We start from the raw sequence: 72,089 nt of genomic DNA, 5'->3' as shown, positions 1-72,089 counted from the left end.
GCTGAGATTGAACCCAGTGCCCCACACATGCTGGGCAAGCATTTTGCCCCTGAGCCACAACCCCAGCCCTCACTCAATCTTTCTGTAAATGATGCTGCTCTCATCCCTGGGACAATTACTATTCTGATTTCTATCACTGTAAAGTACTTTTTTCCACTCCTGAAATCTATGAAAATGGAATTATACATTATGAACTTTTACATATTTGATTTCTTTTGCATAGCATGTTTTTAATATTTATTCACATTATGGCATGTATTAATAACATGTTCTTTTTGGTTGCCAAGAAGTGTTTCACTGTAAGAATATCTCACAAACCATTTATCCATTTTCCTCTTTGTCCATTTGGATTCTTTCCAGATTTGGGCTATTATGAATAAGGATGTACGCACATTCTTGTATAATGATTTTTGTGTGTGGATATATTTTTTGTTTTTCTTGGGTACGTATCTGGAGGTAGAATTGAGAGATCATTGAGATATCATGTGTTTAACTTCATGAGACATTTTTACAAACTAGCTGTACTATTTTTTGCTTCTATTAACAATGGAATGAGAGTTTCCATTGTTTCACCTCTTGCATTTAATGCCTGAAATGTGGCATAATATTGTAATTCTAATTTTAATTTTCTTGATATGCTTTTGTGAATACACACACTTATACACATATATTATTTAATGGAATATCTGTTTAAGTCCTTAGCCCATTTTAAAAATTGTTGTTGTTGTTTTATTATTGTTGTTGTTGTTGTTGTTCTTTGGTACTGGGATTTTAACCCAGGGTGTTTTAGCACTTAGCAACATTCCCAGCCCACTTTGATTTTTATTTTGAGAAAGAGTCTCACTAAACTGCTTAGGGTCTTTCCAAGTTGCTGAAGCTGGCCTTGAACTTTTGCTTCTACTGACTCAGCCTCCTGTGTTGCTGGAATTGCAGGTGTGCATCACCATACCGCACTGGTTTCTGTTTGCTTGCTTTCTTTTTAAAATTGGGTTGAAGGAGCTTATATATTCCAAGTAAAAAAAACTTTGTTAATTATATCTATCACAAGTGTTTCTTTCCCAGACTGTAGTTTTACCTATTTGTATTCTTAATGATTTATTTTAATGTGTAGAAACTGCAAATTTTACTATTATTATTACTATTAGGGTTTTTTTGTATTGTGCTCTCATGCAAGAAATTTTTTTCCAAACTCAAGGTTGCAAATGTACTCTCCCATTTTTTCACTATAGAAATTATATAAATTAACTATTTAGGTCTATCATCCACAATGAATTACTTTTGTGTATTATGTTTTGGTGCAGCAGGAGTCAAGATTGACTTTTAGTTAATGGTTCATGGAGTATCATTTTTTTGAAAACACTGCTTTCTCTGTGGGATTGCATTGGTTACTTTATTGAAAATCAATCAGAACATAAGTGTGGGCTGAATCCTGGATTCTCTATTATGTTCCATTACTGTATTTGTCCTTCCATATACTAATAGCACCACTTAGTAACTTTCTCAGTCCACTTTATTTTTTTTATTTTGAGACAGGGTCTCACTAAATTGCTTAGGGTCTTGCTAAGTTGCTGAAGCTGGCCTTGAACTTCTGATCCTACTGTCTCAGCCTCCTGTGATGTAGGTGTACATCACCATATCTGAGTGTTTTTTGTTTGTTTGTTTTGTTTATAAAATTGGGTTGAAGGAGCTGATTATCACAGCTTTATAGGATGTTTTAAAATTAGATCATATAAGTCCTCCAACTTTGTTTCTGTTTTTCAAGTTTATTTTGGTTCTTCTAGTTACTTTGAATTTCCCTAGACAGTTTAAAATCAGTTTGTTAATTCTTAATCCCCCTCCAAAAAAAAGAAGAAGAAAAAGAAAAGAAGAAAGCCTGATGAATTTTTTTTATTGGCATTGCATTAGCTCTGTAAATCATTTTTAACTTATTTGAATAGATTTTCAAATTAATTTGGCAGCTCCATTAGGCAAGTAAATGATTTGGTTAATTTCTTTATCAATGCTCAACTCTGCAATTCATGAACCAAATATAGCCCTGAGAATATTAAGTCATATGCATTAGATTATTTACTTGTCAGCAAATTCATACTTCTGGAGATTTTCCTTGGTCTTCAAATTTTTATGTCAGCAAAGCAAAATATACAGCTGTCGATCTTTGTAAATGTGAAATAATTATAGAATTAGTTAACACTTATTAAGATGGTCCCAATTTCAGGCACCATGTTAAGGTTCCATAGGCATTTTCTGAATATTTTCAACAATCTCTAGAATGCAAATGCTATATTATTCCCATTAAATGGATGAGGAGACTGACTTTGAGAGGATCATATGGCTATTCAGGGGTGAATCAGAAGTCAGCCTAGCTCTTTCTAGAATCAAAATTTTTTCTTCCTTTTTTCTTTTCTTTTTCCCCCCAAATTATCCTTGGCTAATGTCACAGGCCAAAAAGTATCTTTATTTGTAATGGAGCAGGATGTCACATTATTTTAGATTCTCAAAATTAAATGTTTTGAATTTAATTCAGAGAAGTATGAAAAGTGGTAGAACATAGAGTTTGGATATGTTATTCTTTCATTTTTTCTTTCTCTCTCATTCACCAACATACACCCCCCCCCTACACACACATCCTCTGCTATGCACACTGAGGATGTTTTGTGTTTCACTTAGTTCAAGACTTTAAGCCATTGGATAAGCCAACAGATTTTAAGAGTTGTTCATAGGTTATAATGTCTAAGTGGTGGTTGGAAGCATAATTTAATTCCCATTTCTGCTGCAACAAACTCATAGAATATCTTTTTATTTTTCTGTGGTACTGGGGATTGGACCCAGGGTTTCTATACCACTGAGTTACATCCCCAGACCTTTTTATTATTTTTTCTTTTTTAAAATTAACTTATTTTTTAGTTATACATGACAGTAGAAAGTACTTTGACATATCATACATACATGGGGTATAACTGCCCATTGTTGTGGTTGTACATGATGTGGAGTTACACTGATTGTGTACTGATTTATGAACATAGAACAGCTATGTCTAATTCATTCTACTCTCTGTCCCATTTTTGCATTGAATCTGTATAGTGCTTTCGGTAGTATGGTAATTTTGACAATATTAATTCTGCCTATCCAAGAACATAGGAGAATTTCCCATCTTCTAAGGTCTTCTTCGGTTTCCCTCCTTAGTGTTGTGTAGTTTTCATTGTAGAGGTCTTTCATCTCTTTTGTTAGATTGATTCCCAAATGTTTTATTTTCCTTGAGGTGATTGTGAATAGGATAGTTTTCCTAATTTCTCCTTCTGTTGATTTCATCATTGATGTATTAGAACACAATTAATTTCTGGATGTTAATTTTATATCCTGTTACTTTGCTGAATTCATTTATGGGTTCTAAAAGTTTTCTAGTGGAGTTCTTTGGGTCTTCTAAATTTGGAATCATGTTGTCAGCAAATAGGGATAGTTTGAGTTTTTCTTTTCCTATATGTAGCCCTTTAATTTCTTTCTTCTATCTAATTGCTCTGTCTAGAAGACTATTTTGTATAGAAGTGGTGAAAGAGGGAATCCCTGTCTTACTCCAGTTTTTAGAAGGAATGCTTTCAATTTTCTTCCATTTAGAATGATGTTGCCTTGGGTTTAACAAATATAGCTTTTACAATATTAAGGTGTGTTCCTACCATCCCTAGTTTTTGCTAGTGTTTTGAACATGAATGGATGCTGTATTTTACAAATGCATTTCCTACATCTATTGAGATAATAATGTGATTCTTGTCTTTAAGTCTATTGATTTGATGAATTATGTTTTTTGATTTCCATAAGTTGAACCAACCCTGCATCTCTGGGATGAACATCACTTGATCATAGTGTACTACTTTTTAAATATGTTTTTGTATGTGATTTGCCAGTATTTTATTAAGAATTTTTGTATCTATGTTCATCAAGGATATTGATCTGAAATTTTCTTTCTTTGATGTGTCTTTGCCAGGTTTTAATATCAAAAGGGGATACTAGCTTTAGGAATGAGTTTGGAAAGGTTCTCTCCTTTTCTGTTTCATATAATAATTTGAAGAGGATTGGTGTTAGTTGTTCTTTGAAGGCCTGGTAGAACTCAGCTGAGAATCTGTCTAGTCCTGGGATTTTTTTTTTTTTGGTAGGCTTTTGATGGCATCTTCAATTTCATTGCTTGAAATTGATCTGTTTAAATTTTCTATGTCCTCCTGTTTCAACCTGGTTAGGTCATAAAGTCTAGAAATTTGTCAATGTCTTCAAGATTTTCTATTTTATTAGAGAATAAATTTTTAAAATAGTTTCTGATTATCGTCTGTATTTCAGTAGTGTCCATTGTGATATTTCCTTGTGATATTTGATTGTGAATTTTAGTAATTTGAGTTTACTTCCTCTTCTTCTTTGTTAGTTTGATTAAGGGTTTATCAATTATATTTTTTTTCAAAGATCCAACTTTTTGTTTTGTCAAGTTTTTTGGATTGTTTCTTTTGTTTAAATTTCATTGACTTCAGCTCTGATTTTAATTATTTCCTGTCTTCTACTGCTTTTGATGTTATTTGTTCTTCTTTTTATGGGGCTTTGAGATGTAATTTTAGGTTGCTCACTTGTTGACTTTCTGTTCTTTTAATGAATGAGCTCAATGTAATGAACTTTCCTCCTAGCACTGCCTTCATAATGTCCCTGAGATTTTGATATGTTGTGTCCCTATTCTCATTTACCTCTTAATATTATTTTTTAAATTTTGCCCCTAATTTCTTCTACTATCCACTCATTATTTAATAACATATTATGTAGTCTCCAGGTGTAAGAGATAGCTTTATTTTGTTTTGTATCATTGATTTCTAATTTCATTCTATTGTGATCTGATAAGATGCAGGGTATTATCTCTATTCTTTTATATTTGCTTTGAGTTGCTTTGTGCCCCAAGATATGGTCTATGTTACAGAAGGATCCATATGCTGCTGAGAAGAAAGTTTATTCAGTCATTGATGGATGAATATATATATATATATATTCTATATATGTCTGTTAAGTTTAAATTATTAATTGTATTTTTGGGGTTTTATGGCTTCTTTATTTAGTTTTTGTTTGAAGAATCTATCAAGTGGTGAGAGAGTTGTGTTGAAGTCACCCAGTATTATTGGGTTGTGGTGTATTTACTTCTTGAAGTTGAGAAGGGAAAGCGAATTAAACAAACAAATTCAAATGGCAAAGAACGAGCTTTACCAAGAGATAGAGATTTAAAAAAAAAATCAAACAGTAATCCTAGAAATGCAGGAAACCATAAACCAAATTAAAAACTCAAACAAGAATATTACAAATAGACTAGATCAAGTGGAAGTCAGAACATCAGATAATGAAGACAAAGTTTATCAACTTGAAAAGAATATAGTCAACACAGAAAGGATGCTTAAATCTCATGAGCAATGTATTCAAGAGATATGGGATGTCATAAAGAAACCGAACTTGAGAGTCACTGGGATAGAAGAAGGTACAGAGGTTCAAACCAAAGGAATGGACAACCTATTAAATGAAATAATCCTAGAAAACTTCCCAGAGATGAAAGATGGAATGGATTGCCAAATCCTGGAAGACTACAGGACCCCAAACATTCAAAACTGTAATAGATCAACTCCAAGACATATAATTATGAATATAGCCAACATACAGAACAAGGAGAGAATATTAAAAGCTATGAGAGAAAGGAGGCAGATTACATTCAGGGGTAAACCAATTAGGTTAACGACTGATTTTTCATCACAGACTTTGAAAGCCAGAAAATCCTGGAACAACGTATTTCAAAAGCTGAAAAATAATGGATTCCAACCAAGAATACTGTATCCAGCAAAATTAAGCTTCAGATTTGACAATGAAATTAAAATATTTTACGATAAACAAAAGTTAAAAGAATTTGCAGCCAGAAAACCAGCACTGCAAAGCATTTTGAGCAAAATACTGCAAGAAGAGGAATTGAACAATAGCGCCCAAAACTAACAGTGGGAGGTATCTCAGTAAAGGGGGAGAAAAATAACCAAAGAGGAAAAACTAGCCAAACTAAAATAAATAAATAAATAAACATGACTGGAAGTACAAACCATATTTCAATTGTAACCTTAAATGTTAATGGTCTAAATTCACCAATCAAGAGACATAGGCTAGTAACCTGGATTAAAAAAACAAATCCAACAATATGCTGCCTTCAGGAGACTCATATGATAGGAAAAGACATACACAGGCTGAAGGTGAAAGGTTGGGAAAAATCATACCACTCACATGGCCCTCAGAAGCAAGCAGGAGTGGCCATACTCATATCTAATAAAATCAACTTCAAACCTATGTTAATCAAAAGGGACAAAGAAGGACACTATATACTGTTAAAAGGAACCATCCACCAACAAGACATAACAATTATCAATTTGTATGCACCAAACAATGGTGCTGCAACGTTCATAAAACAAACTCTCCTCAAGTTCAAGAGTCAAATAGACCACAACACAATAATTATGGGTGACTTCAACACACTGCTCTCGCCATTAGACAGATCCTCTAGACAAAAGCTGAATAAAGAAACTATAGAACTCAATAACACAATCAATAACCTAGACTTAACCGACATATATAGAATATATCAACCATCATCAAGTGGATACATGTTCTTCTCAGCAGCACATGGATCCTACTCAAAGATAGACCATATATTATGCCATAGGGCAACTCTTAGTAAATATAAAGGTGTGGAGATAATACCATGCACCATATCTGACCATAATGGAATGAAAATGGAAATCAATGATAAAAGAAGAAAGGAAAAATCCTGCATCACCTGGAAAATGAACAATATGTTACTGAATATCAATGGGTTACAGGAGACATAAAGGAGGAAATAAAAAAAATTCTTAGAGATAAATGACAATACAGACACAACATACCAGAATCTATGGGACACAATGAAAGCAGTTTTAAGAGGGAAATTCATTTCTTGGAGTTCATTCCTCAAAAAAAGAAAAAAAAAAACAACAAATAAATGAACTCACACTACACCTCAAAACCCTAGAAAAGGAAGAGCAAAACAACAGCAAATGTAGTAGAAGACAAGCAATAATTAAAATCAGATCAGAAATCAATGATATTGAAACAAAAAAAAATTGAAAAATTGATAAAACTAAAAGTTAGTTCTTTGAAAAAATAAATAAGATCAACAGACCCTTAGCCATGATAACGAAGAGAAGAAGAGAGAGAACTCAAATTACTAATATACGGGATGAAAAAGGCAATATCACAACAGACACTACAGAAATATAGAAGATAATTAGAAAGTATTTTGAAACCCTATATTCCAATAAAATAGAAGATAGTGAAGATATCGATAAATTTCTAAAGTCATACGATCTGCCCAGATTGAGTCAGGAAGACACACACAATTTAAACAGACCAATAACAAAGGAAGAAATAGAAGAAGCCATCAAAAGACTACCAACCAAGAAAAGCCCTCGACCAGATGGGTATACAGCGGAGTTTTACAAAACCTTCAAAGAAGAATTAATACCAATACTTTTCAAGCTATTTCAAGAAATAGAAAAAGAAGGAGCTCTTCCAAATTCATTCTATGAGGCCAACATCACCCTGATCCCAAAACCAGACAAAGACACTTCAAAGAAAGAAAACTACAGACCAATATCTCTAATAAACTTAGATGCAAAAATTCTCAATAAAATCCTGGCGAATCAAATACAAAAGCATATCAAAAAAATTGTACACCATGATCAAGTAGGATTCATCCCTGGGATGCAAGGCTGGTTCAATATATGGAAATCAATAAATGTTATTCACCACATCAATAGACTTAAAGATAAGAACCATATGATCATCTCGATAGATGCAGAAAAAGCATTCAACAAAGTACAGCATCCCTTTATGTTCAAAACACTAGAAAAACTAGGGATAACAGGAACTTACCTCAACATTGTAAAAGCTATATATGCTAAGCCTCAGGCTAGCATCATCCTAAATGGAGAAAAAATGAAGGCATTCCCTCTAAAATCTGGAACAAGACAGGGATGCCCTCTCTCAACATTTCTGTTCAATATAGTCCTTGAAATACCAGCCAGAGCAATTAGACAGACAAAAGAAATTAAAGGCATAAAAATAGGAAAAGAAGAACTTAAATTATCACTATTTGCAGATGATATGATAATATATCTAACAGACCCAAAAGGGTCTACAAAGAAACTGCTAGAGTTAATAAATGAATTCAGCAAAGTGGCAGGATATAAAATCAACACTCATAAATCAAAGGCATTCCTGTATATCAGCAACAAAACTTCTGAAATGGAAATGAGGAAAACCACTCCATTCACAATATCCTCAAAGAAAATAAGATACTTGGGAATCAACCTAACAAAAGAGGTGAAAGATTTATACAATGAAAACTACAGAACCCTAAAGAGAGAGATAGAAGAAGATCTTAGAAGATGGAAAAATGTACCCTGTTCATGGATAGGCAGAACTAACATCATCAAAATGGCGATATTACCCAAAGTTCTCTACAGGTTTAATGCGATGCCAATTAAAATCCCAACGGCATTTCTTGTAGAAATAGATAAAGCAATCATGAAATTCATATGGAAAAACAAAAGACCTAGAATAGCAAAAGCAATTCTAAGCAGGAAGTGTGAATCTGGAGGTATAGTGATACCAGATTTCAAACTATACTACAAAGCAATAGTAACAAAATCAGCATGGTACTGGTACCAAAACAGGCGGGTGGACCAATGGTACAGAATAGGACACAGAAACCAATCCACAAAATTACAACTTTCTTATATTTGATAAAGGGGCTAAAAGCATGCAACGGAGGAAGGATAGCATCTTCAACAAATGGTGCTGGGAAAACTGGAAATCCATATGCAACAAAATGAAGCTGAACCCCTTTTCTCTCGCCATGCACAAAAGTTAACTCAAAATGGATCAAAGAGCTTGATATCAAATCAGAGACTCTGCACCTGTTAGAAGAAAAAGTTGGCTCTGATCTACATATTGTGGGGTCGGGCTCCAAATTCTTTAATAGGACACCCATAGGCCAAGAGTTAATAACAAGAATCAACAAATGGGACTTACTTAAACTAAAAAGTTTTTTCTCAGCAAGAGAAACAATAAGAGAGGTAAATAGTGAGCCTACATCCTGGGAACAAATTTTTACCCCTCACACTTCAGATAGAGCCCTAATATCCAGAATATACAAAGAACTCAAAAAATTAAACAATAAGATAACAAATAACCCAATCAACAAATGGGCCAAGGACCTGAACAGACACTTCTCAGAGGAGGACATACAATCAATCAACAAGTACATGAAAAAATGCTCACCATCTCTAGCAGTCAGAGAAATGCAAATCAAAACCACCCTAAGATACCATCTTACTCCAGTAAGATTGGCAGCCATTCTGAAGTCAAACAACAACAAGTGCTGGCGAGGATGTGGGGAAAAGGGTACACTTGTACATTGCTGGTGGGACTGCAAATTGGTGAGGCCAATTTGTAAAGCAGTATGGAGATTCCTGGGAAAGCTGGGAATGGAACCACCATTTGACCCAGCTATTGCCCTTCTCGGACTATTCCCTGAGGATCTTAAAAGAACGTACTATAGGATACTGCCACATCAATGATCATAGCAGCACAATTCACAATAGCTAGACTGTGGAACCAACCTAGATGCCCTTCAATAGATGAATGGATAAAAAAAAGTGGCATTTATACACAATGGAGTATTACACAGCACTAAAAAATGACAAAATCATGGAATTTGCAGGGAAATGGATGGCATTAGAGCAGATTATACTAAATGAAGCTAGCCAATCCTTAAAAAACAAATGCCAAATGTCTTCTTTGATATAAGGAGAGCAACTAAGAACAGAACAGGGAGGAAGAGCATGAGGAAAAGATTAACATTAAACAGAGACGAGTGGGGGGAGGGAAAGGGAGAGAGAAGGGAAATAGTATGGAAATGGAAGGAGACCCTCAATGTTACACAAAATTACATATAAGAGGTTGTGAGGGGAAAGGGGGGGAAACAAGGGAGAGAATTGAACAACAGCAGATGAGGTAGAGAGAAAAGATGGGAGGGGAGGGGAGGGGGGATAGTAGGGGATAGGAAAGGTAGCAGAATACAACAGTCACTAATATGGCATTATGTAAAAATGTGAATGTGTAACCGATGTGATTCTGCAATTTGTATTTGGGGTAAAAATGGGAGTTCATAACTCACTTGAGTCAAATGTATGAAAGATGATATGTCATGAGCTTTGTAATGTTTTGAAGAACCAATAAAAAAAAAAGAAGTTGAGAAGGGTTTGTTTGATGTACGTAGGTGATCTATTGTTTGGGGTGTAAATATTTTCAATTATTATATCTTGTTGATGTATAATTCCCTTAAGCAGTATCAGTATGAAATGTCCTTCTTTGTCCCTTCTGATTAACTTTGGCTTGAAGTCCACTTTTTCTGATATGAAGCTGGAAACCCCTGCTTCTTTATGAGATCCATGTAAATAATGTTTTTTTTTTTAAAGATAGAGGGAGAGAGAGAGAGAGAGAGAGAGAGAGAGAGAGAGAGAGAGAGAGAGAGAATTTTTAATATTGACTTTTTAGTTCTCGGTGGACACAACATCTTTGTTTGTATGTGGTGCTGAGGATCGAACCTGGGCCGCACGCATGCCAGGCGAGCGTGCTACCGCTTGAGCCACATCCCCAGCCCCAATAATGTTTTTTTTTCCCCCACTTTTGCCTTCAGTCTGCGGATATCTTTGTATATGAGGTGAGTCTTTTGGAGACAGCATATTGTTTGGTCTTGTTTTTTAATCCAATCTGCCAGTCTGTGTCTTTTGATTGATGAGTTTAGGCCATTTACATTGAATGTTTTTATTGAAATATGATTGATATGATTTTTATTTCCTGTCATTTTGGTTTATTCCTGGTTTTTAATTTGAACTAGTTTCTCTGTTGATTGACTATTCCTCTAGTGTAGTTCTTCCCTTTGCTGGTTTTCACTTTTATTTTTCATTTCTTTTTTTATGAAATATCTTATTAAATATGTTCTATACTATAGGTTTTCTAGTTATAAATTATTTTAACTTATGTTTATCATGGAAGATTTTTATTTCCTCACCAATTCTGAAGGTTAATTATTCTGGGTGTAGTATTCTTGGCTGGCATTTGTTTTCACTCAGAGCTTGGTATATATTATTCCAAGACCTCCTAGCTTTGAGGGTCCGGGCTGAGAGATCTGCTGAGATCCAGATTTGTTTCCCTCTCAATGTTACCTGTTATTTTTTTCTCTGGCAGCCTTTAAAATTCTATCCTCATTCTGTATGTTAGGCATTTTCATAATAATGTGCCTTGGTATGGTCTGTTATAACTTTGTATATTTGAGGTCCTATATGCCTCCTGTATTTAATTTTCCATTTCATTCTTTAAGTTTGGGAAACTTTTTGACACCATTTCATTGAAAAGACTGTCCATTCATTTGGTTTATATCTCTAAGCCTTCATCTATCCTGATAAGTCTTAAATTTGGTCTTTTCAGGTTATCTAATATTTCTTGGAAGTTCTATTCATGGGCTCTTAAAATCTTTTCTCCACAATCAACTTTGTTTTCAAGATTACATATTTTATCTTCATTGCCTGAAACTCTCTGTTGGTGATGCTTCCAATTGAATTTTTAATTTGGTTTATTGATTCCTTCATTTTGAGGATTTCTGCTCATTTTCCCCCTTGGAGTCTTCATTTCTCCATTAAAGTGGTCTTTTGCTACCTGTATTTGCTCTCTTATATCATCCTTTACTTTGCAGATCAGTTTAACTATGTGTATTCTGAATTCCTTCTCTGACATTTCTTCCACTGTGGGGTAGATGATTCTGTTACTGGAATATCATGGTTTGTTTGGGCAATTTTTCTCTTCCTTTTTCATGTTGTGTATCTATTCATTTAAAGCATGGATCTGAAGCAGTAGATTTTCTACCTTGTGGGCTTATTGTGTCCCTGAGGGTTTCTAGTACATGACTTATTGAGAAGCTGCCTCTTTACTTTCTTGGTTTCACACCACGGAACAGCCAGGAAAGCAACCTCCTCTATTTCCACCATCTTTATTATAGAATATAGAGTCAGATTTCTTTCTTTCTTTTTTTGATATTTTTTTCTTTTTTTATTATTAGTTGTTCAAAACATTACGAAGCTCTTGACATATCATATTTCATATATTTGATTCAAGTGGATTATGAACTCCTATTTTTACCCCATATACAGATTGCAGAATCACATCAGTTACACATCCACGTTTTTACATACTGCCATACTAGTGTCTGTTGTATTCTGCTGCCTTTCCTATCCTCTACTATCCCCCCTCCCCTCCCCTCCCCTTCCCTCCCCTCTCATCTTCTCTCTATTCCATCTACTGTAGAGTCAGATTTCTTGAGCAGTAGCTGCACAATCCTCAAAGATAAGCCCTTGGACTCCCTTATGGTCTCATGCAAAGATCATTAGTTCCACCCTTGGCTCCAGACTGAGAGTTCTGGGATGGGCAATGCATAGTCTTCTCTTCTTCACAATCCATAGAGGTGATTTGGGGGGGGGGGTGGTATGACTGTATTGTCTACAGATCAGAATCCTTTTCTCAGAACACCAGAAATCAGCCAACTGATCAAATTGCCCTCTTGCTAGAGGTAATATCCTTTGTGCAAAGGTGAGGCCTGGAGTTACGGTTCCATTTTTATGGTAGCCCTTATTTCTAAAAGTATGAAATCTTTGGGTAAGAATGAATGAATAAATATCAAATATCCACTGCCAATACAGGTTATAGTCACTTAGGAATTTCTAGGTTTCCACTTACCTTAATCAGCCACAGTGTCTCCCACGGGATAGAATGTGTGTTTAACATTTAGATTTTTTTTTTTCACAATGTATGTCAGCTTTTAAAGTATAGAGCTTTACGGAGTGTGAGTTTTCATTGATGTAAAATAAATATTGAATATATTTCCCACAATTTCAAATAAATTCTGGGTTTCCCCCTTGCTTAAACATAATTTCATTCCTGGAAGATAGATAATAAACAAATGTATTTTCCTTTTTGTAAAAAATGAAAATATTTTACAAGAGTCTTATGCAATACTCTGAAAAAAATTAAGGTATAAAACTATGATAAAGTATTGCTGCATGATGCAGTAAATCACCTGTTTTCAACTTCTATAAAATCCACATTGTTAGGCACTTGAGGTAAAAAGCAGTCTCCCAGCTAGAGAGGAAACAGGAGAAGAAAGGTGGGGGCATCTCATGAAAATTCAAAGGGAGACCAGTAAAGTAGAGGAAAGGGATCTCAGGAAGAAAGGTAGAGGAAAAGGGGAAATACTGGGGGAAGGTATTGGCCAAATTATATTCTTATGTTGTATGCATGTATGAATATATAACAATGAATACCATTATTATGCATAATTATAATGCAGCAATAAAAATATGGAAAAATTAGTGTCCCAGGAAATGTACACCATGAGTGGATATTTGATGATATTAAGAAATATTGGTAATTAAATTTATATGTGATAATGGTATTATGGTTATTTTTTTAAAAGAATCTTTATCTCTTAGAGATGCATATTAAATATTCATGGATAAAATGATGTCCTGTCTGGGGTTTGCTTTAAAAAATGAAACCAACCAGGGGGAGTAGTGAGAAGTGAGGGGTATAAATGAAGCAACACTGGCCACAAGTTGGCAGCTGTGGAAGCTGGATGGCAGTATGTGGGGCATTATTATACTATTCTCTCACCATTGTAGGTTTCTTAAATCTTCCATAATAAAAAAATTAAGTTTTTCTCAGCAAAGGAAACAATTAGTAACATGAGGAGAGAGCCTACAGATTGGAAGAAAATATTTATCACAGGTACCTCTGATAAAGTATTAATTTCTAGGATATATAAAGAACTCAAAACACTTAACACCAAAAAACCAAATAATCCAATCAATAAATGGGCTAAGGAACTGAACAGACACTTCACAGAAGAAGAAATACAATCGATCAACAAATATATGAAAAAATATTCACCATCTCTAGCAATTAGAGAAATGCAAATCAAAACTACTCTAAGATTTCATCTCACTTCTGTCAGAATGTCATCAAGAATACAGGCAACAATAAATGTTGGCGAAGATGTGGAGAAAAAGTTACACTCATACATTACTGGTGGGACTGCAAATTGGTGCAACCATTATGAAAAGCAGTATGGACATTCCTCAGAAATTTGAGAATGGAACCATCTTTGACCCAGCTACAAAACCAAAGGCCATTGTCTAATATGCAAATGCTAATTCACAATTAGGCAGGGGGCACTAGGGTAGAATAGCGTTACATTAGATAGGTAGAGGGAAGTGATGGGAGGGGAGGAGAGGGGATGTGGGAATATGAAAATAGTAGAATGAAACAGAACTTGTTACTCTATGTATATATGTGACTACATGACTGATTCTGCAACTTGTACACTCAGAAAAATGAGAAATTGTATCCCATCTATGTATATCAATGTGTATAAATGCATTCTATTGTCATGTATAACTAATGAAAAAAATTTAAAAATTAAGGTAATCTTGCTAATTTCTGTTAAAAATGGAGAAATAAAGCTGAACCCTTAGGTACTTGAAAGATAGTTCTTAAAATATACATGCAACCAAGAATGGCTAAATTATGTAGAGTCGGGGAAGAGCTTAAATTCTGATAATCGTATTCCATATTTTCAAACCGTGTATCATCACATTGAATCATACTGACAGGAGCAGCTTCCACCAAGCAGCAAGTCATGTTTGTCAATTACATACAAGACTGAGGTCTGGGAGCTTCACACTGATTGTCTCATTGTTATGTCTCTACACGATACATAAGTAAACTAAGGCTAATTAAGTTGACTATGGTCCCAGTAAGTAGAGGGCTATGGTTTAAAACCAGAGAGTGTGACTATTCCATTCACTCATTCAACAAATATTTAGTGAGAGTCTACCATGTTCTAAGCACTGAGGTAGCAAATTACAGAGAATAGAAGGGACATTCTTACTAGCGTGAGTCTCTGTTCCCATGGGAGAAAATGGAAAAAGCCAGCAAGATCTATAATATATAATAAGTCTATTCTGGGAAGAGTAATAAGAGCTGTGAAGGAAAATAAAGCAAAGAGGATAGGGGGTAAGAAGTGGTTAGAAAGACCTGAATAACATGGTGACATTTTAATAGGAACCCAAAGGAGGTGATGTAGGGAAGTCTGAGCCACAGAAAGATCAAGGGCAAAAGCCCTGTGGCAGGGGCACGCCTGATGGTTCAAGTATCAGGTCAGAGGACTCTGTGGCTGGGGCCAAGAGCCTAGACAAGGGGGAGAGCAGTAGAGACCAGGCCTGGAGGGCCAGAGGATATGATGCTTCCAAGACCACATGAGGATTTACCTAAAGATCATGCAGGAAGCCATATTGATTACAGGCTGCAAGAGTTAGAGCACGAGTCTGGACCATTAAAAAGCTCTTCTAAGACTCGGGGGAATGATGTTGGCTTAGACCAGGGCTGTGCTTGAGAGGAGATCAGATTTGGAAAATATTTTAAGGCAGAGCGGATGGGATTTTCCTTAACAGCTTATATTCTGAAACATTATGGCACTCAAAACATTTCTTTGCATTTATAATTAAAATTTAAATAAAGACGTTCTCTTTTCCTGTAAGATGAATCAAGGCACACTGTATCTGCTGGAGGACCCCTCTGCCTGATGGGGAGCCTCAGTCTGGGCAGACCCTAGTGGTGGGAAGTGTGCCAGACTTAGGTCAGGATGTGGTTTAGCACTGAATGCTGCATTTCAGAAAACCCCCAAGTTTTGAGGAGTCTGGGACCCTTGACCAGCTTACTCAGACATGTGGCTCATGTTTTCATCACCATCCCTCTCCACTCTTGAGCTTAATACACATCATTCCATGCCTCAGAGCCTCAGTTTCCTCATCTCTAAATGGGTATGATAATCTATTTGCTGGGCTGTTCTAACACTGTCAAGGTACTAGTCATAGACTTGCTTTATAAACTGTGAAACAGCACTCTGGGGCTTACAGTCCTTGGGCCCTGGCCTCCTGGGATCACCCTTCTTCCTGGGTGCTGGAAGATGAGGAGGAGGAGGAGAGGAGAAGGAGGATGGGCCATGCCACCCATGGCAGGGGCCTGGCCTTTACAGCATACCCCTTCATGTCTAGAACTCTCAAGGCTCTGGCACTTGAGGAGACCCACCCCCCTCCCCGGGTGAGGAGTTTTGAGCATTTCGAGGAGGAAGAGACTTGGGTGGGGCTGGCTCTGGGACCTCAGAGGGCTCTAGACTAGGGAGGAAGTGGGAGGCAGCACTGCCCTCTCTATTAGTTGTGATGCTTAGGGCCCACAAGACTTTCTGTAGCACACAAAAGAGTTTCCAAAGTTTCTAAAATTATATGGAGAAAAAAGGAATATGATCCATTGTGTTACCAGTGCAGTCATAAAACATAATTTCTTCTAATTGGTTTATTTATTCTTTCTTGTGGGTGAGGAGGCCCTCCAAAGCAAAAGGGCCTAAAGCCCAGGAAAACCACCATGCAGGCCTGGAGGGAGACAGTGAAGCAGTGCTTAGACAACAGCATCTACACCCATTTGTGGCTGAATTCTCTCAGCTAATTCAGTTTATTTATTTGCATTTGCTTGGTGTGGGACTTTCCCTCCATTAATCCAGAGACATTTCTCTTGGATAAAAGCCACTTCATTTCAAGCAATGAGAAAGAAGTTGTGGCTTGGTTGACCACATGCTTATCATCATCATTATTGTCCTCTATCTTTTTATTTTTATACAGTCTCATTCCACACAGCCTGGCCAGGACCACTCCTACTTCTTGCCATGGGTTGTGATAAGTAAACATTTTATCTTACAGAATTTAAACTCCCAGTTTGAGAATTAACAGAGTACATCTATATGTGTGTGATGGTTAGTGGGTCGGGTAATTTTGTTTACCCTAATATGTTTACTAAGAAGTTTTGGGAAAATTACCTGAAACTGAACTAATATGACTGCTATAATTTGGATCTGAAGTGTCCTGAAAGACCCGTATGCTAATGGGTTGGTCAATAGCCTGTGGCACTACTGGGAAGTGGTAGCACCTTTAGGAGGTGGGGCCTACTGGAAGGAAGTTAGGTCATTGGGGGCATGCCCTTTGGGAAACAGGGACCTCAGCTCCTTTTTCTCTCTTTGCTTTCCAGTGCCAGGAGCTCTACTCCACATGCTCCTGTGATCATGTACTGTACTCCCACAGGCCCAAAGGCAAAGAGGTCAGTCATCCATGAACTGAAACTTAGAAATCATGAAGCAAAATAAACCTTTCCTCCTTTATTTATCTCAGGTACTTTGTCAAAGTGATGGAAAGCTAACACAATGGCCTTTAGTAGTTTTATCCTTAAAAGTTTCATTAAAATGTTTAGCAACTTGTCCCAAATTTTATCAGTAGTTTTCAAATTGTGAGACTGTGTTCTAAAGACTTCTCCTCCAACCCCAAAACATGTGTACACACACACACACGCACACACACACACACACACACACACACACAAACAAGTTTCTCTTCAGAGATTCCTCTGGAGCCCACTAGGAGGTGTGTAAGAAGATATCATAAGCAGAAGGAAATTCCTGATCCGCCCTTTCTATATCTAGTAACTACAGTTCACTTGTGGGTATGACACAAAGTCTGTCTGAACAATAGATTTTGTGACTAAATATTATTTATAAACCAGCCTCTGTAACTCAAAGTTATAAATCTTTTCTCATATTCTTGAACACTGACATACCTTAAAGTAAGGTGTTTGCGTGTGTGTGTGTGTGTGTGTGTGTAAGCAATTTAAAGGCAATCTTAATTTATATCTTAAGTACTGAATTTTAAAATATGACATTTAAAACTCTTCTTATCCTGTATCATGTTGAATATCAACTTTGGATGTTGCTGGTTAGAAAAGTCCCATACCCCAAGATGTGCTCTGAGATCTCAAGTAGTTGGGAATCATAGAGAAATTCTATTTCTGACATGAAGATAAATATTTCTATGAAGTTTTTCCATTGACAAGGAGGACAGAAGTGGGAATTACAGTTCTAACTCCTAAAGGACCTATTAAAAATAGTTTGCTGGATCTATCTAGTTAATTTCTGGTACAGACAAGTCAACCTCATAAACATTTTCTTGGCAAAGACCCTCATAAAGGCCAACCCACTTGTAAACTGGGGATGGGAGAGGATTTGGGTGTGAGCATCTGGAATAAGGAAACATTTTTTCCATTAAAAAGAAAACAAAAGGCTTCCTGGGGTGGATTTCCAATACTGTACATTTCCTCCTGGTAATCCTGGTCATTAATCATCGAGCAGTGCTTGATGAGCACCTGCATGGTTCACACATTCCACAACCCATCTAAGAAACTCAGCTTCCGAGTTGCCTCTTTCTCTGAGAACTTCAGTCCACCTCAGAACCTGCTCCTGATTTGACTTCTCTGCTCCTGGCAGAACTTGAAGCCAGACGTGGCATTTCGATCCTTCTCTGACTTCTCTCACTTTCCATGACTCCAGTGTTTCTCAGTTTCACCACTTCTGACATTTTGGGGCAGACCATTCTTTGTTGTAAGAGATGGTCCTTGCCCTATAAGATATTTGGCAGCATCTCTGGTCTCTAGCCACTAGATGCTATTAGCACTACGTGCCCCCCATAATCATAATCAGAAATGTCCCCAGACATTGTCAAATGTTCCCTTGAGGAGTTGGTGGGAGGGAGAATCAAAACTATCCCCAATTAGCCACTGTTCTAACTCATGGGGATCCCAAGACTCTGAGAATAATAGAGTAGCCACCACTGGACAGGATTTTCAAAGAAATCTTAGACCCATATGACTCAAGTTGATGCTCTCAACCCTTATTATATGTTAGAATCACTTGGGATATTGACAAAGAACCAAAGGGACAAACTTCCCAGGATATTTGATTTGTAGATAGAATAGACAACCTCTGAACCAGTATGTTTGTCAGTTTTAATACTTGCATAAATAAAAAGAAAAACCCAACAACCACCCAATAATTTTATTTTAAATTAGGAATATCCAGGTAGCTTCAGAGCAAGAAAATTTTTTTTTTTCATATGTCCATAGGTTGTAGAACACAGGCCATCAGAGACATCTTCCATTTGCCTTTTGTTGTTCTGCTAGCATCACAAAGTAGTTGGGAAGCTGGATGCCTCTGGAATTCTGGGCTTTTGACATTTGGACTGAAGGTGCATCCCAGTTCTCTTAGTGTTGTAACTCACAGAGACGCTCGCTCTGGTTGAAAGTACCATCAGTTAGGGAACTTCACAGGGAAGAGGCGGAGGAAGACGAAATTCCCTGAATGCCATGTGTGGGGCTGGCAGGGAAGGAAGAGCAAGACTTAGGGGGTTTATGAAGAGAGGCCTTCTGATAATGTTTTTAGCAGATGAAAGCTGTTCAGACTGCTACCTCTTTCTTTCACTTGTGCATCAGCAACACTGGGAACAAAACCAGACAAAGTGGGATCTTAAGATCTCATGCCCTAAGATTCAGGAGCAGTTTAGCCATAAGATACATATATTCTGAAAGCTGCGGATCCCACTTCTGCCCAGTCAGGAAAGATTGGCAAGGATTCTCAACCAGTCATCCATCTTCTGAAAGGTGAGGAGATACATTAGACAATGTTCACCTTTCACAAAATCTTGGACAACTCACTCAACTTCCCTGAGATTTTTCTCTATCTGAAAAGTGGGCATCATGGTATCTACCTCAGGCAGTGATTATTAGAATAAAACTAGATCATGTGTATGAAAACGTTTTGTGAACTGTAAAGCCCAATGAGGCAAGGTTATGTTTCCAAGGGCTTTCCACCTTGAACAGTCTGCTGGACCAGGAGCAGTGTGCTTTCTCAGGATTGGCTTCTGGAGCCTGTGTGGTGTAATAGATGTGTGCAGCCACTGACTTAACTTGTCAAGCGTCTGTCCTCAAGTGGGCAATTAGGGAAATACATTTGCACTAAACATGTAGAGCGATGTATTTTTCATGACTAAGCTTACAATTGTATTTTAGGCTATTATATAGAAAAGACCAGGAAATTAATTGGTGCCCTCTAAAACGCAGAAGAGCAAGAGATTAATCTGATAAATGGTTTCCATTAAAAAAATTCCATTTGGTTTCCCAAATTTATCTTGTCTCCTGTGTTTTCTAAATGCCACAATGCCCTTCCCCTGTGCTTACTATGGGATTCTACTGCTTCGAACATCCCTAGATTTGGAGAATATTAGTATTTATGCAAAGACAGTAGTACAACTTAACTAGAAAACGAATCCTTTAGCTCTCTAGTTCATGCATATTAACTGAAACCACTTTTGTCTTTCAGTGTAAGTTTTGGTTGATACTCAGGATGTAATATTTGTAGATACTGAAGGGTGAGGCTTTTGGCGACGCCATTTCATACAAGTAACGCAGCTGAAACCATCCAAGTCAGTCCATTGTCAAGGTTCCGAGTTATTAGTGCTCACCTCGTAATAAGGAGTCCCCTCAAGGACACAGTAAACAGGCAGAGAGAAGACTGTTTCAGGGGGAAGTCAGTGCTATTCTGGGGAGCCGGGTGACTGGTAGAGAAGAAATCAGTGTTTCCAAACCTTCACTCAGATGTCTTTGCTATAATATGGCTAGCAGAGAAAATTGGGTGGATTTCACTCCAGTTTTAAAAAAAACCACACACACTTGGATGCCATTTTTCCTAAAGAACACACCAAACCAACTTCAAATCCGGAACCAAGCATGCCGTTACATTATAACACTAAGTTCATATTTCTCTTGTTTGTCCTCAGATTGTTTTGCCTTGAAGTCTGGGTCAGGATCTGGGTGGTGGATTTCAATGAGAAGAAAGTAGAGGAGACCTCCAATGACAGAACCAATCATAGGACCCACTACAGGAATCCACCAGAAGTTATTTCCAGCTCTGAAATCAAACAAGAAATGAGTGACATATTCTCAGCCTTCCTCTGATATTACCACCTAGTTATTCTCTAATCAGCTAGTGTTTCTCTTGCTCACAGATCTCTTTTAACTCAGCAAAAGTTAAGTATAAGAGTATTCACTGAGCTGGGGCTGGGGCTCAGCAGTAGCGTACTTGCCTGGCATGTGTGAGGCACTGGGTTTGATTCTCAGCACTGCATATAAATACATAAAATAAAGGTCTATCTATAACTAAAATAAGATAAAGAGTATTCACTGTAGCATGGAAACCATCATCCTATATTTCCCAGTATACCTGGTTTTAGGCCATCTGGGAAAGTTCAGGTCAATTATTCAAGAATTTCCTTTCCCTGACCCTGGAATAATTAAGTCTGGGAATTATGAATGGAAAGGGAATGCCCAGAATGTGGAGATTCCTGGGTAGCACTAGTCCATGACAGCAACCAAAATAAATAATAAATAAATGAATATTTTAGAAGTCTAAGGTAGGGTATGGTCATGCATGCCTGAAACCTTAGCTACTCAGGAGGCTGAGGCAGGAAGATTACAAGTTTGAGGCCAGTCTCAGCAATTTAGGAAGACACCCTTTCTCAAAAAACAACAATAAAATGAAAAGGGTTGGGATATAACTCAGTAGTAAAGTGCCCCTGGGATCAATTCCCAGAACCAAAAAATAATTTAAAGCCTATTTGTGAATTACCTATTAAATACAATTTAAATCAGTGCTATTTTTTTAATATTATAGTTCAGAGGTACGCTTTGATAGATTTTTGTGCCATTACTCTCCTTTCCATCTAGAAATCCTCAGTATGCCTTGTGAAGTATGTACTTAGTAAAGGATGGGGAAAAGGTGGCCTTGAGAATTGTCATTACCTTTTTTTGGAGAGAGAAAATCCATTTAAATGACTCCATAGAAAAGACCAAAAATGCTCAGAAGAAAATAAAAAGTGGTATACTGTTAAGGACATATACATTTAAGATAAGACCATTCATTGTTTTCAAGCCAGAAAAATGATAAATATAAAAAATCAGAATAATGCCATGGAAGTGGCCAGGGAGCCAAAGGAGATACACAGATGCACAGGAGATTTCACCATGTTCTGGGTGGATCCCAACATCCTGATTTGAAATAATGGAGAGAATTTTGAATCTAAGATTAATAATTCCTATTTCCTAAATTTGGAGCTAAGAGGATTCATGGCTTTTCTTTTCATTTTTATATGATGCCCGTGTGACTTTTTGTTATAGCAAACCTTGATTAGAAAAAATTAAGGAAATAAGTAGAAAACATGAGTCCCATCCTAGACTCCAGATCTCATTCTAACCTCAGGACAGTCCAGAAAAATCTTTGGGCAAGTCACTCCTCTGTCAACTCTGACTCCTTCATCTGCACACTCCCTTCCAGCTGAAGCATCCAGGTACAGTCAAACATCTTAATCACCAAGGCAGGCTTGGGAAGAGCACTAAGACTGAGTAGGGCAGCCACTAGATGTCACTCTTGCTGCATGGGAGAGAGGATGCTGCCCTGCCCACTCTCAAGGCGCCCTTTCCCACGCTCTCAAATCTGGATAGACTTTTCTATGAGAGGTGGGAGGGTGGGGGGGTGGCTGCTTCTCCCATTTGGCTTTAAAGAACTAGAAGCCTTCTCTGGAGGTCAGCATGTGAAGGGAGAGGAAGCTGCACGAGTTGGTGCATCATTTCCTATGTAGTGAATCTTTCCCTTTCATTTAGCAGACTAAGATCCAGGTATCTGCCAGGGTACACATCCTATCACTGGCTGGACTCTCTTCCTTCTCTCAGGCTGGACACATTGTGCCAGGGGTACAAATCATAAATGGATGAGCCCAGATGTGATTTCTTGACCAGTCCTGTCTTCTATACACTCAGGGAAGAGATGATTTGTACACTATGATTTGGTGGCTGCCAGGAACATGTCTGTGTTAACTGACTAAAGGAGCAACTTTAGAGACTCGTGGCTTTGGGTAAAACTGCTTTTAAAAATTAATAACAGTCCACAGATCCTTCACCCATGAAGTCATTAACATCCTGATTTGAAATAATGGAGTGAACTTTGATGGAAAACATCCCTAAGGTTAGAGTAGGAGTCAGCCAGGGTCTGCTGGCTCCCACTCCCCTGCCTGTCCTCCACTGCATGCCATGCAGGACAACTGAGAACCTGAGAGCCTGAGCACATGGCAGTCCTGCCTGTATCTGAGACCATGGAGGTAGACCAGGCTAGAATATCTGCTAGGGTGCTTACCTGAGAGAGGACCCTGAAAGGATGGGACATGTTGGGGACATGTGGGAAGCCTGTAGTCCCTCAAAGTTTTGGGGGAAACTTTTTTGGTTGAAGATCATCAGCCATTCCAGCTGTTTCCTAACAGATTTCTACTCCTGTAGTCTCTGTTTTCAACTCATACAGTAATGCCAGGTTAATTTTGCTAAACTGACATTCTAAGCATATCAAACATCTGCCTTAAATACTTTGCTGCTCCCTATAACCTACAGAATAGAAAAATTCAAAATTATTATTCAGGGAGTCCATATCCTCTATGATCTTATGATTTCCAACCTTTTTTATGTACCCTTTTTATGCACCCTTCCTTCTATTCCAGGTTGCTTGTTATTTTAACATGCTGTGGTTAAATACAGGGTCCTTTCCACCTGAGATATCCTCTTTGTTGCTTGTATAAATGTGCTCAAGTAGGGCAAAATGCTCCCACTTCCCCACCCCCATAATTCCTAAATTTGGAGTTATAAACCACCTCTCAACTCCTGGAATCAATCAGTCAGATTTCCTTAATGGCACTTGACAGCTTAACCTTGTATAAGAGCCTCACGTTATAACCTCTTACATAGAATATAAATAAATTGGTGAAGGACAGCGACTGGGTCTTATCATCTTAGCACAGGGCCTTGTAAGAGATCAGGTAGCTGAGCAAATGAATAAACAATGCACATGGGTTAAAGATGCCGATGCTAACGAGAAACACAGGGCTCAGGGTCTCCCACAGACCTGGGTTCTCCCAATGTACTTAACAAGGCAAAGTGAGATTGGGAAAGATCTCTGTTTTGAAACAATCATGTTTCTTAGTACTTTGACTGAATCACTAAGGAGGGCTGAAAAGGGAAGGAGAGGAATGTGGTCTCTAGGATTAAGGTTCTGAAAGTGGGGTTAAAAAAAACTCATGAACAAATTCTGGGCTCTGGAAACCTTTAGGACACATGCTTGTTTGCTCCATTGGAAGAGCAAACAAGAGATCCTTCCTAGTTAGGTATGTTTTCATGTTCTAGAACAGACTTTCTCAATCACAGCACTATTAACATTGTGAGCTGAATAATTCTTTGTTGTGGGGTCTGTCCCGTGTATTGTAGGATGCTTAGCGACCTCCCTGGCCTTTAGCCACCAGTTATAAGTACCTATCCCACTCTCCACCCCCAGGTGTGACAACTAAGAATATCTCCAGTCATTGTCAAATGTTCCTGGGGTAAAACTACCTACCTCAAGTTGAAAACTATTGTTCTAGAAAATTCATTGCATTGTAAATTTCTTGAGGATAGGGGATAGTGCTCGATTCTCTTCATATCTTTCAACCCCTAAAAGACCTCTGGTACACAGAACTTACTCATCCAGGCACTGTGGATATAGCAGGAAGAGAGCTGATAAAATCTCCAGGATATTTATACTCTGAAAGCTCTTAACAGTATCTGTGGTAGTGATCTGAATAGGATCAGTTGTTTTACAGCTTGTTTTTCACACCTGTGAAAGGCAACTCAAACTCTCATTTAAATAAAGTTATGTCTCACATCTGACTGGATGTACAGGTCAGCATTTAGAAACACTCAAGTCCTTTGTCCCCACAGTAAACATTACAGTGGGATTTGCTCACACATGTTTTATCTACTCCCCTCACTCCTTGTTAGAGCCCTGTTTCCTGGTGAGTCAAAGTGAGTTCCTTGCCCATACACAGCTGTCATAGTGGAAGGGATGGGCCTCTGTGACTTCATGAGGAGAAAGTGGGAAGGAGTTCATGGGCAAAGTTTGTCCTAGGAGACTGGCACGTTCTGGTACATTCTGAAGCAGAAAGCATGGGGTCTTGCTGTGTCTGGGGCACAGACTCTATAAGTCCATTCTGTCAGGAATTTCTTATTCTTGTTTGAAGACCCAACTCAGCCCTTGCTTCATGGGTCATGTTTTTCCCTACGTCTTTGGAAGAGTTGATGGCTCCCTTCTCTGTGTTCCCTCTGCACTTTCAGGGAGTGCCAAAGCATTGACATTGTTCAGGGGAAGTGTCTTTACTGATTTCAAGATTTCCTTGCCTCGTACAATAACTGCAGCATAGACAGGGTCCAAAAGGATCTGCTTTATGAATGACTCACAAGAAGGAGCCCATTGGTAGCATGAGAAGATGTAAAATCTCGTCTCAACTTCGCTACAAAGTTATATGGACAAGTTATACTACAAAAACGTTCACATAAAGCTATAGACAAATTTAGGGAATATTATTATTATATGGGACAGGCCTATCTGTATTGAATTTACCTAGACCCTGCCTCTCTCTCTCTGCCTGCCTCCCCCTCTCTCTTTCACATACACAAGGCCACAAGACACCAGTGCAGTGCCCCTGTTTATGACCGGAGCATCGACTTCACCTCTGCTCTCTAATCTGCACACCTCGGGATCTCCAGGTCACAGCCTAGCCCTCCCCATGAGGCACTGCACTCATCCTTTCCTCTCTTCCCCATCCTTGTTACTTACGTGAAGACCTCAACCCCCCATCCTGCCAAAGCAGTGAATATTCTGGGACTCAGGTCTCGAGCTGGATTCATGGCACAGCCACTGTTCAGTCCCAAAGAAGAAGAAATGAGAATGATCAGGAGTCCAATGACAATGGGCTCTAGGCCTTTAGGAACCCCCAAGTTTCTGGAGTCAAAAATGGCGAAGACAATCAAGAGGAGGAACATGGTGGCCAACACCTGGAGAGGGAGAAAATACGCAGGAGTTTTAACCTGTATTTTGCACACTGTCCACCCCTTCTCACCAAAAATAAACTAAGTAATAAGTAACACACACTGGGTGAGCATATGGGTTTTCTTTCCACAGCAATCCTAAATGTAGATGGCAATATAATTATTCTTTACAGAGGAGTTACCTGCGCCAGAGCGCACACTCGGTAAGCAGCCGCAGGTTTGGACCCAGAGTGTCCAGCCCTAGAGAGTTATCTACACTATCCTGGTAATCTGTCAGCTGAAAGGAAAAGCCAGCCACAGTCTGGAAAAAAAGAGTGAAGAGGTGGCTCAAACTGGTGAGAAAAACAGTGCAAAGCAGCAATAGGTGAATGGGTAAAGAAAACGGACAGAAAAAAATCATGAAATAAAAATTGAATTAGGCAACAAATGGGAAAATATGATTTGTAATAAAAGAAATTCAGACAATAGCAAATGTTTATGAAAGAAGATTGGTTCTTTCAGGGTTTTCTAGTGGAACTAAACACACATGATGCTTTTGAAAGGGAATTTAGCAATAACTTAACAACATTAATTTAAAAGTATAAATTTATTCATATGATTTAATGTTATTGAATATTTGAGAATTATACCATAGAAATAATCTAAAACATGGAAAAGTTATAGAACACATATTTACTTAATCATTATTTATAGTATTAAAGACTGTAAGCCACCTAAGAACACATCTCTAAGGAAAGAGCTAACTCCACTTCATGGTCTACTATAAAAGTCACTAAAAACTGTAAACATGAATACTATGTAGTCACTCTTAAAATGCTTATGACATTAAGTGAAAAAAATAAAATTATATGTATTATTTTATATTTAAAAGCCCACCTAAAAGAATAATCGTAAGAGACCATACAAAATGACAACAGATATTCTGCAGTTGTAGGTTATAGCTGGTGTTTCATCTTCTCTGTTTTTCTAAACCTTCTAAACTATTATTTTGCTTTAACATCAAACCCATATATATTACTTACTGAACATTAATATGCTTTATATGAAGAACAGCTGGCACATTTTGAAACGAATGGCACATGTACTTTACCCATGGTACTTCACAGCTTTACTTATTAAAACTTCATCATAACACTGTAAGATAATTCTATTATTATTCCCAGTTTATAGATGAGAAAACTTGGGTAGAAAGAGCTTAAGACACATGTGCAAGTGTACGAAGCTGCAAAAATCAAAGAATCAGAATGGGAAACCAGTAACTGATTTTAGAGTTTCAATTCTTCGCCATTGTTATAGTTTGTACGTGAAGTGTTCTCCAAAAGCTCACAGGTGAGGCAATGTAAGAAGGTTCAGAGGAGAAATGATTGGGTTGTGAGAGTTTTAAGCCAATCAGTGAATTCATCCCATGATAGGGATTAACTGAGTGGTAATTGACATGGCAGGGTGTGGCTGGAGGAGGTGGGAATTGGGGGCATGGCTTTGGAGTACATATTTGTATCTGGCAAGTGGAGAACTCTCTTTCTGATTTCTGATCACCATGTCAGCTGCTTCCTTCTGTCACACTCTTCTGCCATGATGTCTTGCCTCACCTTGAGCCCCAAGGAATGGAGCTGGCCTTCTATGGACTAAGACCTCTGAAACCATGAGCCCTCAAATAAACTTTTCTTCCTAAAATTGTTCTGGTCAGATCCTTTAGTCACAACAGCAAAAAAGCTGACTAAAACAACTATTTAATCAGCTTTCCAAAATAAAATAATATTAAAATAATTTATATTCTCAGAGATATGTCTCCTAAGAGTAGCCTTCTCTAGAAAGCCCTTCCTGGCTCTGGAGAAGAGTAGAAGCTCCTGGTCCTGAGATTCTTCTGCATTCTTACTTTACTTCCACTGCTACCCTAATCACCTTGCAATCACCCTGTTTATTTGTCAGATTGAGCATCTTGCCTTGAACTCCTTTAAGAAGGAATGCTTGGAGCTATACCTGCCTAAACAGGAGCCCAATAAATATTTATTGGCTAAATGAATGATTATTAAATAAATTGTGAAAAATACTTGAATAGTATTTAGAGATGAGTATAATATTGAGATAAGGTGGCCCAGGTATACGGTAAAGGTGGTCAACAGTTCTGCTGGGTGTTAGCTGACTGGCAACTGACATTCTCCTGAACAACTTCTAAAGCCAAAGGAAGACAGAGAAACTTCAGGGATTGCTAATGGTTAGAGTACTCGGTTTTTCTACTTTGTCTTATATAATAATTGGCTTAAAAATCATGATTCATAGAGGAACTGGCAACACAGTCTGAAACAAGGATAGAGAGAAGAAAGGTTAGGTAACAGTATATTAATAAACGTCAGTCAAGACATGATAACCATCAGTGAGGTTGGACCTCCACTCACCAGATACCAAGCAATTTCCTTGTTAACAAACTCTTGGTGAAATATCTTAAGGAGAAGAATTGGGAGAAGATGTGAAATTCTAGAAGATTCCATCAGGAAAGCAAAAGAAGAAGAAAGCAGAGAGGGAGGGAAAGAGAATTGGCCAAGGGGAGCAAAATGACTATTTGTTGACTGCCCAATATGTGCCAGGGATTTACTCTGTGATGCATCTGTCAGGTATTGTTGCTGCTCCTTATTGGAAGATGGGAATTGAGATGTCAGAAGTCTGATGCCAGAGAGTTAAGGGATCTCCTCCATCTTACCTTCAGTGAGCTCTTTCTTCTCCCTCCATTCTTCTCTCTTCATACCTTTTTCTGTGTTGCTGTCCTAAATTTATGAAAGAACTGCTCTCCTGACCATTTCCTTCAGATGGCTCCAATTTTCTCTAATTGGAAAACTCCTATTTCCAAGCAGCTAACCATTCTCAGGGCTGGAAAGGATCTCAAAGGTGAGGTATCCTACACTGTCCCCCATCCAGAGGCTTAATCTCCTGATTATTAATTCCTCTCATTGAGTCTCCACTCTAGCATCCCGAGGCTACCAGACTTGCCTCCAGCATCTCCAGTGGTTATTGTCCTTGAGAAACAGAGTTTGTATTTAGCTCAGGTGCAATTTCTGACAAGTTTTCCTCTTATGAATGTGCTTTGTTTCACCATAATTTCATTCATTTATGAACTCACCCATTCGTTAATAAATAATTTTTGAAGCTCAGCGATAGAGGACTTGCTTAACATGTGTGAGGCCCAGGGTTCCATCCATAGCATTGCCAAAAAGGAAAAAAGGAGCACCTATTATATACCAGGCAATGTGCTCCCATCAAATCTCCTTGGGAGTAGGTGACTATACACATCAGAATAATCTTTTTTTTTCTTTTTCCTGCTTGACAGCCCTTCAAGTCTTTGAAAGGTACTATCATGTCCCATCACTTCCATCCCTCTTCCACTCAAACCCACATACCCTGTCTAGACCACATGTCCCTGTTTTCCATTCATTGCTCGTGTACTATCATTATCTTTTTGTTTCCTCTTCTAGAATCATGGCATTTGGAGAAGAGTCTAATACTCTCAGTGTAGAGTAAGGTCAGACCCTCATTACTTCATTTGTGTGTCTATTATTGCAGCTTACACACTCCTTTTTCTGGCAACCACCTCTCTTTCTCACTGAAACTTTTCCTATTGTTCTAGGTCTTTTAGACTTTCTGCTCCAGATGACTAATGTGATCTCTATGGTCCAGTTCTCTATGTAATTGTATTGTATTTTACATTGTGCTCTTGTTCTTATGTGATCATTGTGTTCCTCAGCTAGATTCTAAATTCCTGGGCAGATACTGTTTCCAATGTCTTTTCCTCATATTTATTATTTTTATCCTTTGAAATAACCTGATGAGGGCTAATATTTATCCCCATTTTACAAGTGAAAAACTTGGAACTCAGAAAGTTTAGTAATTTCCTGAAACCACCCAGGGAGATAGGGACAGAAATCTTATTTCAATTCAAGTACTGACTCTGAATCTTAAATCTTTACAATTCACATTATCAGTCCTTCAAGCTCCAGACACAGGACTGAGCACATAACGAGTGCTCAATAAACACTCATTGCTGTTTGGTTTGTTGATCAAAGTAGAAAAGAAAAGAATGAGAACAAGAGGACACAGTTTTTCATCCATCCATGGAATGGAGGTGGCCATAGTTGGTAAACTGGAAGACCCTTTTATACACATGCTCACTCTGGTCTGCCCCACTGTACAAATTCTCCCTTTCTCCTTCCCTGACCAAGATGACCAGCAGCCTTCTTGGGACACAGCCAGGGAGGAAGAGTCTGTTAGACTAACCATGTTGGTTCCACACAAACCAAACAAGATAGTGGTGTTATTGGCTACACAACCAATTCTCTGGTGCAAGCAGCCAGCATAATTGTCAATAAGGCAGAGAACATTTATCTATCTGAGAGTTTGGATAAATCTAGACTTATGGTGAAACAGAGAGGATAAATTATGCCCAGGCTCATGGACTGCACTGCATAGTCCTTGCATTGAGATAAACATGTCTTTTTTTGTAACCTCCATACTTGGACCATGAACACAACAGAGACAACAATCATAAAGTGAACCACATTTGCCTCTATAGGGGTTGAAATGTCCGGTCATCCATGTTTTTCTGGACATCAACTTAAGTGAAACAAGTGTGTATATTAAAGGCAACAGAATACTTTTTTTTAGTGGTATCAACTTCTGCTAGGGCAAAACAATTAAGAAAGCTTGGGTTGTGCCCAGTGGCCTCTGACTTTAGAAATACAATCCTCCCTTTATGTTAGGCCCATAATGCTCCAACACATTTCCCTTTTTAGTTCATGTCTTTTCACCAAAGTTAGTCTTTGTTGAATCTACACTTACTTGGTCTGCAAATGCATTCCCCAGTGATAGATATGGAGATGGGTATGTTGCAAAAATTTGCGCTGTTGCATTTTCTCCCACGATGAGCAATTTTCCACCAGCAAAGGACATAAGTCCATCTATGGAAGACAGAGCTCTGGCACATTAGTGTTCTCTAGGAGCAGTCAAGGGGAGCCTATGCCAGGCCTCGTGCTAAACAACAGCAGTCAAACACTCAGGAATCACCTATTCTCTTGACTTCACAGTATGTTAGTCTTAGAGATGCCTGGGGGGAATCCCAGGATGGTGGTCAAAGGTAGAAAGCCCTAGGTTGCTCTGATGGTCTACTCCAAAGTTGACCCAAATCCTTGGTCAGCGGGGTCCCGGAAACCTATGTTCTTTGGGGGAAAAGTCTTAGAATTTTCAAAATCAACCTAAAGCCAAAGTGGGGTTTGAACTTGCTCTAGGCAGAATTCTTAGTTCTTAGAGATAGTCTCAGTAGTGCACTCCCGAACCTGAAGGTGTCGCAGTGTAGTGAAGAGATGGGGGATGGCCATTGGAGCCTTAGAACAAGGGGGATGGCAGACACTGACACAGCCAGCACTGACCCCAGGCCTCTCTTGCCATAGCCGCTGGCTCTCTGCATTCCTGGTCTGCTCTTACATTCCCCTTTAGTCCTCATAGGCTTTAATTCCCAGAGAAACACTTGGTGGGGGAATGCCCTTTTCGACAAACTATTTCCTTAAGCCTTGGTTCATAATTCCAGTTCCTAAGGTCTTGTGTTTGATAATCACAATGGATGGAGGCTCACCTTGGATTAGATGGAAGTATTTTAGAAGTTGATTTCATAGAATCCCAACATTTCTTAGTTTGAAGGATTTTGAGAATCATTTATTTCATTTTTCTCACTTTCCAGAGAAAGAAACTGAGGTCCATCAGTCAGATGACTTGTTTAAGTCACACAGCTACTGATGGACAGTCAGAACTAAAGCCTGGTCTTTGATTACCAGTTCTCTGTTTCCCCCTGAGGTCTACTGAAGAATGGAACGTGGGCTATTTGAGAGGAGGGGGTCAAGTCTCCCCCACCCAGCTTGTTTCTCTGCTGTGCTTTCTCCTTCAAAAACGTTTCCCAGACCCCATCTCTAAACACTTACTTCTCAGAGTCTTTGCCATCACGGAGCTCCTCTTATCTCAGACAAATCAGAGAATGCAGAGGAGAAGCTGTTGGACTACTGTGTACAGGTTGCAGGTTTGAGTATAAAGATAGGTTTCTCTAAGTTCTGGGACACTTAAGATGTCACCATTTTCATTAAGAAGCTTCATAAATTCGCCCAAATGATGACTTTGGCCTCCCTATCTGAAATTTAGAATGTCCTTTCAATTCTAGAGTGCTTCCTGCTCTCGCTTTATCTCACTTTTCCCTACCAGGAAATTCAGGCTTTCAGAGGATGCCCAGCTCTTCATAACCTTTAAATGGAGGGATCCTACTCACCATAGTAAATGCCAAAAAGAGTTGCAGCCCCCACAAAGGCTCCCAAAAACTGGGCTCCCACATAAAATGGAAATTTAGACCATTTCATCCTTCCAAAGACACACATTGCGAAAGATACAGCTGGGTTAATGTGGCCACCTGCAAGGAAGAGAAGATGATTGGCATGTCAGAAAGCAAGCCTGGAGGGGAAATTTTATAAGAAAATCGTGTCCAGAGACCTCAGGAAGAATTCAAACTTCTAGAAGAATTCAAACAAATGTATGTGTAGAGAAAGAGGTATGTGTGTGTGTGTGAGTTTGTGTGTGTGTTTGTGTGTGTGTATGTGTGTGTGTGTATGTGTGTGTGTATGTGTGCGTGTGTGTGCACATGTAAGAGAGACACAGAAAGAGACAGGGAGTTTGGGAGAAAGGAAGAGAAAACTAGCAATCCTCATGGTATCATTAGGAATGTTCATTTTCATGAAAAGGCAGTCAGAAATAGAAACCCTGTCTTCACTCTTTATTTTTATGGGGTTTTATCTATTGGTTAAAGCAATAACTCTAAATAGATTGATAAAAAATATTAACATCAATATATGTCTTAAGGTCAATATACTTAACACAATATATGTATTTAAATTTATACCTAGCCCTTCCTCAGTCCATTCCCAGGGGCTATAAAACCAATCACAATGCAAGGCACTTAGCCCTGAAAAGTGCTCTAAGGGGAAGTGTCCCTAGGTTGATAGTTGTGACTCTCCTTGAGGTTTGGGACTTCCTTTATTTTTAGGTGATTATATTGCCTGGGTGGGTTTTCCTTTGTTTTTCTGCATAAACAATGCATTTCTCTCACACAGAAATGTTGCAATACTTATGTCACCTAACCCAAACTATGGTTGGTGAAATCAGCTTCCTTGCTTTCATCTATTCACAAAATCAAATAGAAGGTTTGCTCTTGGAAGGTCACTAATGTTCCCCACTGGTTTTGCTAGGAACAATGGCATTTATTGAACATTTGCCAGATACTATCTTGGGGGTATTATGTGCATTGGAACCTCTTAAGAACCCAGTGAGATGGGTACTATTCCAGTTAACAGGTGAGGAAACTGAAGCCCAGAAGTAAAGTAACCGTCTTAGGCTATGTGATCAGTAAATGGTAGAACCAGGATTCATATCCAGCTTTATCCCAACTTCAGAGCCAATGTTCTATGTTACACTACTCTAAGTTCTTCTTCACCATAGTTATAAAGTGGTGGGCAGAACAAAATAAAGAATTTTTAATAATCATTTTTGAGCAAGTAGGCTCACTTTCCAGGAAAGAAAGATGTTCTTCTGAGGAACACAGATAGCATTTTGTGTGGAGGAAAGATAGTCACTGTCAAGGTGACCGCATTGGAATGTGGACTTTCAGGTTGTAGATATAAACAAGAGAGATGATAACCACCATGGTGGTAACTAGGATGATGACGCTAGTCCTGCACTGCTTGGCTTTCCTCAGAAACATGGGAGGGCTGGCTGACTAACACCCTCCCACCACAGAGTCTGCCATGCTTCTCCTGAGTCTTCAAGACCAAGTGGGCTTGCAGGAGTATTCTGACTGCTGGCTCAACCACAGGGGTCCTTTCTCCACTTGCCTCTGCAACTCCGGGACCCATATGGGCATGAAAATGCCAAGATATCAAAGCAAAGATTACCCCGAAACCTTACAAACACTTCAATGGTTGTGTTTTACTTTTAAATCCAAGGGAGCCACCATTCTGGAGATGACAGAGGACTACTTACTAGGAAGACAGGAAACATGGGCATGCAGGGCAGTTGCCAAAGCCAGCCCTACTCCTCTTCTCCCACAGGCTGTGTGGAGAGCAGCTGCCACTCAGCCAACCTGGAGGGACCCATTGAAAAAGGACAATGGGGTTCTATGAAATAACCTTGAACCAAAAAAAAAAAATGCTTCCCTCCAGATCAATCCACCAATGGGAGACTTCTTGAATGAAGTCCTCTTCCAAACAAAATTCCCCATCGGTAGGTTCACACTTTTTAGCCCCTCACAGTCATCCTGAGGTTGGAACCATTATTCACCTTGAAACTCTCACAATGCAAGACACTTAGCCGGTATTTGAGATAAGATAGCAAGTATTCAATCAGAAGCATTAATTAGATAACTCAGACTACAGAGATCTCCAAAGAGGGAAAGTTGTCTGGGGGGCTGGAGATGGTGTGTCTGGGTGGATACTTTACAAAGCAGCGAGGAAAAGGTTTCCAGAGGTGGTAGAAGGGTTCAGAAAGGGAGGGAATCAATGAATGGCACCCTGCCCCCTTTGGCTGGAGGCCTAGTGGATAATTAAAATTTCTCCCTGCAGAGCTGAATGCTCACTCCCGGCTCATCACAAGGATGAGGCAGGGCAGTGTAGTGCAAAGAACATGAGCAGTATAGTCAGAGAGTCCTGCAGTCATATACTGGCTCTGCCAAAGTTGTTGTGATGATCAGATTATTCATAAGGAGCCCAGGGGTATGGCTGGCGCTCACAAAGCACAAAATGAAAGTCTTGGGTGAACAGAGTGAACTTTCAAATTTCTCTTTTAAGTAGATACCCTCACCCCATACCCTTAGACAATTCTGTGAAAGAAATACCTGTATTTCATTTATCATTAAACTTTGCTATTTTGCCAATTTATCTTACTTATAAAATTATCTCAAAAATTGCCATCAGGCAGCCTAAATACCTTGTGTGGGGTGCTACAACATTAGGGAGTTCTCAGTTCTGATTGGTTGGTTTTGATTGGCATATCCATGAGGGGGGCCAGATGCTGAAACTTCTTATAGTAAGAGGATATTTTGTATTTAAAAGCCAAATGTCAGCTGGCCTCACCAATTTGTGACCACAAAATGGAATCACATTTATACTTACGATCAGTATATGCCGGTTATTTTCGGAATCCTCAAAGAGGGCCTACATGCGGCCACAAACCAACATGTTAGCCACAGTCATCATGAGATAGTCACCTCCTACTTTTCTTTTCCTATTCTTGCTGATGCTACTGTCTGTATGGATATCATGGTGTGTCCTTGTTTCTGTTTGTCTCTAAGGCACCAGTCATCGGGGAACCTGAACCACACTAGATTTCAAACAAAGATGGGGCTATAGGGGATATATTTTTCATCAGCCAGGCTCAGACCCTGCTCTATTTATATTTTGAAGTCTCAACTTTTCTCATAAACAATGTAGTCAGGTCCTGGGCCTCCCTTGAGAACAATCTTTAGTGAAAGCAGTACCATCTGTTCTGGCCCTCACCCCTCTACCCACAATGCTTAACTCCAGTGCAGGGGCCAGAGGAGAAGTTTCCATGCCATCCCCTCACTCTATCTATCCTTCCTGTTGGTCCCTGTTGGTCCTTTCCCCTCCTATGGTGACTCCCATAGTCTCCAATTATAACAATAGATGCAGACAGATTAGTGCTTAGTAGTGACAGTGAAGTATATTAACTACACAGCCAGTGTCTGGGTCTAATACTACTACTTGAAAATGTGCAGTTCAGGGAATTATGCAAGCAAAATATTCCTTGTCCACCTAAAAGATTTCTGGAAATATGCCCACATCTAAATGGTTTTCAGAAATCATTGATGTGAATGTACTGGGAGCTTGTGGGGAATAGAATAGAGCATGCTTATTTTAAGCTAAGAGTTTTTTTTTTTTTTTTTTTGTGCCAAGACCTGCACTCTAATCCAGCCTAGACAATTCAATGAAGTCCCCTGATTGTTCTTGTGCTCCACTTAAAGTTTGCTTTGAGGTAGGTACTATGGTTCTGGGATCACAGCAAAAGCTCAACAGGAGCTCGAATGGAGACACTGCTCATGACAAAAAAAAAAAAAAAAAAAAAAAAAAAAAAAATCACACACACAGGAAGCTATCACTGGACACCCCAGGATCTAAGCCTGGCTATAACATGGAAAGAGTGCCTGCTAATAAATGACCATTTCAGGGACCTTGTCCCAGGAGCTCCAGGAGTCTAGACAATCATTCTTCAGCACTCCAATGGCAGCATTTTTTACAAGGTCAGCCAGCATAACTGCAGGGTCCTCTGTCAGGCTCCTTTTGCTTATTTTAGACCAATGAAAATGTTACGTAAGAATATGAACTTCACTATCACCTGTACCTGGATCACATCTTTGTTCTGTCTTTGCCCCTATAGGCTGTCTAGCATATTATTGAATTTCTCTGAGCCTCAATTTTCTCTCTAGGGTGAAGACAATAATACCCAACTCCAAGTGTAGTTATAAAAGAGAAAGCAGATTAGGAAGGCCTGGCACCCAGCACAGTGCTCAGTATGCAGTGGTTTCTCAGTTGCCTTTCTTCTCTTATCACCAGGAGTCTTGCCTCTTTGCTTAGTACCCATATCAGGCTGCAGAAAGATAGAGTACCTTCCAGATTCACTTCTTAAGTTCTCAACTGAGTTAAATATCATTCTTTCATTTTGCTCCTCAGAACCTTGCAAATGGTTTCTACTCAGCCTACCTCTTAGGGCAGAATTAGATGAAGATTTGCACCATCCATTTTGCAAGAGACCTTGACTCTCTGATTGCTTTTGATAAAGGTCCAGGGGTTTGCCTTTGTTGGTGTGATCTTAATGGAGCTATTTATAGGTTTCTAAGTATAGGATAGAGTAAATAAAAGACACTTGCTTCTGAAGAATATGATGCGGTAACGAGACTCAGGAGTGAATCAGTTGTGAATCCTGACTCTGTCTCCTGTTAAATGTTGTCTTTGCATAAGTCATTCAACATTTATTGGCCATTTTATCACCTACAAAAATGGGATTAAATACACATTTTTATAGGATTGTTGAAATAAAAATAAACTTAAGATATGTGAAGCACCCAACACTGTGCTGGTACACTGGAATGGTTGATCTAATGGTGTCTTTTATTATTTCTACTGCTTACCAGAGACACCCCCGGTTACATAAATGGCCATTACAACTGCCATTGCAAATCCAACATTGGTAGTGATGACTCCTCCAGCATGTCCTCTACTGAGGATAGTTTGGGCAACAGAGCCACATCCAAGAACCTGAAAGAAGAAGAGAGGAAGACTAATCAGTAAATGGGGATGACCATGGTCAAAAGCAACTGAAACTCGTAGTAACAAGACATTTGTCAGCAAACTCATGGGCTGCCTCAGGCTTTATCCAAATCAAATCAATGCTCCAGCTACTATGCACAAATAGCAAAATGATGGATCCAGCCTGCATCTAGCTTACAGATAGATTTTTCTGGTATGTGCAATGTGAAAGTTTTGCCTGCATTTAGAAATCAGGCAATTTCACACAATGATCTAGGTTTCAGTCTTTTAAAAATTGAACTTTTTATTTTGAGAAGATTTTAGATTCACATGAGATTGTAAGAAAGAAAAGAGAAACCTCACATGTACCTCTGTGGGGAGCCACTTCAAATGCATGTACCTTTAAGTCCTGATGCACCCTGGGGATCTGAAAGATCCTGTAGTATGGTGGGGTAGTGCCATGACTCCGGACGGACGAAGTCTTTTCCCTCGATGGGATAACAAGGCTAACAAGGCCTAGGAGTAGGCGGCACCCATAGTGGTTGAAGTACACTCACCTGTTCCCTTGTAATCCTATCCCTTGCCTCATTTGAATGGCTTCTTCCGAGTAAAAGGGTTCAGCACGTGCATCTCTCTCTCTTTCCATAGACCCCCTAAGGCCGGAGGAGCCATCGCAGGACCCAAAGAAAAAGGTATTTCTCTGTCTCTGTGTGGTTATTCTGTGCAGTCCGGTTCACCTGGAGTGACCTTGAGTGTTTAGTTGTGGAACGTGACATATCTCTTAACCTTTGGTTTCTTTTAATTAATCAGAAGATCCAGTAGCTCCTGGGAAAACAATCTTCTGGAGCAGAGTTGGTTGCTCCCTTTAAATAGAACTTGGACCTTCCTAACTGGCTCACCCCATCTCAATTTACTCCACTTCACTCATTTAGGTGGGCTTCCTGGCCCTTGTAGGTATTTGAGTTTGAGACCCCTGCTCTAGTGTCTCCCATTATAAGCTGGATCAGGCACACAATCATATACACACCAATACATGGGATGGGCATTTGTAGGATGAATTAGAAAGATATGCAGGCAAACTGTAGGGGATAGATTTTTTTTAATATTTATTTTTTTTTTAGTTGTAATTGAACACAACATCTTTTATTTATTTATGTTTATGTGGTGCTGAGGTTTGAACCCAGGGCCTCGCATGTGTGAGGCGAGCGCTATACCGCTGAGCCACAAAAACCAGCCCAGGGAATAGATTTTATAACTAGGCCCTCCTTATCTCTATGTCTTTTCCCCTAATGAGTCTACAGTGTCCTGGAGAGCTGAGGCTGCCAAACTCACTGCATCTTCTATTCACTATGGAATCAACACAGTGCTGTGCTCACAGCAAGCTCTGTGCAAACAGCGGAACAATGAAGTATGGCAGAGAGTCTTCCACAATCTTCAGCTGGTAGAACATATTTTGGAGAATGGAATCAGTATTCATTAAAGTTTGAAATATTTACCTTATGATACATCCATTCAGCAGACTACGAGACAGCCATAAAAGAGAGTGAGGAAGAGCTGAATGAACCACAATGCAAAGATCCCAAGGGTATATTATTAAAGCTTCCTCTTCTTTGTTTTTTTTCTTCTAGAAGATGATGCTAATTGTATTAAAATACATGGTATGCATTCATTTCTATAAAAAATGGACTCTCCATGAATACACAAACACCAGGAATGGGTTTGGTTCTCATTGGTGAGATGAAGGAGAATTACATGGTTGTATACTGAAAGAACACTTTTCATTGTACACCCCTCTTTTTTTTAACCACATATTTCCTAATATTTTTTAAAAATAGGTTCTGTACATTCGTTAGATAATTGGCTAAAACTGTTTAATCGTAGTTCATTAAAGAAATAGTGAAGGAGGGTTCTTGTGAAACATGGGATGATTGCATACAAGTTTGATAATGAAAAAAATGATAGCAAATGACCACCAGCTGCCATCACATTGCAGTGTATAAAGCTTCATAGTCCTGGAGATAAAAGTTTTGGTCTGTAGGAATCATTAGATGACTTATTTTTATATGTCAAGTTGACCAAACTTTTTCTAAAATATGAAAAATATTTAAGTTTGGACTTCATAACCAAAGAAAAACTGCAGTATTCTCCATTTTCTGCTTAAAACTGTGCATAATACCAAACTAGATTAATGAATAGATAGATACACACACATATATACATATGATATATATTCATGTATATATGAATTTTTTTCTATACATGCATAGCTACTATAATTTTGATCTTAAATTTCCCCCAAATACCCATGTATTAAATGCTTAATTTCCAGGATAGTGCTTTTGTGAAGTTGTGAAACTTTAAAAGATGGGGTCTGGTAAGAGGTCTTAGGTCATTGGGGGAATTGCAAGATCTTAGTCCCTTCCTCTCTTTGCTCCTTGGCCATGAGGTGAGTGGTTTTCTTATACCACGTGCCCCCATTGTGATGTTCTACTTTGCTATAGGCCCAAAACAATGATGTCAATTGATCATGAACTGAAACCTACAAAACTGTGACCCTAAATAAACATTATCCCCTTTATAAATTGATTTATCTCAGGTATTTATTTTATTCACAGAAAATCAACTAACATAATACTTATGATAAAATTTAATTTATAAATTTGGCATAGTAAAAGATTCACAACAATAACTAATAATACAATTATAATATTTTAACAGTATAATTATAACAAAAGCTATATGAGAGTGGCCCCTCTCTCTCTCTCTCTCTCTCTCTCTCTCTCTCTCTCTTTATATATATATATATATATATATATATATATATAAATATAAATATATTAGTAATATATATTAGTACATATATATAATAATGCAGTTATATATATATATACATATATATATATATATGTATATATATATATTACTGCACTATTCTTACCCTTCTTCTGTTGTTTACAAGTAGCTGTGGATAAAGGGAGACAACTGTAACTTGAAAGAGGGTTCAATATCAAGCAAGAAGTAGAAGACATTAGGTAAAGTTTCATAAACAAATGTATTTTAGGAAAAACAAGATTAAGAATATGAAGACTGCTTATCAGGCAAATAATAACCAGGTATGGTGTCTCTTCACCAAGGGATGAAAACAGAAGAGTCCCAAAGTGAAGTATGAAAAGTTGTACACAATTTTTGGATAGACATTAATTGATTCTAAATCACTCTCATGGGGGCTCGTTTGTGAGGTCCTTCACAGCAGCAGAATTTATAAACAGATATTAAGAGATATTTAATACACATAGCATGATTTCCATTTACTCCTCTAGGAAAGCAGAGGATAGATGGCACATGGATGATCTTTGGATGTCTGGTGTGTTCCAGTGCTAAGCCACATTCACCTTGTATGTCTAACTGCAGGCAGTAGGGAGAGGGAGGAGAGCTTGGCCTCAGAGAGAAGCCTTTGTTCTGCACCTCACACGCACATTGTAGACTCAGACTTCACTCAGTCTTGGCTCCACACCCTGGTACTGAACATTAGATGAAGTTGCAGCAGGAACATGTTCTCATTCCCTTTGCAAAAAATCCCAAGTCCATTTCATAGCCTACCAATTTCACATAGATCTGACATATTTTTTCCCTATAATCCCTATCTATTATAACAACTGTCAGAATTAAACCCAGATTGGCTTTTCATTTAAAGCCAATTAAGTGTTCTGGGCACAACTTCCAAACTGACTAGCATTTTAATAGTATTTAAAGAAAAGAGGAATAAAACAGTACTGACAGCTGAGATGACCTGTCTAGACAACCAGGGCTGAGAGGAGACACACCCAGAGCTGTCACTGCTTTCCAAATGAGCGCCTTCCCTTTTTCAAGGCTCTGAGGCACACGTACTTGTGCTAGTCTAGAGGGAATATAAAAGCTTTAAATAGTTCAAGTGGACCTGGGAGGACCTCTGCCTGTTAAATTTCACTATGATTAATGTTCTCCTCTTTCACCCTACATGCTGAAATTGCTTTTTCTAGAGAAGATAATCAATGTTGTGGGCTGAAGGAAAGGAACAGGAGTAGAGCTGAACAATGTGGGGGCTTCAGTTATCCTCATGAGAATAACCGCTCAGAAGATTGCAGCCTAGATTTGCAGCATTGGGTCTTAATTTTAAAATATATTTATTATAGATTGAAAAGCAACAGAGAAGATAGGTACTGCCTAAAAGTGTCTTCCCTTGCCTGCTTCCTGTATTTCTATGCTTGTATTCCTGGCACCATGCAAAAAGATCTTGGATATTCTAGTGTATCATGGTCTGATTGTGGAGAAATGGCTGCCCATTCTGTTTGCCTTCTTTTGTGTGTTCAGTGTATTTTTTTCCCCTCCAAAATTGAAAAAAACTATCTTGCATGGTATTGCGGATAAAATTTTTCAACATGCTTTTCTGCTCTAACTTTAAGAATTACCACAGCTTTATACTTCATAAGCTTCATATAGAAAGAGACTGTTAGCAGTTTTCAGGTCTATCCTTCAGGAAAGCTTATCATCCATTCATATTCTTTTCACCAAATATGACCTCTCCTTTCTGAAATTCAATTACACTTTTTACTCTATGCAGTCAGTACCTAGTTTTTTTCAAAGTGCCTGATCTGGTTTCCTAGCTAGAAAACAGTAATTAAAGTTTCCTTCTATATCAACAGTCAATAATATGCTAGTAGTCTCTGTTCATTGGGTCTTGTTTCCTGAGTCTATAAAACAACTCCTCCTATCACATAGACCCCAAAGGTCTCTTCTACCTTCCTGACCTGCTTAATCTAGTTGCCTTCTCCAAAAGAGTTTGAATAACCTCAAAACCATGCATAAAATGGTGAACATGACCAAGACACAGATCTAGTTTTCACTATGTTCCCAAAACTCCTCACCCATCTTTTACTCATATTATCCAAATAGATTCATCAAGACTTCTCTTTTCTCATCAACCCAACCTACCTAACTGCCTTTCTGCGAATATAGCCACCTTCTACCTGACTCAGCATCTACTAATGGATTTGAAGATCAATGGTAATTCAAAATATTACATGAATATTGTGTTCCCTTTATCCAGTACTGTATAACTAACATATAATAATCATGTTTATTTCACTTATAAATCTTTAGTTTGGGCAGAATTTGGCATGGCAAACTCTCATCTCTGCTCCATTTATATTCAAAGGTGCTGGTTCCAAGGTTAGAGAACTGGAATAATTTGGAGGCCTGTGCACTCATGTATCTAGTGGTTGATGTCAGCTGCCAACTGATACCTTGGTTGAGGCATTGGCCCAAACACCTACAAATAGCATCCTCATGTAGCCCAGTTTCTTTACAACATGTGACTGAGTTCCAAAGATGAGTATCATCTAGGTTCCAGAGTCTATACAGGCCCATCCTTAGAACCACAGTCTCTTTCACATTCCAATAAGTGGAAGGAACAGAGTGTTCTCCCCAAAATCTCTATTCTCCTGAATACCTGTCCTTCATCTCTGATCCCTGGGGTTGATCAGAATTCCAGAGAGTCTCACCTAGATAAGTTCTAGGTTATAGAAATGTACATCCCCTCCCATATGGTGCACTGCGTCATAATGCAGGAATTAACCTTATACCTTTGACTCATGGCTACTGATACAGCTGGTGGGACATTTGGCTACATGATGTAATTTAACTGTTCACATATTTATGACTGGCTTTGCAATTAAAAAAATACTCCAGATTGTATATTAAATTTCTTTGTCTCTACTAAACACTTTCTGATATATTGAAGGTAATTAAATAATAAGATCCCATGCATTTTTACCATGCTTGTTGGTTGCATAAATGAATGTGTTGCTTCTTTGTCTCAGCTTGCTCCTCTTTTAAAGGGGAAAACAGTATCTGCCAGGCTTGCTTCATAGGATTTTTCAAAAGGGTCAAAATGGGATAACATCAATGAAGGTACTAAATAGCAAAGGGCAATAATAAATGTAGGATAATGCTTTAAATGTAAACTCAAAAAAAGAAAAAGAAAAAGCCTCCAGCAGTTCAGGGTGAATGAATTAAGACAGTTTCACCCATGAACTTAACCGCTAACTCACTTCCTGGCCATATAGACAAGGCAAAAAATACATCTATGACAGACATTAGAAATAGTTGCTGTTTCATTCCTAGTCATGGAATCAGATTTGGAGTAGAGAAGGGAAGTGTGAAGCTGACAAGCCCTTCAAGTTGTTTTGGTATTTGTGATTATTCTCCAAAGATGGGACATTTCATAGTTGGTGGGGTTTTAGTGCTCTGGGAGGAAAAGTAACAATAGAAAAACACTACTTTTATTATCAGGTTCTGTGCAAGGCAGAATTAACAGAAAGAATGTAAGTGGAAAAGCAAGAAAAACATTTGAAAGGAAGGATTGGTGTGTGATTAATTGGTGTGAGGTGCTTTCCACCATTCCTAATCACCAGGACAAACACTCTAGAATCATCTGGTATTCCTTCCCTTTCCCTCCCTTGAACACCCATAGCCAATGAGTGCCATATCTTGCTGAGCCTTCTTCTGTAGCCTCCAACCAGTGTCCTTACCTCCAACCTTTCACCATACATTGTCCCTGCTAGATGTCACAGCTACAGATATGCTGCAACCTCTCCACCGCTCAGGAAGTACCAACACAATCCTCCAGCTGGTATTAAGGGCACTCCATTGCCTTGTCTCAGGACTCCCAGCATGAATCTTCCGCTCAGCCAGGCCTCAGGCCAGACACTCTGAGTTCTTTGAGCTGATGGCTGTCATTCCCACCTCCGCACATGTGCTCACACTGTACCGCACAGCAAGAATGTGCTTTCCCTGCACCTCCCCCACTAGAGACAATCTATTTTTAACTCTGAGCTAAAACCCTACCTCCTTCATGGCACTTTTTCTGACAAATTAAGCCTCAATTGACCTCGTCAATCATAGCCATCCATCGTTCCTTCATTATATGCCACCTTGTTTTGTGGTCCCCCACCAAGAGTACAGTGTCCATCAGGGTAGCTTATTCTTCTTTATAGTCCATGTTCAAACAATATTTGATGAAAGATAGAAAATATTTAAACATAAGCAGGAGAAAAAAAGGTTTTTCTTACTGTCAAGAGAAAGCAGAAAAAGAGGAAAAAGTTAGTTTGAAGGTAAGTTGTGAAAAATGAGAGGTGCAATTTCTAAGAAATACTGTTTGGGAGTGCTGATAAGTTCCCAGTTGAGCCATGACCCCTGTCATGAGCTGTTTACTGGACACAATATGAAACCCAACATGATGAAGTGATTATCATGAACTGAATTGCTGGGGATGGGAAGAGGGAAGAATCAGCCCACAGGTTTTTTTGTATTTGACCCTTCTTAAATCTCTTGCATATTTATTACTTCCTTTAAAGTGTAAAACGAGATGTTCCTAGCAGAACATATGGTGCATAACAGACAATAAATATTTGTTTGTAGAGTATGTAAAAACTGAGGCCTTTCAGAAAAGCAATAGTCAATGAATTTTAGGAATTCCTTTGCAAAATGTGTGTGAGTGCACACAACCTGGGGTTAGAGACCACCTAGGAAATTTGTAATTATTGCAAGAAGTCTATGATTCCTTGATGCATGAGACACTGTCCAAAAATGAAAAAAATAATGTGCCTTTTGTAAATGTTTATATCTTGACTCGTCAGTCTAGGATAGTGTAAATAAGGGAATACAAATACCAGCTACCATCTATTTGATGCATTCTTTTATGCTAGATTCCATGCTAAGCATACTGTATTGCTCTATCACGACCCCATCATTAACTCACAATCACTCTGAGAGGGAAGTATCACCACCTCCACTTGACAGCTGGGGAAATTGAGGCTGAGAAAGGCCAAGTGACTTGTCTAATTTTGTACCATTGGAAGGGAACAGAACCAACATTTGATCACAGAACTCTTGACCATTACAATGGATGGAATAGGAGGTCATCAGAAACAACATATATTCCCCCAAATTCGTGGAAATATTCAGGGAGGACACAGTTTTCTATAGGATGCAGGAGAGATGCACCAGTTTTTTTATTTGTCTGTTGAAAGCAAAGACTGTCCAGGAAAGCTAAGAACTTGGAGACCCCAGGCAGCAGCCATCTGTTATCAATTTATCCAGTAAAAAATGGCTTCACTGTAAACCAGATACATCAGTTTGAGGAGAAAAGAGTGAGGCTGAAGGTCATTTGGGAGCCTAGTTCCTAGTTAAGTGACTTTTCTGGTGACAATAAATGTGATCACCCTGGTTCAGAAAATAGCCAACTCATAAGCTTTTCCACTTAAGCTTCCCAGTGACCTAGAGAGAAAACCCTTTCAGTTCCAATTTCTTCCTTTCTCAGAGATCAACAATATAATGTTGATGGTTTTATCAAGCTTTTTATATTTATGCAAGATCTGTTTTCCTGCTTTTTATTTGCTTGGTTTCTAGCAACTTTCACTAGATGATCAAAGGCTCACTAGTGGAAAACTAGACAGTAGGGCAGAGTTAAACCCCTTTTTCTTTCTTGCACCACTTCTGAGGCTCATGGTCTTCTACACCTTAAGACTGATCAAACTTGCTAATACTGGAAGTGAGTGGCCTGGGTGGCTTCTGAGATAATGATGGAATGGACCTTTTCCACACTGGTGAACCATATACACCAGCCACACAGATTGCTGTGGCACTGAAGGGACTTATCTAGAATTCATATCTATTTTCAATATGGAGTCAAACAATTTCCCCAACTCTACCTGCCCTTTTAGAAACTTATAACTAAAGAAATAGAGCCAAAGCCTAACAAGTAACTAAACCAGAGCCAAAGAAGTAAGGTGGCCATTCTGAAATGCCCAGTACCTCCAGATCTCACTCAGCCAGTATTTATTGATTATTTTTTCCTTTACAGACTTTTCCTGTAAGCAAATATCCTCCTTTAATCCAATAGTACCAGATTAGGGCATGTTTGCTATGCCACACGTAGGCAGCAGCACAGTAACCCAGTTACATGAATTATGTATCAGGATTTCACCTTTTATGCTGCTACAGACCTTCTTGAAAATAGGAAAGGAATATATGTTAAATTAAAAATGGCTTCAAGTAGATAATTTGTCATCACATGATATCAATGTTATAATACAGAAGTCAGCATTAAAAGAGCATACCTCCAGTGACTCCTATTTTAAGTCAACTGATTTGGTCTGCATGTAGAGAGTATGGCGAGATATTTACATATGTATATAAACACATATTTGTATAATTTGGTTCTCATAATAACCCGAGTGGGAGAAAATCTCTCTTGTTTCCATCTAAAGAAACCTTGGGACAAAGAAATTAAGTAATTCAAATGATGACATACAGCTAGTGGAAAGAAATTCTGAACCTAAAGTTAACACATGTGTCTTTTGCTTACACTAAACTGCCCTCAACTGCATCTGTGCAAAACAAGTAGCATATTCAGATTTGTACTTCAGAGTTTGCCTTTAAAAAATTCAAACTGTAGGAGATTTACTTAATTTACTCAGCTATTCTTTCCTTCCTTCATGTGTATGTATGTGTGTGTGTGTGTGTGTGTGTATCTTCAGAGTGCCAATCATGCAATCATGGTGCCTGGTGGTAGCAGGGATGTAAAAAAATAAATCAGACACAGCTCCTCCAGGAGCTGTCAAACCTGTGGGAAAGGAAGATACACAACTATAGTAAACCAAGAAGTAATGAGAATCACAAGAAAATTTTGGCTGAATTGTGGTACTCTTATTAGTATTATAAACTTCTTAATGAATGGCTTAAACATTTATGCCCAGAGAAAGTATAAATGGAGAAACAATTTTATAATCTGGCCTTACTAAATAGATGGTGAATGTTTTGAGATTTGTTTCCCCAAATTATTGAATTACTTGGTCAATACCTTAAATTATTGAATCACTTCATATAATATTACTAAATCTAAGATTACATTAATATAGGTATATAAGGTGCTATAAGATCAAATTTTCTCTTCTGATACTATCTGAAATAAAAATGATTTGTACATTATTGCCTCAGCCAATTTTGCCAAGTGGTAGGATGGGAGATTATTATGGATGGAAAAAGAGTTTAGTAGGATGGGAAAAGAAAAGGATTGGTCTTGTATATGAGGAAATTCAGTTTCTAATTATAGGCCTCTTGGGTATTAGTCCATTTTCTGTTAGTATACTATGTATACAACCAGAGATATGAAAGATTGTGCTCTATATGTGCAATAAGAATTGTAATGCATTTCATTGTCATATATAAAAAAGAAAAAAATACCCTAGGTATGGTATTTTATAAATAAAAGAAGTTTATTTAGCTCACAGCATTCGAATTTTGAGGACATGTTTCCATAACTGGCTCAGCTGTGGTGAGTACCTAATGGTGGATGGCATCACAATGATAAAAGCATCTGCAAGAGGGAGAAATCACATAGCAAGACAGGAGGCCAGGCTACCTAACTACCTTTCCCTGCCACCTCTCATATTGCCACACTGAGGACCAAGCCTCCAGCACATTGGAGGATCAGTTGGAAGACAAAGCTCTCCAAACCATTGTATCCCATAAAGAGATGATACCAAGCAGAAGACTTCTACTTCCACAGTCTCTCCATTTGCCCTTTTCTGGGGAGACTATTTGTCTTTGTAGAATGTGATTAAGGATATCTTTAGAGCACAGTCACATACTGCCATCCTATAGTTGAAGGTGGCCTATGAATGAGACTGACCCATTGATGTGCTTTATTTGGCACACACAGTAATTTAAATTTTTAAAAAAATTGTTGCTAATATTCAAATAAAAAAATTACACATACAGCTCTGGATTTCTGACTACTCTTAAAAAGATGGAGAATCTGGTAGCATTGTCTCGTCTCTGGCCACAGTGGAGAGGGTCTAGGTAGCAGATGTCCCCACTAAGACAGGGCACTTCCTCCCTACCTCCACCAGACCCATTTTACTCTTCTGTGTTACCTGCTTTGTTTCAATAATCTTTTGGGGTATTGATACCTGTCTTAGGTCTGTGAAGAGAAACCCATTCAGCTTTCAGTGCCAGTGAGTTCCTGGTCCCCCAAATGCCATGGTGATAACAGACAAGGAATGAGATGCCCCAGAACCTCTCAGTGCCTGGAGGAAGGACCTGTAGCTACTTTCACATGAAGGAATGACTGCAGGCAAAACTTTTATCCATAGCAGTGGTCACAGAGAGACCAAATCCACCATCCTCATCCTTGAGAAGGGAGTCAATGTGGGGACTCCCAGAGGTTTTCCTGCCTCTGTAATCATTTTGTTTTCTGGAATAAATGGTAACCTGTCAGCACAGCATTCTCTGAAAACCCTGTCCTTCTAGCCTATTTCATGGATGCCCTACATCCACACTACTGCACCTGCTTATATCTACCTACCTAGTTATGTGACTATATCCAAACATATAACTGTAATAGTCACAATCACCACAAACACACACCTAGTGTGTCCTGAGTGCTTTTTTTGGTGAAATAAGCGCACTTTCCATACATTAGCCCATCCGTTCTCACAGTGACCTTTTGCGTCTGGTAATCTTACTGTCTCCATTTTTCAAATAAGGAGATCCAAGCTTGGACAGGTTAAGACAACTTCTCACATTCACACAAGTAGTAAGTTTTGGGTCCCAACTTGAACTGCACATCATTTTAACTGCTGGATGTGGAAAAGTATATTAAAGCACGTACACATACACACATTGGCCATGCATGCTCACATATACCACTTCTGTCATAACTCCCACCACTTCACTCCCATTTAAAAACTGAAAGACTGAGTGACTTCAAAAAATGCATATTGCTCCTAAGTGGCAGCATGCCAATCTGGAGCGAGATTTTCTGACTCCATAACCTGTGCTCCTCCTGTGACAAAACCACTGCCTCTGTGGGTCTGCTTGTTCCCTTTATAAGGACAGAATGCATATTTATGCACAACTTTCCAGACAGTTAGCCTTTCAATTGGAAAATAAAACTTCCTCAGTCATAACAAAAAATAGTCACAAAGAACCAAGACTGAAATCTGGAAATTCTGGTTAAAAGTGTTTGGTGGCTTGAGAGAATGTCAAAATGAGATCAGCCACCCCTTGAGAACCAGCTGTACCTACACAATCTGAATATCATCAGATTCTTGACAAAAGTGCCAAGAACATGCATTGAAGAAAGCAAAGCCTCTTTATCAAATGGTACTGGGGAAACTGGACTTCCATGTGGAAGACTGAAACTAGAATCTATTTATCATCTTGTGAAAAATCAAATCAAATGGATCTTAAATACAAACCCAAAATTCTGAAACTACTAGAGCATAGGAAAATCTTTCAAGATGTTGACACAGGCAATAATTTCCTGAATAGGGCTCCAGTTTCTCAGGAAACAAAAAGAAGAATTGACAAATGGGAATTTTGCAATCAACAGAGTAAAGAGGCAACTTATGGAATAGGAGAAAATTCTTGTTGGTATTCATTTGACAGAGGATTAATACCCAGTACCCAGAGTATGTAAAGAACTAAAAACAAATCAAATGAATAACAGAAGACCAAGTAATCCAATCAGTAAGTGGGCAAATGATCTGACCAGAGAGTTTTCAAAAGAAGAAGTACGAATAACCAACAAGTATATGAAAGAGATGCTCAATGTTTTTAGCCACCAGGGAAATGCAAATCGAACTTCACTGAGATCCCATCTTACCCTAGTCAGGATGGATATTTAAAAAAAAAAAAACCCAAATAACAAATGCTGGTGAGGTTGTGGAGAAAAAGAAACCCTTAAGTTCATACAACTACTATGAAAAGCACTATGGAGTTTCCTCAAAAAACTAAAAATTGAACTGCCAAATGATCCAGCTCTCCATTCCCAAGTATATAACTGAAGGAAATGAAGTCAGCATATAGAAGAGACACCTGCTTGTCCAGATTTATTGCAGCACTATTCACACACACACACACACACACACACACACACACACAGACACCAAAATATGTAATCAGCCTAGGTGCCCATCAACAAATGAATGGTTAAAGAAAATATGGCACATATACACAAAGGAGAGTTATTCTGCTATAAAGAAAAACAAAGCATGTCATTTGCAGGGAAATGATGGAACTGCAAGTCATCATAATGTTAAACAAAATTAGCCAGATGCAGAATATTGTATATTTTCTCTCATATGTGGAAACTAAAAAAAAAAGTTGACTTGAAAATAGATAACAGACTATTAGGAAAGGGGAAGGGGGACAGCGATCCAGGTAAGAAAGAGAGAAGGGAGTATAAGAATAGTGGGGGAGGTAGATACATTCAAAGGATGATATACACATATATGGAAATGTCACCATGGAAACCCATTAATTTGTACAATTACTATGATTGAATAATTGTAGTTTTAAAAATATGGAAAAAAAGAGAACCAGCTGTACTTGAAAAGAGATGTTATTAGGGAAGGCTCATAAAAAGATAGGAATCTATGACTTGGGAGTCAGGTGAGTAGGCAAATGGCCAATGTCAGTACTCTCCAAGTAGAAAAGAGTATCAAGAACCAACTCAGGCCTCAGAAATGAGAGACAATTAAACTCCATAATCTCTACTGGGCTGAAAAAACAATCCTTTTCCATTCTGACGCACCTTAGGCATTCACAACCCTCAACTCATTCCAGATGCTGACCTGGAAAGGAACTTGATCACAATCCCAAGGGTCAGAATAAGAAACTAATTATGCATTCATATTATTTATTATCCTCATTTTCATCTTATGGTACTAGTGGTTTTTCAGAACACTTTTGAGAACTCCTTAAAACACTTGGAAGAGGTGTATTCCACTGGGTAAATTCTTTCATGGGGACCAAAAAGGGTAAGGAAAATACACATAAACATGTACAAATTTTCAAATTACAAAACGGTCCACAATAGATATAAGAAATTGGTTTCCATCCCAGATTTAAAATTTTATTCTTCACAGAGAACTAATACCAATACTTTCTGGTATGTTATGTCAAAAATGTTTTTGAGTGTGTGTGTGTGTGTGTGTGTGTGTGTGTGTGTGTGTGCATGCATGCATCTGTACAAGAAGGAGTATTTTACACATAACTTTTCCTGCCTGCTTTTTCATTTGGTCTTCCCAAATCAGCATGTAAACATTATCTTTAATGGCCACAGAGGAGTCTTTGGCTTGAATCTAGTCCACTTCTTTAACCAGTTACCTGTTGATAGATCCATAAGTTTTGGGGGAAGGCTTTCTTATAAGAAAGTCTCGATTTCTAGACCAAGTCTTAGTAGGTAAGCTAGTTCTAGGATGAGAGGAACTGGACCCTCAAGTCCTTATGTTCTCAACTGGCAATGCCAGGTCCATTTCTTAGCATGATTGGACAACCTAAGAAAGTCATATTTTCTCTTAAATCTTTTGCTTTGCTTTGTAGTAATCACACCAGACATAAAACTGGGTGCCCATTAGATGTATTGAGTAGGCTTCACTGCTGGACTGCTTCGGCAATCTGAACAGCTCTAAAGGTTGTTATATCACCTTTATGAGACTTCTCTTCCTCACAGCCTTTTACTTTAAGTTGCATCTTCACAGGGTCAATGAGTAAAGAGGAGCCAACCTCTGCTCTTACTCTTGTGTTCTCCTTTCTTGTCAAGTAATGAGAACGTGATGCACTGAACTTTGTCATTAAAGAAAAACCAATGAAACCCACTTCTGGAAAGTAGAAAAAGAAATAGTTCTCCTTTGAAAGTCAATGAAAGGAACAGTTTTTCTGGGTTGAAATGAAAACTCAGGGATTAAAAGTAGTATATTCTTGGGCAGAATTGAGTTTGGCTCTGGAGTCTACAGGCCCTAGAGCAGTGACCCAGAACAGACTTTTCTCCCCCAGTTCTTTGGAACTGTGAGATTTCCCAGCTAAGTCTGGCCCTTTGTATTCATTGTTGATAAGGGGAAGACCACAGGGAAATTCCCCTTCAGCTGCTGACCCAAGGTCTAAGTACTTAAACGGGACCAGCCTCATGTGGAGAAAGCATGGGGTCTTTGATTTACTCATGAGGAGAAAGGCAGTAGAGAGCTGTTCTTTTGGGAGATGCTCTTCCACAGGCACCTGCATCCATCAATCTTCTCTTCTCAAGTTTTCCACTTCATAACAATCTTCTCTGGCTGGTCTTATACCAGGGAAACCCAGCAGAAGCATGTGAATTTCTGCCCCAGAAGAATGACTATACAACTTTGGACCACATGGAATTCCCAAAGAGAAACAAAAACCTCCCTGAAGAATTTACAAGGAAAGTTTACAAAAAACTGAGGAAGAGATACTTCACAAATGACAGCAGACAATAAACAGAATGATTAGCTCCCCAAAAAACTGGATATGAATGAAGTTTCCTAAAATGACATAAATATATTAGATTTGGTAAGTTAAAGAGATGAAAGAACTAAGTATGTGAGAAAAGAAATTAAGAAAAAAAACCCAAGAACTTACAGAAATAAAATATTTTACCAGAAATAAAGACTCAATGAAGATGTTAAACAGAAGATTAGGTACAATCAAATAGGAAATTGGTAAATTGGAAGATATATTTGAGACAATAACTACACAAAATGCACATAGATTAAAAGAATAAGAGAGAGTCATTTGGTATTTAAGGGGAGGGGAGGGGAGGGGAGGGGAGGGGGGATAGTAGAGAATAGGACAGACAGCAGAATACATCAGACACTAGAAAGGCAATATGTCAATCAATGGAAGGGAAACTGATGTGATACAGCAATTTGTATACGGGGTAAAAGCGGGAGTTCATAATCCACGTGAATCAACCGTGTTATATGATGTATTAAGAACTATGTAATGTTATGAACGACCAATAAAAAAAAAGAGAGAGAAATATAAAGTAATAATTAAGAGACATATAGAAAAAGAGTGAGAGGGTCAAGCACGTATAAAAATATAATAGGAACTCCAAAAAGAGAAAATAGACTACAGGAAAGGCAAGGTGAAGATGAGAATTTTCCAGAAGTAGCAAAAACTGAAGATGAACAATGAATCCTGAAGCCCTAGAAAAATTCATCCGTAGTCATATTATAGTGAAAATTCAGAATAAAAAACAAAGAGAAACTTTCATTAGTGGTCAGAGAAATGCTGATTCTTAAGGACTAAAATGAGACCAAAGACAGTTTTGCTAAGAGCAGTAACAGAGAGTTTTGGGTGACACCTGCCAATAAAAAAGGACTAAAACTTGATCTAATACTTGCCAGTTGATTTAGCATTCAGTGTTGCACATAAAACAAGTAACTGCTCAGACAAAGACTAACATAATTTGTCCACACATACCCATCCTGAAAAATTCCTAAAGTACTCCGCAAGAATCAGCCCAGAAAGAAAGCAATATATATATATGAAGACATTATTAGCAAGCAATCTAGTAAATGATAGCTCATTTAAATTTAAATTTAAATAAGTATTCACTGTTAAAAGTTGACTACAAAAATAATAAAGAATTTAAATATTAGACAATAATGATACGTAAGATGGAGTGGTTATTGGAATTAGGATGTGAAAAAGTTTTGATGTTGTTCAGAAGAGATGTTGATTTACTTTTAACTTTAATTCAAGAATACACTTCTTTAAAAATTTGAGGGCAAATACTTAAAAACAGAAGGAGCACATGTTTATTGCAGTACCACTCACAATAACCAAGATACGGAACCAATCTAAATGTCCATCAATAGAGGAGTGGATTAAGAAAATATAGTATATACATAATAGAATGCTAGTCAGCTTTAAAAATAAAAAGAAGGGAATTCTGTCATTTGGGTCAGCAAGAATGAACCTAAAGGACATCACATTAAATGAAATAATGTAGGACCCAAAAGACAAAATACCACATGGCTTCACTCATGTGAAGAATCTTAAAAAATGGAACTGACAGGAAGGAGAGAGTAAAATGGTGGTTACCAAGGATTGGAGAGTACAGATTGTGGAGACGTTGGTCAAAGGGTACAAAATTCCAGCAAGACAGGAGGAATAAGTTCAAGAGATCTACTGTAGACTGTGGTGACTATAGTTAATGACATTTTGCTGTCTACTTAAAAATGACTGAGACTGTATTTTAAGTGTTCTCATCTAGAAAAACTATGGGGTGTAATTCATATGCTCATTAGCTCAATTTAGCCATTCTTTATTGTACATATATTTCAAACATCATGTTGTACACTGTAAATATAAACACTTTTTATTTGCCAATTTCAACAATTATTTATTTAAACACTCAAAAAGTTACCATTCATAATAGAACAAAAACTTTGGGGCATCTAGAAATATATGCAACAAAAGATATGTATTACTAACATAAAGCATATTATGAGACTTTTAATAGGAAGTTAGAATACAACCTATGGAAGAAGATCCATTTCCTATTCATGGATGAGAAAATTCACTATTCTAAAAATGTCAAGTTTTACCTAAAATAACATGTAAATTTCATGAAATTTCAGCCAAATTTTCTACAGTGTCATTAAGGCACTTGATAAATAGATTCTATACTTCTTAATGAAGAAATAAAATGTTAAAAATGGCTAAGACAACATTTTAAAAAATGACAAAAATACCAGAAAACAAAAGATATTTACTAAGTGATCATAACAAAAACCAGGTGACACAAGTGCACATTTGTACAAATAGATCCCTGGATAGTCTAGATATAAACACACTCATATGTGAACTGCTATATGATAGCCATGACATCACAATTGGTGGAGAGAGTCCGGCTTATGGTTTCAGAGGCTTCAGTCCACTGTTGCTCTCTTGTCTTTAAGTCTGGAGTGGAATAGTACATCCTGGTAGGGGGCACATGGAAGAGGAAGCTGCTTACCTCGTGGCAGCCGGAGAGCAGAGAGAGCAAGAGAGAAGGGGTTGCGTCCTCACATCCCTTCAAGGGCATACCCCAATGACCCAACTTCTTCCAAGTAGGCCCCACATCTGAAAGGTTCTACCACCTCCCAATAGCATCACAGGCTAGCAACAAAGCCTTGGGCTCATGAGACTCTGTGGGGACGTCTGAAATCCAAACGATAGCACCATCTGTGGCCAGAGTCAGCCAGAGCACTGCTGACAGCAAAGGCTTCTGACTTACTAGCAGCAGGTGAACTGACAGCTCAAGCTTTGTGTGACCTTCAGTCTTGATCATCTCAAGCTTAGGCTGAGGGAGGGCTTTGCAAAGCAATGTGCTAGAAGAAGCAAGCAAGGAGGAAACAGAAAAGGCAGGTGCTGATGAGCCATAAAGTAAGAGAGAGGCGTGATAGGGTCTCTAGAGGCCAGTTTCGCCATAGGTCCTTTGTTCTAAGCCCCCAAAAAATGGTGTCCAGGAGGATCCAGAAAAAGGAAGCACGAGAGGAAAAACAGTGTAATGCATGGTCAGCACATTCATCAAAGCCACGAAGTCATGGTTGACCCACTTCAGAACCCTGGTGTCACAAGAGGTTCAAAATGTGTAGGCAGCAAAGAGATCTGGAAACTCTGAGAGCAAATCTTCTACATAATTTCCCTGTTGTGATCATGTCTGCTCTGTGGAACCATCCTTTGACACCTTTAATACCTATTGTAGGCTATAAAAATTAGTTAAGGGCTGGGGATATAGCTTCGTTGGTAGAGTGCTTGCTTTGCATCACAAGGCCCTGGGTTCAATCCCCAGCACCAAAAAAAAAAATAAATAAAATAAAAAGAAAAAATAAAAATCAAGTTCTCCTGGGCTTTCCCGTGAAAGGAGTTAATTTAATTCTCATTAAATGATGATACATTAGAAATGTCTGGAGTCAGGATATCAAGTCCAACCCTTGCATTCAAGGGCTGGGTGATCTTGGGTCAGTCTCTTAATTACATTACACCTGTAACATCTGGGAAAATAGAATTGGTCATTTAAATGAAAATAGGACCTAGATGAGCACATTATCCTCCCTTGAGGAAAACCACAAAGGAGACCCAAGAACCTAAAGCCGGGCAGCTGTTCTGGGCGATTCACAGGGTACATGATCACATCAACCTGGGCCTCAGCTCTGCCATCAACAAAAATGATCAATGCTGTCTGCTCACCCCTACCTCAGGGCTATCCTACTAGTACCCGGGGATCATAAATAGTGTAATAAGGAAGACCTAGTCTAAGATCAGAACACACTTTGGAATAATAATTTAAAGTCCTACAGCTTCTATAGCTAGCATATCTGACTGAGAGTCCTCCCAGAATGGAACTCTGAACTCTGAACTCTGTGACCCCAGCAAGGAGGAACCTTGGTCCTGAAGTCACGGAGGAGGACAGAAGCAGGAAGTAGGAAACACTTGTGGTGTCTGAAGTTTCTCAAGCACCACTGGCAGTCTGCTTCCTCCCTCCCTCCGTCTGCGCTGCCCACTCCTCTCCCCACTCCATATTCCGAGTTCCAGGTTGGCTCCTTTCTATTTTCCTCCATGGCACAGCAGATCAAGGTTACTATTTTTAACAGAAGTAGTTGCTTTCTTTCTTTTTTTTTTTTTTTAACTCTTAAAGATGCCAAAAGTTATATCTCTAATGTGGAAGCTTGACAGGGTGAGAAAAGAATTTAGGGCTTCACCACTTCATGAGGAGATGTCACCTACTCATAACTCTAGCCCTGGAAGGATACCATCCCACTTCAGGAGGAAATATGGAAGCTTGCAGTTTGTTTGCCTCAGCATTTTCAATAAGATGAGCTTTGCATCAAAGAATACTGGAAAGTTTGAAGAGAGGAGGGCATATAGAATAATGAGGAGCAGACAAAGCCCCTGTGAGAAATGACTTTAAATGACTAGAGAGTCTAAGAAGTTCAGCCCACCAAAGAGATTTTTATGAGGCAGGAGGATCACAGGTTCAAAGCAAGTTTCTAAGCCACTTAGTGATACCCTGTCTCAAAATAAAAATTAAAAAGGGTCTGGGGATGTGTCTCAATGGTTAAGCACCCCTCAGTCCATTCCCTAGCACCAAAATGAACAGATTTTAATGTATGCACATTTATGGGGTCTCCTTTGTTTAGGGGCGCAACTCTACCACAGAAGCTGGGAAAAGGTACCTTAAGATGCACAAGAGAAGACGCAATGGCTGTTTCCAAACACAAGAAGTCCTCTCAAGTAGATGAGGGAAAGGCACTAGGAAGGGGAAAGAGAGCTGGCCTCTGACAAGCATTTCCTCTGTTGGGAAATTTACATGTAAAGTATTAGCTCCTTTTGAAGAGACTAAGACTCAAAGAAATTGAATCCATTGCTCAAGATCATAATGCAGTCAAGTAACAGAGCAGGAGCAGGCAGACAACGTGAATTCCCATGGGGGTCTCAGTGCTCATGCAGGGTCTGCTACTGGATGTCCCTAGGCCACAAGCAATGGTTCAGAGGCCTGGAGGGTCTCCTGCTCTGTCTTTACCTCACATCTGTCCATTCACTGTGAAGACACTGGCCCTGGGGTACAATGACTGATCTCACCAGCAAGCCCATCAGTTCAGCTCCTCTGCCCACAAGCAAATAACAGCTACCACATGGCCCCCATCCGCCTCAGAGGGAGTACAATTTATCAGGGATGTTCCCCAAGGGATTCCAGAAATGGGAAATGGCTCAGAAAGTATAGGCTCTAGAATTAAAAAGAAATCAAGTTTGACGTTTTTCTGATTTGGATCAGTTACTTTCTCTCCTTTAGCCCTCCTTTTTTTCTGTTTATGGGGTGGTAATAAAGCGGCTAACTGTTCATTGTTATTATTATTAATATAAAATTATTATAATTGAGTTCATTATAACGGAGACTCAATGCTTCTAAAATTTTTCTCTGTAGTAAAGAAGATGTATTGTAAACCTTTCCCTAACAATAGTAGAGATGAAAGGCCTATCTATCTGAATGTCTACAAGGCCAAATTAGAGCTAATTCTTTGTCTTACAACTGGACGGTTTTAGTTGTAATTTACAAAGATTTTTTCATGGACTTTCTCCTCTCTTAATGCTACCACTAGGTCCTTATGTGTGTCATTTATACCATAGTGTGAATGAGTTTGAGATGATTCCCCTAGGAGCAGATTTTGAGAAGGGGGAGAAAAATGACATCAGAATCCTAGGGTCTGGGAGAAAAACTATTCTATCAAATTTAAAGAACCAATAAATCTTGCATATCCTCTGCCACCTTTTTAATGTTTCCTTCCCCCTGCTTTGTCAACATGCAATTATTTTCACTAGAAAAACAAGGAAAAATACACATTTTCTAAAAAAATCAAAAACAATCTGGCCAGGTGCAGTGGTGCACGCTTATAATCCCAGTGGCTTGGGAGGCTGAGGCAGGAGGATCACAAGTTCAAAGCCAGTCTCAGCAAAAGTGAGGTGCTAAGCAACTCTGTGTGATTCTGTCTCTAAATAAAATACAAAATAGGGCTGGGGATGTGACTAAGTGGTTGAGTGCCCCTGCGTTCAATCTCCTGTAGTCCTCCTCCAAAAAAAATCGGAATACTCTTTGATCAAAACTATGTAAACACATTGGCTAAAAAAGTACTGAGATTATGCAGAAACTTGTTTACACATCTCCAGAGATCTCAACAAAATTGAAGGTTATGATTACAATTATAATCTATATCAGGGCTCACTTTAGGAAATAAGTGTAACATAGAAATTAATCCTTTCACAAATGAGTGACTTTAGCCAAAAGATACGAGTGTAATTTTTCAACATACATTAAGATACAATTTCTTTAGCCCCCACCTTGAGTTCTGGGTATAGAAAAGATAGACTGTTTTTTTTTCTCTGCTCTCATAACACAACAATCCACACCCAACAATTTGTGACCCTCTAATTACTTCCTACCAGCAAGCAAGTAATTAGATCTGAGGACACTGGCCTCCAATTTGATTCTGACCCAGTCTACCTGGAGCTAGTATCAGATCTTGCAGGATGAGGGCTCAGTCCCCAAGAGTCTTCCAGGACACACTCCCTCCCCCCCAGTAGGTGGCATTCATAAGCCACAGGTTGTCTTATCTGTGCTTCTGACATACCAGCCATAATTTGGGGTTCCCATGACCCCTCCTTGGGTTCAGTTAGTTGGCTTGTGCTGCTCATAGAAGTCATAGAAATATTTACTTAGGTTTACAGGTTTGTTACAAAGATGAAGATAGAGATGAAGAGATGCATTAGACATGTAAAGGTGGGGCTGAGCTTCCATGCCCTCTGCAGATGCACCCCCCTCCAGGAACCTCTTGTGTTTAGCTCTCCTTATAAATTTTTATGGAGAGGAGACTTGATTGCAGAGATGTGATTAAAGTCTGGATCACCTTGTGAAAACATGATTGGACAAAGAGTATGATGTAATGCTATAAGACTGGTGGTGGGGGGGAAGGGGGATAGTCATGGATAGAGTGTGTGCTTGGCATGCTCAAGGCCTTGGTTTTGATTCCTAGCATTAAAAACAAACAAAAACACTAGATGGGGAAACACAGTCCAGCCTTGTCTGTTCAGACTCTTCTCAGCCCCTCTAAGTAGCATTCCTTCCTCAAGGGTCTGGGCAGGGCCCCTTCTGAAATGGGGGTCTTATAACCTACTATCAGACAAGGTAAGTTAAAAAATCTCTTTATGGCTGGCTTGAAGATAGAAAGGCAGGGATGATTAAGGTTTCTATGAACAACCTTGGGGAGGGAGTTATGAGACAGGAAGCCTGAAAATCAAAAAAATATATTATCATAATCTCACACTGAAAAGGCATGCTTCGTGAGCAGAGCAGCGAATGGTTCAAAGCAACTTTCACCTTCTCTGCGTCAAAAGATTGGAATTAGTGGGCTGGGGCTGGAGCTCAGTGGCAGAGCGTTTGTCTAGCATGTATGAGCCACTGGGTTTAATTCTCAGCTCCACATATAAATAAGTAAAAAAAAAAAAATAAAGGTTCTTAAAATCTCAAAAGTATTTATAAAAAAAAGACTGGAATCATAAAACAATTTTGTGTGTGTGTGTGTGTGTGTGTGTGTGTGTAGAAATAGGAGACTTAACTTTTTCGTTTGCAGAAAAAAAATGTTTAATTCACTTCCTCCTTTTCACTTTCTTCAGAGGACTGAGCATGGTAACTGAATTTGCTTCATTTTTCAGAACCACAAGTCACCGTAGGGCTGAAATCAGTCTGTGGTGACAACTGCTCTTTTCTTTGGGGCCAAATTGTCAAGAATTATGACACAAGAATCCCTGTCTTGCCTAGAGTGATTTTCCAATAAACAGTGACTAGAATGGAAAGAATCATTGGCTTTTATTTTCTCCCCTTTCCTTCTAACTCCCCTTACCTAAATCCTGAGAATGAATATGGTCAGAGCAACCAGGGCTTCCTGCCAGGGGAAGGTGAGGAGTGTAAGAAATTGTCTCCAACTCCCCTCAAATCCTTGTGTGAATGGAGTAGAAAGTCTCTCAGGGATCAGAAAATGTCCAATTCTCTCTTAATATTATCCTAGTTCAAATTTCTGAGTTCATGTCCTTTCTCAATTTTGGCTTGCCTGACATATGCAAGTTTATTTTCTAAATTATTATGTATTTTCTCCAAGCAAAGAACTTTCAATGTGCAAATTTTATGAGCAATTTTCTACAACCTTACGAAAAGTATAACATAGAGAGCAGAGAAATCTTTGAGTGCTTTTTTTTTTTTAACAAGTTGAAGTCAGTAGTAGCCAAATGCCAAGTGACAATAATTTCTATTCACAAATGATCTGACTCCAGCTGAAAATTCAGGTTCCAGAGAATGTTAGAACATGCAGAGGACGAAAGCCTAGAGTCCGTGACACTGAAGCACACGGTACAGTTCTTGTTAGTAGCTGAGCAAATCTCTCTGGACAAATCCTTAAAGTTTCTTAAAATCAGCCCCTAATTTATATCTAAAAGATTCTGGTAACTGTCCTTTTAAGAATCTTTATAGAGATTTGTTTGAGTTAGAGGGGGAAATGATACAGAACCAAAGCTGCACTACAGCATATACCCTGTTCCAACCTGGTGCAGATTCTAATTTATTAAAAGTCAAAGGATCTGACAACATACCCTTGCTAAGCACCTCTTCTGGTAAGCTGCTTCTTGCTGCCCATACATATTGACTGACGACACTATTCCAGGTGACCAAGTCACTTCAATGCTCTTAGGAAGCAAGCTGGATACAAATCAATTATTTAATGGAAAAAAAAAAACTTGTAGCAACTGACTTTTCAATCACAGGGCCATTTTAGATTCTGTGTAAGAAAATCCCTGAAATGAAAACACTCCACTTCCCTTCTTCTGACCCATCAACTGCTATGAAGAATGTCATGAGTAAATGAAAACTTAAAATTACAGCCACTAGATAGCCTAACAGCCTGGAGGTAACTTCGCTGCTTCTTGGAAGAGATGAATCTGATAATTTTTTAAAGAAAACCAAACAAAGCAAAACTCTGTGCCAGTTGCATGGCAGCCAGGGAAACATTATGGGGTCAGAACTTAGGAAATCAGGAAATACTCACAATCATTATAAATGTGCCCAGGAACTCGGAAATCGTTTCCTTGGCTAAGCTGCTCTTCAAAGCCACCCTCTGCTTGAAGCTCTTCCTCGTCTCTTCCTTCTCAGTCTGCATCTTGGGGTTTCTCCAAGGACCACTTTCCACCAGTACCTGCTTGTTCTGGTCCTCACCTTCACCAGCACATGAAAATGGAGACTTAAGACTACTCTTGGAAGATCTCTGGAGGTTTCCGGTGAGATTCGCTGGCTGTCCAAATACTGTCGTAGTTAGAAGTATGACTTAATCTTCTTCTGGTGAAATGGTCATTCCCTATTGGCTGCTGATGCGTTTGAATTGGTGAGTTAGAACCTGAAATCCTCAGAAGGTTCCTTTTTTGTGCCTGGTAGATTAATGATTACCTTTATTCTCCAGGTATTTTTTTTTCTTTGTTGGCTCTCCCCCCCCCCCCCCAGCAGATGAGAAAAGAGATGTTGCACTGGTTGTGTTGCCAAACCACAGCGATGGGCCCTGGTCCAGAAGAGATTTACATGTTACACAATTGCTTCTGATTTTTTTTCCCCCTCCTATTCAGAAGTGGGTGGTTGGGGTGTAATTTGGTATTGTCAATGTCAAATCAGATAGAGATAAAACCAGTATAAACATTATTTACTAAAGGAGGTTTTTCATCCAAACTACAGAATCTAAACAAATACAAGTTCATCATCCTACAAGATTAATCCTTCTCGTTTTCTTCCAGGATTGTTTCGGTGATTTTGGCAAGAACTGCCATGACCATTCTAGAGATGCAAAAATGAACATACAGAAAGACTCTTGCAAGCTTCACACTGGGAGTCTGTGGGACCCCATGGGGACACCTCCTCCGGACTGAGTCTCAACCCCATCTGTGGAGGCTATTTGGGATCCATGAATGAGAAAGATCCAGAAGGCAACTTCTTGAGTTTCTTCTGGAGAAGTACTTCAGTTTGAAAACCAAGTTACTCCTTTTCATTGACCAGGAGAGATTTAGACAAAATACATAGAAAATAAACAACAGTCGCTTGAGATTCTGTACTGCATGGAGATCTCTGAGCTGAAGAGAGATCAATCTGCATAGATCTCATCCCAATTAAACATGAAAGGGGGTAAATGCCCCCAAACCAAGTCTTCTGGTTATTTAAATTTGATGAATTAACATCCTTGTAGGCAAAAAAAACTGTGCTTCGGACGGGCTTCTTGTCTTGCCAATTATTCAAGCCTTGTTTTTCAAAGCTGGTTTGTCTGATGAAATAGAATCGAGCAATAGTTTTTGAATACCAAGGCAGTCCACTGAATTAGTACCCACACCATGTGCTTCCTCCCAACTCTCCCACAGAGAAGGCGCTCCCCTACCTTTGCAGGAGGCCCTCAGTCATTTCCAGCTGAGAAGGCAGGCAGCAAGGAGGAAGAAGAGGACCTGGAGAAAAGAGCTGGGCACAGCCCAAGAGCAGGAGACACCTAATCTGTAGGTAGATTTTTAGAATTTAGACCTAAGAAACTTACAACTTTCTGAAGGCCACACCATTACAAAGCTAGGTCAAAACCCAGTATTTTGGCTGTAACTCCTGGTTCAGTGATCATGGACACCATTGTCTCCAAGTTACCTACGACTATACAGTTCCCAAGTCCCAGTGGATAGACCAGAGAAACAGGACTTTATTGCTGTGATTTCAACTAAGAACACACAAGGGTGTTTCTGGTCTCTTCATTCACTCATCTGACAAATATTTATGGCATACTCGTTGTGAGCCAAGCACGGCACTTAGCTAAAGCACACAGGATGCTTGAGCTTCACAGAGCCCTGAGTACAATGTACAAGCACAAGGCAAATAATCACACAGACACACACACACACACACACAAATGCCCAGTCACAACGTAGAAAATATGCTGTACAGAAAGGGGCCCTGTTCTTGAGAAAATACAGCAAAGGGATTTCACCTTGTTGGAGAGGTCTCTGGTAGCGTCTCTAAGGAAATCACATCTGAGGCAAGATCAGAAAGAAGTACAGGGGTTAATTACATGAAATGGGGAAGGAAGCCTATGAACAAAGGCTTTGAGGGGTGTGGTGAGGACAGCATGATACCTATTAAAGAAAAAGGAACGCCCACTGTGGCTGGCCCCAGAGAGTGAAGGAGTATGGTGTGAGAAGCAGGCTGGAGCTGTGGGCGGGGTGGGGGGGCAGTCCACAGGAGCCTTATAAATTGTGTTTAAGATTAGAAACACAAGCCGTCAGGTAGATTAAGCAGAAATATGACACCATCATCTTTGAGTTTTGAGAAGATCATTCCAGCTGTGAGGTGGAGAGGGAATTAGAGGGAACCTGAAATGGGCATAGGTAGATGCATTCAGAAGGATTTCAGACTAGCAGGACTGGGTGGCAGCTTTGACAGTGGGAAAGTGGAAGGATTCATGAATTCTTTATATCCTAAAGTGGAAGGATTTGGTGGATTTGATATGGAAGATGAGGAAAAATCACTCTTCAAGGTTGGCTCCTGGGTTATACTGGCTGGCTAGTGAAGGTGGCACAAAGCCTCAGGAGTGGAAACCCAGGAAAAGGATTAGGATTGCAATAGAGGGTCATCCATTCGGCAAAAGTAAGCCTCAGATGCTTCTGAGAGATGTCAACTATGAAGTGATATAAGTCCTGATATAGAAGTAGTAGGAATACCTGTGTGCATGAAGAGGTGATAATTGAAGCCAGGAATAAAGATGAGGTTTCCCTAGGGAGAGAGTGAAGAGAACAGAGACTGAGCTTGGCTGCTGATACTCTAAGCTCAGGTAGAGGAGGACAAAAATCTACTATTTCTTTTATTCTACTTTCAGGTGTCAATCATGCTTTCCACCTTCATCACCCTGAACAAGTCATCATCAAACATAACTCACACTCCCCAGCCAGCCGCAAAAAACAACAATAAAAACATCCAAAAGCATCCTAAGGTAAGCAATAAATAACATTCCACCCTTCTTCCATCTGGAAGGAGGTTTTTGTAGAAGTACCCTCACCCTAGCATTCTAACTGGGAACATGGGGCTGCTTAATTACTTTCACACCCATTTATTCAGAAAAATTCTTCATTAAGTATTTGTCATGTGTCAAATAGCATTAAGCATCGCGGATTAAAAAATGGATAGATCTGTACTGTTGAAGAGTTCATAGTCAAAGATGTACAAATGAATAACCCATGTAGTAAAATAGAGGAATATGCAAGGTTTTTGAATGAAAATTCCAGTTATTGCCCCTCAGCAACAGCAAGGCGCTAAGCAACTCAGTGAGACCCTGTCTCACTGACCAAACAGGGTTGGAGATGTGGCTCAGTGGTACCCCACCCCCCCACACACAAATCATAATCATAGGAGGAATATCACATCATATTCACAAATCCAGCTCATAGGGATGGACTATAGAAAGTCTATATACCAAGGATAGGAAACATGGGTATCATCCTAGAATTCTGCCTCCCACACTTATCCTGTCACATTCTGAGAAAAGTACATTTAAATCTTCCACCACGATTATGATTTTGTAAAATTCTTCTTATTTTACTGGAAGGTTTTGCTCTTTACACGTCAATGCTATGTTTCTTGTGGTGAGCTTGTAATATGTCAACTTGGCTAAGCTGATGAATTTCCCCCAATTCCCTTTTCTTTATATTTCTGGTTGAGGTGAGCCACAAGAGGGATTCTTGTGCAATATGCAGAGGACAGAACTGAAGCCCTGTCATTTAGTAGCACGTGAAAGTCACTGCTTACCTGCTGGTTCACCTCTTTGGTATGAGGTTGCATCTGGACCTGCAGCTTCTCCACCTTTCCTGGATCCTCCTCCAGCTTCTCTAACTCCTACACAAGGTCTAGGCTCCCGAAGTTGTGTAAAGTCAAATCCTTGAAACAGATTCCTTTCTATATACATATGCTCAGATAGATGTGTATGTATGCTATACTTATATATTATCTACACACAGAATATTTGTGGTTCTACTTCTCTGATTGAACCCCATGTTGTTTTTGCATTAATTTTCATGACTATTACAAATTCCCAGAGTGCTACATCTTTTATTAAACAAATTGTTCTCTTTGAACATTAAAATTTTTGTCTTATATTATGTGTGCTACCAATCGTCATCCCTGATTTTGCATTTCTTTGCTGCATCTTTGGCCACTTCTCCATTTTCCATCTGTTTAATAAAACTTAAATCTACATTGTGTTTCACAGTTGACCTTTAGATTGATTTACTATTTATTTTACTAGTACAATGCCATTTTACATACAGGTACTCTTAGTACATTCCTGACTCTAGGTTACTCTGTCTGAAAAGGGTAGGAGAAGGAAGAGGACTCTACACGGGACTGTAAAGTAATGATCCTTTAGTTGTCATAAACTGGGACGTGGGTGTTCATTATACCATAAATTTTCATATTTTACATTTATTTTATTAATAAAGAAAAAATAAAACGTTATCAAACAGATAGGATAAGTGAGCACCTTACCTCTCTTTACTTACTGATTCACCTTGTAGGTTACTTTATTTGAGGGAGAAATCTTTAAAAAACACCTTTTAGCAATATGTTCCCTTTTCTAAACCTCAGTGATTCTCCATTATCTAAATGGTGAATTTCAAACTGCTTACTCTGATATTTAAGGTCTTCCACTGCTATACTTTGAATACATCCCACAAAAGTCCATGAGTTGGGAACTTGGTCCCCAGCTCAGTAATGGCGAAAGGTGGGATCTTAGTTAGTGATTGTTCCTGAGGACTCTTCCTTCCCTCCCAACCCAATGGATCAGTGAACTCATGGGTTATCATGGGAGTGGCTTTGTTATAAATGTAAGCTCTCTCTGGCACACTTGCTGTGTTTAATCATGTCATGCCTTCTTCTATGTGAAGATGAAGCAAGAAGGCCCTCACCAGAAGCTGAGCAGATGTCAGCACCATGCTTTGAGATTTGAACCACCAGAACTGTGAGCTAAATAAATCTTTTTTTTCTTTTTGCATCATCCAGTCTCAGGTATTTTGTTACAGCAATAGAAAATGGACTAATATAGCAACAAATATCACTCCTCCATAGCTGCCCATATACATATTTTGATACTCTCCGCAAGAAATTTTGTTTTATCTGAAAAGACTTATGTCAATTTCACAACTTGCCTCAATAATTTCTTCTCACAAGCCCTTACTTGTGCTATATCCTCTCATATAGAATGCCCTTCTCTCTCCTCTCTTCCTGTCTGTACCCACTTGCCTCACCTTTTGAAGACCAAGCCTACTTTCTAACCTTATCTATGAACTCTACCCTAGTAATTCCATTTAACAACAGAATCTTTCCCAATCGAATGCCTATACCACTCATTATATGAATTGCTCACTTAATCATATCCAGTTTCTTATCTCTTTGCATGAGTGCACGTGTGTGTGCAAGCACAAAACACACATGTGTTTTCTGTCTTCAAATAGATTAAAAATTCTTCAAAGGTAAAAATGACTTTTTTATATTTCTTGGTATAACCTAAATGGCTAAACACAGGAAATATAAACCCTGTACCATATTAATAAGCTTATCATCATTTTTTATCATGGTATAGGATTCTTTGAAAATGTTTTGAACTAAAATCAAACTTGGGGAGTTTTCAAAACAAACCCAATGTTAATATATTGGAGTGTATCTAGTTTATAACATCAAATTTTTCAGCATCCACAGCATTTCATAAATAACCTCATCTGTAGGACCTTCTGATGTAGCCATTTCTACCCAGGTGCCTGGTACAGGGGCATTTTATATGATCCAAAATATAAGATTTTAAACAAAATTTGCCAGTAACAGACAATCTATCCTATCCTTCCTCATGTCTTGAGAGCCACACATTCATGATCCTGTAGTCAGAGGTTGAGGGTGAGGTAAGGAAAGGTGTATCTGAGAGTTTGATGAGAGATGGATAAGGGTTGGAAAGAATAAGTGCAGAGTCACAGAAAAGTAGTCAGGTCACACATTCTACTTTAGAAACAACTCATTTTAATATATTTTCATAAACTACAGAAACCTATAAATTTATCCTTACCAAACATAAAACATCTCACAACAAAATTATTATTATAGAAGTATCATTTGATAAACACTGTTGAGAACCAAGTATGGGAAGAATGCTAGACCTTTCAATAAGCTCATGATGAATTAGAGGAAAGAGAACCCTCAATTTACAGTTGAGAAAATGGAAGATCAATAAAGAGCAGTGGCCTGTCCAAACTCACACAGTAGGGAAATGGAAAAATGAGGATTCAGATCTAAAACCTTTGGACTCCTGATCCAGTGTACCTACTATCATTGCTCAAGCACAATGGAAAAACCCACTTTGCCAAAACTGAAAGGAGAGTTTTGCTGATGGATAGATTTTTGTTTGCCTTTGTCAAATTCCATTATGATATGTTATCTGAGGGAATGAATGAATACACTTAAACTGGTAAAATATCCCTTAGGTAGAATTGCAGCTCACTGAGAGTGAGCCTGAGGCCAAGAACTTGATCCTGAATGTGCCAGTTGGCCTGGTTGGACTCCACAGCCCCAAACATGTGTATCTCCTGATAGCACACAGCTGGCCACACAGACCTGGAGTGATCTAGTGCAAACCCATCTCCAGAGCTGGGCGGGGGTGGGGTGGGGGGAAGCATGTGGCTTGGTGATAATGCATTAACCACAACTTCGTATAAGCAGTTAATATTACAACTGCAGCATTAGTATTTCAGGGACCTAGAATATTCACTAGTTTGGGGGTTGGAGTGAAGAGTCACTGTCCCATGTATTAACAGTAGAGTTAAAAGATCCAGGACTTCTATTCTCCTGTAAGTTCATATATTCTCCCACCACCAATGTTGCTCACTAGCAAGGATGCTGAACACAACATCCTGAGAAAGGCACTGAAGTCCCCTCATACTTATCAGCAATTGGGATAGGCGTCCATTGTTTACTTTTTGAGCTCTGTCATTGACGATCCCTACATGCCTGCTGGTGGCTGTGTATTAGTCCAGAATGCCCTGCCTTCATTCCTAAGAGCTAAGGAAGTCCTTCTCATTCTAGCAAGCAACTGACATCACCCTTTCAATCATTCATGTTGTCAATCATGTCTACAAAAGTACTGTCCTTTTAGAACCTCCTCTACAAATACTTCATATTTGTTGCAACATGATGGAGAGAAATTGCATCACTAATCAGCAATCCTTCTTTATCCTCAGGGAAGACCTGACATCTTTTCCCAGGGAACAACCTATGGTTCTCTACAGCCTTCCAGGAGACTCTGAGACACATATGCAGAGGAAGCTTCCTTTATCTGAAATCACCAAGGGATATTATTGCACCAACTTTAAAACGTCACTTCTTAGCAGGTGGAAAAGGTATTAAAATAACCTCTAGGAAGGTGAAAACAAAATGTAGTTTCAAATAGACCATTATCTAGGAAGTCACTGAGGAACATGCTATAGGCAATGAAAGCCTGTCCTTGAGTTAAAGATATGTTTTTAAATGTCATATTTCCCAACAGAATTATGCTCTCAAAAAATCCTCTAAGCCTATTCTGGTTTAATACAAAGATCTGGAGACTTTGACCATGTCTACTCAGATATGATCTTCTGTAGATTAATTTCTGAATAATTGATCAAATCCCCCACGTAGCTGAGTGGCTTTCACCGTTGAACTGATAAAAGTCACCAATCATTTATTGATTTGCATAAGCAGTAGATAAAAATTTTAAAGTAAATTCCTTTGGCTGAGAAACCTGAGTTGAACAGAACTGGTGGTGATGTGTGCTTGCTCAGGGCATTCCTGAGTCCAGGGCTTTCATGTCCTCTACGAGCTGAGTTCATCGATCCTTTGGGTTCAAAGATGATGAGCATCTATTTACTCAAAAATCTGCTCTGAGGGAATTTGTTTAAGGGACAGTGTGTTGACTGAATGAAGCAAGATCACTTTTGGTTTTGTTTGTTCTATGATATCAAAAGGTTTTGACTGTTGAAATTTGTTGTGCTACTAAAGGACATGAAGGAAAACATTACAATCTATTTGATTCAAAATGACAGTCAATAACATTCTCAAATGAGCATTTTATCTATAATTTAATTTTTTTATACATATGGTACATGTGAAGTCGTAAAGCAATATCTTGAAAGCAGTTTTAATCTACTTTCTCAAAACATTGATTGGGCATATTCCCTAGATTGCCTGTGTACTGTGATATGGTATTTTTCTCATCTACATTAACTTAGTTCACTTTGGGAAATATTTCTTGAGTGTACAACTGCTGGGCTAGGTCCTGGGTATAGGAAGAGCAATGAAAAGCAGCCCTCTCTCTCAAGACACTCTCACTCATGCCACATGAGTTCTGGTAAATTTGGTGAATGTATGGGCCCTGAATCTCATCAAGTCATCCAGGTGACCTCCAAGCCGACATGAGGACTGGCTGGTTGATGAAATACTGATCACTTTGTTTGGCAAGTTTGTTTCCAAATAAATTAATTTAACACTCTCTAATTTTCTTGCAGAGAAATTCTTAAGATCACAGAATTTGGGGACTGGAAAAGGCCTTTACATATAAAAAACCCAATTCCTCTGTCATAAACAAGGCAGAGAATAAACAAGGGCTGACTTCCCAGAGTCAGCTCACGGTGGGGCTAGAATCAGAATGCTAGAATCCAGGATCCTAATTCCTAATCTTGTCTTCTTATTGGTAGAATGTACTGTCCCTCCTTGTTCTGCCACGGATTTCACTCATGAACAGTGGGGAGCTTAGAATCAAAAGTCTGTCTTAAAGAGAAGCTGAGACATGTGCCTTGGAGTTGTAGGTATGTTACAGATCAATAGAAAGAAGTTTTTTGCAAAGATACTTTACATAAAGAATTGACTTACTGTGATGAAACTCAGGGAGTCTTGGTGAAGGTGATAAAGATTAGGAGATTCCTAGAGTCCCACCTCTCAGTGCCATTGTTGCTTATGAAATATAATATCAAAAATTATAAGTTTAAGTTGTTTGATTGAATTAAGTGAACTCTCAGTACATAGAATTCTTGGAACCTCTTGCCCCTAACCCCTAAAAAGATATTAAAGAGAGAGCCAGTTGACTCTCTTAGATAGAAGATTGTTCTCTAAGTGGAATCAATTGAGACACAAGATGTTGTCTTCAACTTTGCAACTTAATTTTATTGTGTACACCAAATGTGACCAAGTCCTGGAGAACTGACTCAGGTTACCAAGTTCACTAGACACTGTCTTACAACCAAGATGCCTGTTCATTAATTTACAATGTAAAAAACAACTCTGTTACTCCTGGTGTCTGAGCAGTGCATGCCTCCCCAGTAGTCAAATCTACGAGAAGCCAAGTTACTATTGGAACCTTGGAAAACATGGATTAAGACAGAGGGAATGGACTGCCTTAACAATTCATTGTTATAACTGTCCACCCACGGGTCCACCAACAGGCTACTCCTTCAAGAAATAGTCACTTCACATGCCACACCTAAGGGTTCCACACCCAGGCATCTCCTGAACTTGATGCCTTCATCTTGTGGCTCCATTTTATATGGCTGTTTGCTCAACCAGGTTTTCATCTCTCGGGCCATCTTCTCTGAGTTTGATATTTATTTAGATGGTCCCTCATTCTCAAACCGACTTTCATCCCTGGCCTTTGTCCTTCAGACAGCTCTTGGCACTGTTTCTGTTTATTCCCACATCTAGCCCAGCAACCAGAGTGCTTCTGTCAACCAGAGTCCAGCACCCTCACTCCCATTGCCTCATCTTGGGGAGGATTCAAACAGTGACTGGTGGATGTACCTGTTTCTTCTGTGGGGGATCTACCCAAGCAAGGAATTAGAACATCATGTTCATTGATAAGGACTCCATCATCCAGAGCTGGAGACCATTTCCTTATTCTTGAGAGAGTACAGGGTTGAGTGTAAAGATCCCAGAGTCAGAAGCCTTGGTTTTCTATTTCTCTTCTGCCAACTAATAGCTCTGGATCCTTGAGAAAGTTACTGTCTGCTTTGAACTTCTGTTCCCTCATTTGTAGAAAGGGGATGGCAATAGTGCACACTTCATTGGACAGTTCTGAGGGGTAAATGAATTATTTCACTTAACACACTTCGTATGACACTCAGGAAGCACGCCATACTTGTTACCCTACTTTGTATCTTTCTCTAGATTCTGAGCCGCCCTTTTCCTTTATGACAACACCATGACCTCAGATGTTTTGTAATACA

General features: G+C 38.9%; 1 protein-coding gene across 1 annotated transcript; it reads right to left on the bottom strand.

Annotated features, from left to right (window-relative positions):
• Positions 1-19,154: 19,154 nt before the first annotated feature.
• Positions 19,155-62,165, bottom strand: Aqp9 (aquaporin 9). Its single transcript, XM_026384865.2, has 6 exons — positions 61,844-62,165; positions 37,244-37,370; positions 32,324-32,461; positions 30,853-30,971; positions 25,814-26,031; positions 19,155-21,037 (listed from the first exon to the last, which is right to left on the bottom strand). The coding sequence occupies exons 1-6, from the start codon at positions 61,952-61,954 to the stop codon at positions 20,863-20,865; spliced, it is 888 nt and encodes a 295-aa protein (XP_026240650.1). The 5' UTR covers positions 61,955-62,165; the 3' UTR covers positions 19,155-20,862.
• Between the last annotated feature and the right edge of the window lie 9,924 nt (positions 62,166-72,089).

The sequence above is a fragment of the Urocitellus parryii genome, chromosome 6 (genome assembly GCF_045843805.1).
Source record: "Urocitellus parryii isolate mUroPar1 chromosome 6, mUroPar1.hap1, whole genome shotgun sequence".
NCBI classification, from domain to species: Eukaryota; Metazoa; Chordata; class Mammalia; order Rodentia; family Sciuridae; genus Urocitellus; species Urocitellus parryii.
Note: the sequence above shows the minus strand (reverse complement) of the source record. Positions and strands in the feature narration are given on the sequence as shown.

Bases quoted from the DNA above. Each gene is read 5' to 3' on its own strand.
- Aqp9 (XM_026384865.2), bottom strand. From the start codon at position 61,954: ATGCAGACTGAGAAGGAAGAGACGAGGAAGAGCTTCAAGCAGAGGGTG. The intron at 37,371-61,843 runs GTGAGTATTTCC...TTCTTCTTTCAG, and splicing joins TGGGCACATTTATAATGATT to GTTCTTGGATGTGGCTCTGT. The intron at 26,032-30,852 runs GTAAGTGTAGAT...CTCCCTCTCCAG, and splicing joins GGAATGCATTTGCAGACCAA to GTGTTGGCCACCATGTTCCT.